This window comes from Papaver somniferum, chromosome 7 (genome assembly GCF_003573695.1).
Source record: "Papaver somniferum cultivar HN1 chromosome 7, ASM357369v1, whole genome shotgun sequence".
NCBI lineage: Eukaryota > Viridiplantae > Streptophyta > Magnoliopsida > Ranunculales > Papaveraceae > Papaver > Papaver somniferum.
In genome coordinates this window covers 153,491,139-153,563,227 of record NC_039364.1, presented here as the reverse complement: position 1 = coordinate 153,563,227, position 72,089 = coordinate 153,491,139, and the positions used below count along the sequence as shown (strand labels likewise).

The window sequence follows — 72,089 nt, the reverse complement described above, 5'->3', positions numbered from 1 at the left end:
AGCCTGTTATGCTAAATCACGTCCAGCCCAACAAATTCCCGCGATTGAATCTCCCTAAAACAGCCTAGAAATCCAACCCTAACTCTGGTATGCAAACTGGTTTTTTTCCCGCCAATTCTTTCTTTTGAATTTTGAGAAGAAAGTGGTCTCCCCCTATCTAGAGTGGGGGTGCGAATGGTAGATGCCTGCAGGTATGCCCCTTAGTAATTAGGTTGCCCCTTATCCATGGTGAGAGTCTGAATAGCAAATGTCCTCCGGGGATGCCCCGCACAACTTTTCGAGCAGATTTTTCCAAAAATGTTTATTGGCCAAAAATACCTACACACACATAAAACACCATAATAAGTACAAAAATGAGCACTATCAATATATAGAATCGATACAAATTAGACACAAAAATGTGTCTATCAGTAGCGAAACAAGATGTTGTGGAATCACAAACAATGAAACGAAGATGTTTGCGATTACTTTTTATACCTTGCCTATCGGAGATATCAATCTCAAGCCAATCAATCTGATTGTACTCGTGCGATAGAAGATGCAAGATCAGATCACACAACTACGATAAAGGTAGTATCGGTCTGGCTTCACAATCCCAATCAAGTCTTTAAGTCGTTAACCTGGTTTTAGAAGAAGAAAACCAAAGGTTAAAGGAGAAACGAATCTAACACGCAAACTAGTATCACACGTAAGGTGTGGGGATTAGTTTTGCACAATATTAGATGTCTCCTTTATATAGTCTTTCAAATCAGGGTTTGCAATTAGGTTACCTTGGTAACAAAGTAATCAATATCCACCGTTAGATGAAAACCTGATTTATATCAATCTAATATTTCTCAACCGTTAGATCGAAAACTTAGATTATTACACACACTTGACAATGTACGTTTCTAGGTTTGTTAACCGTACCCAAACGTATACACTTGTTGGTTCAACAATAGTTAACCAAATGGTTAGCCATATGAGCATTTCATATCAACCATGTTCTTCTTCACCATAACTAGTTCAAATGACTTCAAGTGAACTAGTTAGAGAGTTGTTCAATTGCAAGGAAATCTTATGTACTACACAAGACACAATTGAAGCAAAGATGATTTGATTCACTTGAATCGGTTCATGAACTTTTATAGCCACGGTTTGCAAACTTCATTCCTTAGTATTTTTAAGTTTAAGTTCAGAAATCATCTTTAGATATACATAACCTTCTTAAGTTCGCAGACTAGGTTCGCGGACTTAAGTTACCGGGCAGAGTTTACAAACTCCAGCAAAAATTCTCGGGTATGAGAACTTCGCCGGTTCGCGGACTTAGCTTCATGCAAGTAGTTTGTCAACTCCGGCATAAAATCTCGGGTTTGAGAACTTCGGCAGTTCACGGACTTGGCTCACGCCATTCTTCCGGTTCTCTTGATCAACAAAGTTCGCAAACTTTGGTTCAAGGAATAAGAGTTATACATAAATGTGTTTCCACAACAATGCTTATGCCCACCATTGGTTTTGTAATCTAAACTCTCGTTTGAATCATTGCAACATTCTTAGAGGACGTTATACAGTTGTTACACCATTTCTCGTCAAAGCAATTTTCAAGATGATTGAAACATATTATGACTTTCGTCACATGGTAAAGATAAACTTAATCGAAGCGAAAAGCTTACCGACACATATTTCGAGATATAGATAAGCGAGGTATACTCGGCACGAAATACCAAATGTGTATAATCCAAGTTTATATATATAGCATACGACTTCTTGTCTCAAAGAGTAGGAGATAGAGTGGATAGACTTTTGAGTGACAGATAAGTTCAAGTCTTCACATACCTTTTTTTCGAGAAGTTCCACCGGTTCCTTGAGTAGTTCTTCTACTTGTATGATGAATCGCCATGAAATCCTTGAGCTCAACTACACTTTCTATCCTAGTCCGAGACTTAGCTATAATAGACTAGAAATCAAGACTTATAGTTTTGGTCACTAACATTGAAAAACATGCTTGAGATAGCAACGCATGCGAGTTCGACCGAGAAATGCTCTAACAATCTCCCTCTTTGTTAATTTTAGTGACAAAACTATCAATACATATGAAATACAAAAAAGATAAAGAAACTTTAGTAGCTCCTATTCCACATGTCTAATCTTCAACATTCCTCGAAATCTTCGTCACTTCCAAGTACTCCAATGATCCCAAAGGTTGTAAGTTTAGTATCACCGTTGTTGAAGTTCCATAGCTATAACAATGAGAAAACATAGTTCTTGATCATTATTATACAGTGTCATAGTATTATTACACAACGTCAAAGTTCAATTGTAAAATAACTTCAACAATAATACTATGGTGATATATATCACCCCCCCCCCCCTAATCAATACTCCATCTCACATGGAAACCACTCCCCCTTACACAATGATCCGAAAACCGTATGTATTTGTAGTGTGAACTACATATTATTTCTTCCCCTTTTTGTCAATAAAATTGGTAAAGGTACAAGAACGGGATCATAATGAAATTTCCGAAAGAGACATTTCATGACAAAAGTAAAAAAATACATACCAACTAATTTAGATGAAATCATAAAGCCGAAGCTAAATGCATTCATCAAAGAGTTTAAAGATACAAGATAACCCCTCTAAAATTCCACAGCCGCACACCCCTCAAGATATGACCATTAAGCACAAGTTCAAAAGAACTCTCCCCCATTTGATGTCATTCCCGAAAGAACAACAAGAGCGACCTTAATTTCAAAAGAAAAGAAAGATTTTTATTGGACACCAAAAACCATAAAAAATGATTTCCTATATCCAAAAAACTCAATCAAATTAATCACAAGTAAATCCATGATTAATTTAATCGGAATACGCAATCAAATTAAACACAAAAAGTGATCAATTCAATTGATTGTACTCAACATAAGAGAACCTATGGAGACACGAAAATACTCAACTAGATTAATTACAAGAGAACCCATAATTAATCTAATTGGAATACACAAGCAAACTAATTACAAGAGTAATCAATTTAATTGTCATTTGTTTTGCTTGACATAAGAAAACTTACGGAGCAATAACTAAATAATATGCTCGAAACAACATATCTCACGGAACACCAACTAAGCTAATAAATAAACTTGGTTAAACAGTGCTCAACATAAGATACATTACGGAGCCTCACAATAATACATAAAATATGGATCAGGGATGATCAATACTGCGGAATATACAAGGATTCATTCTATTTTCCATCACTATTTTCATAATGACAATCAATAGACATAATCTTTGTTCACAAAAGATTTTAACCTATCTTCCATCAAAAAATTGACATAATAGGCTTAACTTTTGTATTTGTCAAAAGTCCATTCATTCTTTTATCAACAAACGACTTTACTTTTGACAAAGTATGGGACAAACATAGTTCGCACATATCCCATAACACATTGCAATATATAGAATCATAAAGACTAATACTGCAAAAATCATCTCCCAAACAATTTTAGAATTTAAACAAATAAACCTAAAACAAAGATGAAAAAGTTATACATAGCTATGTGTAATCACAATAATGGCTATTCCAAACTCTAGTAAATAAGAATAAATTCTCATAAGAAGTTTCCTAGACATCAAGACAAACCCGTAATGCACATACAAGATGATTTGTCCTTACAAGGTAAAATCAATCTTTTTCGCATGTATTTACACCAATAATATCTACCAAAGGCGTATAAAAAGATTTTCTTAACAAGGAAGAACATACAAAGTCAATAACGACCATGCACCATAGTTCACATAGGATGATTGTGAACATTAAATAATTCCATAGCACTGCGTACTACTTTCCATTCTTGAACTTCCTTCTTTGTTATTCACCAACAAAATTCTTGTAAAAGCTACAAATTAGCTTAGAAGAGTATTATTCCACTAATCCAAGTGCCCAAATTCAAGAGAAGTGGAACAAGGTGCAACGAAACGGAGCAAAATACTCAAAAACAAGAGACAGGACAAATACCAATCTTAAATCATCCAAATTCAAGGTTTATTATCTCCATTTTGAAGAGAATTCAAAGAGGAAGAGAATTCAAAAAGAATTAGTTCATTCCGAGTTCGGACGAAGAAGTTACGGCCAAAACAAGTCGACTGAATATTGACGTCTACAGGAAAATATGCGTAACGGGTTTGCAAACGAATTTTCAAGTCCGCGAACTTAAACCCCTGTATTTTGTTTTTAAAAGATGTTATGCATATCTGGTAGGTATACCATGAAGTCCAAACATCCCGAACTACTATTTTCTAACCTAAACGTTTAAGAACCTTAAACACAGATTAAGTTAGATAGAAATGAACAATAAGCAAGGTACATGGATCATTATAAGTACTCAAACAAGTAATAAAAACATAAAACTTGCTCAAGTTTATAGATATACCTTATTATAAAAGTCCAATTGAATTCTACAGCCTTGCCGAATATAATCTGTGTGCCCCAGTTGTTGTGCTTCCCTCACCGCATACATAGAAGGGCATTTCTTGGTGAGGATGCACTTTCAACACAAACAAGTTGTGTTGAGGTGAACAGTGTCTTGATCACCATGGCACCAAGAAAGAGTTTCTTCCCAACAACTCTTAAATCTTGTATTGTTGAGAAACACCCAAGGAACTGTTTTTGTAAATCTATTAAAGAACTTCAAGAGAATCCAAAAAGATTTGTGTTTCTGATTTCTTGTTTTCCAAATTATAAAAAACAGTTTCTGCAGATAGTTTTTAGTATTGCGAAGGGAAACTCTTTTGATAAAAAGAGACGTCCTAGATTCTTCATAAAAGAAGACAATACTATTATCTTGATAGGAAGTATCAGGAATTGAGCAACGAATCAATTCATGATTTGAGGTGATACACTCAGATGACTGAGATTTAAACTCCTCTTGTAATTCGTTTAGTTTATCACAACTAATTCGATTACGCAGAGGAGGAGCATTGCTCTCACTGATTAGTAAATCAATATCAACCTTAGCATGAATATTATTCATCATAACTTGATTTATCCTGTCAAGAGATTCTTGTTCTTTCTGGAGGTATAACTCAACATCAAGAGATAAGCTCTCAAGCTTCTTTTCAAGCCCTGAAAACACTTCAAGGGATTTTAAACCTGGTGGAGGTTTAGATAGAATTTCTTCTACATATTTTATTAAATCAGTCATGGAAGAGAATTATGAAATCCCTGGATCTGGTGGTGCATTTATTGAGATAGCACTACTGTCCATAGAGTCAGATCGCTAAAAACACAGACTCGCAAGGTCTTGAATGTGTTTGCCTGCTCTGATACGAATTGAAAAAGCGGGGGTCTAACAACACCACCAAATATTTCGCTTAGCAATTTGTATGGACTAACTCCAATATACTTTGCTAGAGAATCAACTAGACAGTCAAACTCAATTTAGATTAAAGTATATCAAGGAGTTAATATCTCTCTCTTTTCTTGATTTACTCGAGCTAATAGAAATCAGCAAGTCTTTAATCAAACACAAGGAATAACTTGGATGGTACCAAAGACCAATATCCAAGGATCAATCAATGACAATCAACAACCAAAGGTTGGGTTACTCTAATTGATGATCTAACGCACAACCTATATTATTTCAATTATAAAGATAAAACACTATAATGCGGAAACTGAAATAACACATACACCAGAAATTTTGTTAACGAGAAAACCGCAAATGCAGAAAAACCCCGGGATCTAGTCCATATTGAACACACGCGGTATTAAGCCGCTACAGACACTAGCCTACTCCAAGCTAATTTCGGACTGGACTGTAGTTGAACCCTAATCAGTCTCCCATTGATCCAAGGTACAGTTGTACTCCCTACGCCTCTGATCCCAGCAGGATACTGCGCACTTGATTCCCTTAGCTGATGTCACCCACAACTAAGAGTTGCTACGACCCAAAATCGCAGGCTTTCACAATAACCAAATCTGTCTCACACAGACAAGTCTACCAAAGGATCAATCTGTCTTCCAGGGATAAACCCTAAAGGTTTTGTTCCTTCTTTTGATAATAATCAAGGTGAACAGGAACCAATTGATAATCCGGTCTTATATTCCCGAAGAACAGCCTAGAGTTATCAAACACCTCACAACAATCTTAATCGTATGGTAGCGAAACAAGATGTTGTGGAATCACAAACAATGAGACGAAGATGTTTGTGATTACTTTTTATATCTTGCCTATCGTAGATATCAATCTTAAGCCAATCAATCTGATTGTACTCGTACGATAGAAGATACAAGATCAGATCACACAACTACGATAAAAGTAGTACCGGTCTGGCTTCACAATCCCAATCAAGTTTTTAAGTCGTTAACCTGGTTTTAGAAGAAGAAAACCAAAGGTTAAAAGAGAAACGACTCTAGCACGCAAACTAGTGATGTCTCATTTATATAGTTTTTCAAATCAGGGTTTGCAATTAGGTTACCTTGGTAACAAATCAATCAATATCCACCGTTAGATGAAAACATGATTTAAATTCAAGCTAATATTTCTCAACCGTTAGATCGAAAACTTAGATTTCACACACACTTGACAATGCACGTTTCTAGGTTTGTTAACCGTACCCAAACGTATGCACTTGTTGGTTCAACAATAGTTAACCAAATGGTTAGCCATATGAGCATTTCATATCAACCATGTTCTTCTTCACCATAACTAGTTCAAATGAATTCAAGTGAACTAGTTATAGAGTTGTTCAATTGCAAGGAAATCTTATGTACTACACAAGACACAATTGAAGCAAAGATGATTTGATTCACTTGAATCGGTTCATGAACTTTTATAGCCACGGTTTGCAAACTGAATTCCTTAGAGTTTTTAAGTTTAAGTTCAGAAATCATCTTTAGATATATATAACCTTCTTAAGTTCGCAGACTAGGTTCGCGGACTTAAGTTACCGGGAAGAGTTTACAAACTCCAGCAAAAATTATCGGGTATGAGAACTTTGTCGGTTCGCGGACTAGGTTCGAGGACTGAGTTCGCGGACTTAGCTTCACGCAAGTTGTTTGTCAACTTCAGCAGAAATTCTCGGGTTTGAGAACTTTGGCAGTTCGCGGACTGAGTTCGCGGACTTGGCCCACACCATTCTTCCGGTTCTCTTGATCAACAAAGTTCGCAAACTTTGGTTCAAGGAATAGAACTTATACATAAATGTGTTTACACAACAATGCTTATGTCCACCATTGGTTATGTAATCTAAACTCTCATTTCAATCATTGAAATATTCTTAGAGGACGTTATATAGTTGTTACACCATTTCTCGTCAAAGCAATTTTCAAGATGATTGAAACATATTATGACTTTCGTCACATGGTAAAGATAAACTTGATCGAAGCGAAAAGATTACCAACACATATTTCGAGATATAGATAGGCGAGGTATACTCGGATCGAAATACCAAATGTGTATAATCCAAGTCTATATGTATATCATACGACTTCTTGTCTCAAAGAGTAGGAGATAGAGTAGATAGACTTTTGAGTGACAGATAAGTTCAAGTCTTCACATACCATTTTGTCGAGAAGTTCCACTGGTTCCTTGAGTATTTCTTCTACTTGTATGATGAATCGCCATGAAGTCCTTGAGCTCAACTACACTTTCTATCCTAGTCCGAGACTTAGCTATAATAGACTAGAAATCAAGACTTATAGTTTTGATCACTAACATTTACAAACATGCTTGAGATAGCAACGAATGCGAGTTCGAACGAGCAATGCTCTAACAATTATTATACCCCCACTTTTTCAATTGGTATCAGAGCAGGCAAACACGTTAAAGACCTTATAAGTCTGTGTTTGTAGCAATCTGTCTCTATGGACAGAAATGATATCTCAATAAACGCACCACCATATCCAGGAGATACAGAATATTCTTCCATGTTTGATTTGATTAAATCTATAGAAAATATTCTATCTCATCCTTCTCTTGGAATAAAACCGCTTGAAGTGTTTTCAAAAGTTGAAAGACCCCTTGAGAATCTTTGTCTTGATGTTGGGAGTGTTCTCCAAAAGGAACAAGACTCTCTCGATAGACTAAATCATGTTATCATGAATAATTCTATTATTAAGGATCATATTGATTCATTGATAAGTGAGTGCACTGTTCCTTTTCCTTGTAATACAACGAGTCATGTATTGGTTATAATACAAACGGAGCATAAGCCTCATTCAACTGAGAATATATCTCTGGAAAAAAATTCATTAAATGAGTCTATTCCGGAAACAATTTATCATAATGACAGGATGGTAATCTTTAGCAGAAATGTTAAGATATCTCTCTCTTCCAAGGAAGTTTCCTTACGTTGTGCTAAAAACAATTCCCAGTCTTTTCCGATAAAAGAATACAAAACAATACATCAAAGACATAAATTTTTTAACTCTTTTGGTTGTATGAAGTCTTGTGGGGTTTCCACTAATTCAGCTTTTTGGGTTTTTCTCAACCCATCTGGGTGCAAAAGCTGTTGCAAAGAGGTTCTCTCTTGGAGTCAGGATACTAAATCTGATCGAACGTTTTGTTCTCAAACATCATCTAAACGAGTTTTTAAGATAAACCCATTTAGTTCTTGACGTGTCTTGTGCGGTTCACATGTGTGAGCTAGGCCACGAACCAGAACTTGTTGATTCCGAGTCCTGAACTTGTTATACCGGTTCAGGAACTGTTCGGTCGGTTGCACATATAAAGAGAAGCTTTTCTATGGTTTTCTTCTCCGCCTTCTCTTGTTCGAGAACTTTGTAAAATAAAACTCAAGAGTTCGCTAACTCTTAATCTCCAAAATCTCTTTTCTCAATCATTTTGAGTGTTCTTGGTACCGTTGGATTAAAAACAAAAAACTACTCAACGGGTTAGTCCCTGTCTCTCTTTTCCTTTCAGATTCGTAGCTTCACCATCAACGGCAGTTCGAGTACCCGGTAAGTTCTTCATCATCACTTTAAGTTTTTCTTCAATTTTCAATAGCATCTAGGTAGAGACCAAGTCGTGGTGAGAGTTCAGGTGCTCAAAATCGTGAAGATACTTATTTTGAACCAAGCATGCAAACTAGGTTCATTGAAAGGGAGGACCGTAGTTTTTATGTGGAATATAGTACAAAAAATCTTATTATGCAAAGGATTTATGATGCCTCAAAACTTAGTGTAGAACATCTTCTTGGTTCTTTAAGAATCATGAATGAGGTATAATTCTTCGTCCCATGGGAACAACGTATATAAAAATGACAGCTCAATTTTATGCAAACCTGCATGACCCTGACACAGTCAACTGCACTTTCAAGACCACTATTCGAAATAAAGTTATCCTTGTGAATCGTCAAATTATTGTCGATCTCTTGAACTTGTCCTGGGTTGGTGATTTTCTATTACCACAACCTGAGCATTTGAGACCTTCTCCAAATGAGCTCTCAAACTTTCTTCTTGGAAAGGATGTGTCCTGGAAGGATGTTAAGATCGATGTTCATGATGCTGAGTTGTTCCTTAAGGTTGCTGGAAAACTGCTGATGGCAAACTTGATGCCGGGAACAATTGACAAATTTTTGTGGACCAGATCTCTTGCTGAGTTGGTCTACTACATTGTTGAAGGGAGGAATATTGATTTCTGTGGCCTTGCTGAGTTGTTCTACCAAGTGTAAGACAGACTTCAAAGAATACTCCAGCCTTTCTTTGTCTCATTTCAAGGATTTGCAGTCATTATGACATTATTTCTGTTGGAACCAGGCTTGGAGGACCAAAAGTCTTGTCCATGAAAAGCATCGAAAATATGTGCAGAACTCCAGATAGAAATCCAGAATCTTCTAATCTTGAGATCATCCATCTTCGATAACAAGTTGAATGTTTGCAGGAGCAAGTGGATTATGCTTCGGAAGCTTATCTAGAACTGATTGAAAAGTTTGATGAAATTGCTAGGGACTTTTATGAGAACTTGGATTAAATGCTTTTCATTTGTTTTTGTTTGTTATAACTCTCCTTATGATATTTCTGTTGAACTTCTTATGTCGAACTTATTAAAACTGTTATCTTTTAATGGTTATAATAACTTTAATAGTATTTTATCCGTGAATGATTTTATCTTTCAATTAAATTGCTAAATATGTTAAATCCATAAGAAGTTTAGCTGAATATGTCAAAGTTAAGTTTATTATGTCTTTACGCAAATATTGATAAAATATAGAATTAAGTTTTGAATATTCCGCAGTATTGATCTTTCCATGATCCACTTTTTTGTGAAAGTATTGTATGGCTCCGTAAGTTTTCTTATGTTGAGAATTTCCGACTAAATGCATCTTTAATGTCTTCTTGTGATTAATTTATTCGAGTTTTCTGGATACAAATTCATGTTTCATGTAATTTGTTAATGTCCAAAGAAATCATTCTTTTCTTGTTAAAAGTAAGGTCGCTCTTGTTGTTTTTCAGGAATGACATTATATGGGGTACAGTTCTTAATTGAACTTGTTCTTAATTGCCAAATCTTTATGGGAAGTGCGGCTGTGAAATATTGTAGGAGTTATCTTGTATCTTCATAAACTCCATGATGAATACACTGAGTTTCGACTATGTCAAATCATCGAAACAAAGTTGATATTGAAAAAGCGGGGTATAACAACCTCACCCAATATTTCTTTTAGGCAATCTGTATGGACTAACTCCAATATAATTCTGAGAGCACCAACTAATAAAGCGAGCTCAATCAAGAAATATTTCCAAGAGTTATATCTCTGTTTCACAATGTAATCAGCAAATCAAACAGATAGAAATACGTGATCCTGATTATTATGTGAAACAACTTGAACGACACCAAAGACCAATGTTCAAGTGTCAATCAATTTATATCAACAACCAAAGGCTGGATTATCAAATTGATTGAACTACGCACAACCTGTGATATTTCAATTATATAAACAAATATAATACGGAAAAGAAATAACGCAGACACCAGAAATTTTGTTAACGAGGAAACCGCAAATGCAGAAAAAACCCGGGACCTAGTCAATATTTAAACACCACACTGTATTAAGCCGCTACAGACACTGGCCTACTCCAAGTTAACTTCGGACTGGAATGTAGTTGAGCCCTAACCAATCTCACACTGATCAAGGTACAGTCGTGTTTCTTACACATCTGAATCCTAGCAGGACTCTGCGCACTTGATTCCCTTAGCTGATCTCACCCACAACTAAGAGTTGCTACGACCCAAAGTCGAAGACTTGATAAACCAATATGTCTCACACAGAAAAGTCTATACCTAAGAGTTTTGTTCAGTCTTTTGATAAATCAAGGTGAACAGGAACCAATCGATACACCGGTCTTATATTCCCAAAGAACATCCTAGTAATATCAACCACCTCACAATAATATTAATCCTATGGTATCGAAACAAGATATTATGGAATCACAAACGATAAGACGAAGATGTTTGTGACTATTTTTTATCTTGCCTATCGGAGATTAAATCTCAAGCAAATCTTAGAGAAGATAGTACTCAATACGATATAAAACAACAAGATCAGGACACGTAACTACAGAGAAAATAGTTGGGCCTGGCTTCATAATGCCAATGAAGTCTTCAAGTCGTTAACCTACAAGGTTTTAGAAAAACCTAAGGTTAAAGGAGAATCGACTCTAGTCGCAACTAGTATCACACACGAGGTAAGGATTAGTTTTACCAGTTGCTATAGTTCTCCCTTATATAGTCTTCAAATCAAGGTTTGCAATACCTCCAAATTCTGTTGAATTTTACGGAACTGAACCTACTCTAGTACTCATACGGGTATGTATACTAAGTTCCCGGACTTTCATTAACCAACCAGTATGCGTACGGGAATGCATACTATGGTTCCCGGACTGGGAATAACATGTGAGAGTTTAGCATACAAGTACGCATACTGTGCTATATCCAATCATGGTTAATTGTTCTAAACTCCCATTTCAATCACTGAAACATTCTTAGAAGACTACAATAGATGTCTCACATACACTATTAACTTCAAAGCAATTTTCAAGTGATCGAATGATCAAAACGAAACATTCCGAGTCTACATCAAATGACTGTCTCACACAAATCATTTAAGATGTTACCAGGAGATTTTCACATGATCATCTTTTGAATTTCGTCAAGAATATAAGATTAACTTGGTTAAAGCGAAAGTTTACCAACACATATTTCGAGAAATATATAAGCGAATTAAACTCAGCTCGAAATATCAAATGTGTATAATCGAAGTCTATATAGCTATACGACTTTTGTCTCAAATAGGAGATAGAATAGATAGATAGACTTTTGAGTGATAGATGAGTTCAAGTCTCCGCATACTTTTTGTTGATGAAGTTCCACAAGATCCCCTTAGTAGTTCTTCATCTTCAATCGATGAACGTCGTGAAGTCTAATGATCAACTACACTTACTATCCTAACCCGAGACTTAGAAATAAGTAGATTAGAAATCAAGACTTATAGTTTTGGCAACTAAACTTGACAAACAAGCTTGAGATAGCAACGCTTGCGAGTTCGACCAAGCAGTGTTCTAACAATCTCCCCCTTTGTCAAATTAAGTGACAAAACTATCAATACACATGGATTACAAAATAAATAAACTTTGTATCTTCTCATCCAAATGCTTGATTTCCTTGGTTTTTCAACATTCTCGAAATCTTCGTCACTTCCAAGTACTCCAGTGATTCTGAACGTGTTCAACTAAGCATCATAGTTGTTGAACATCCGTAGCTATAGCAATACATAAAAACAAGATGTTTTTGTATTGTTATACGTGTCATAGTATTATTACACAACATCAAAGTCTAACTGTATCACAACTTTGACAACAATACTATGGTGATATGTATCACTCCCCCTTAGTCAATGCTTCATCTCATATGAAAACCGCTCCCCCTTACATAATGATCCGTAAACCATATGTATTTGTAGTGTGAAGTACACATTAATTCTCCCCCTTTTTGTCAATATAAATTGGCAAAGGTACGAAAACTAGTGGGATCATAACGAAATTCTCATAGAGATTCTTCGTGACTAAAAGTAAACATATCAACTTTGTTTAGATGAAATCATATAGTCGAAACTAAATGCATTCATCAAGGAGTTAATAGATATACAAGAAAACTCCTACAATATTCCACAGTCGCATTCCCCACAAAGATTTGGAAATTAAGCACAAGTTCAAATAAGAACTCTCCCCCATAAAATGTCATTCCCGAAAGAACAACAAGAGCGACCTTACTTTTGTAAGAAAAGAAGGATTTCTTTGGACATTAACAAATTACATGAAACATGAATTTGTATCCAGAAAACTCAATTAAATTAACCACAAGACAACCCATGATGCAAATGCTCAACATAAGAGAACTTACGGAGCCGCACATTACATTCACATAGAAGTGGATCAGGGAAATGTCAATACTGCGGAATATTCAAAGATTCATTCTATTTTCATCAATATTTGCATAATGATATCATAGACTTAATCTTTTTAATCAAAGGTTCATCATATCTTCCATCAATATTTGCATAATGACATAATAGGCTTAACTTTTGACAAATATGGGACAATCATAGTTAACGGACGCAAACACACAATCCCATAATAATTTTTGCAATATATGAAACTAATAAAGATTAATATTGCAAAATCATCTTCCAAATAAACTTTATAATTTGATTAAATAAATCTAAAAACATTACAAGATGAAATTCGTTGGCAATAGCTATGTGTACTCACAATAATTTCTACTCCAAACCCTAGTTATTCTTATTAAAACACAAGAATAAATACTCATAAGAAGTTTCCTAGACATTAAGACATGATACAAGAGAGAGAAGTTAATCATCATCCTCATCATAGGAATCTATCCAAGATGCTTGAATTTTTTTTCCATTTCTTCCTTGAATTCGGGAAACTCTGTAGCAATCACAAGTATTTGTTTTTGCACATATTTACCTTTGCATTGATCTTACGCACCCCCTTGTGAATTTTTTGAAGAAGACCCAAGGTGGTAGGATCACAAGAACCGTCAAGGGAATCACATCTTTGTCTCTTGCAAGCATTATCCTTCATACGTTTGAAAGTACAAGGACGAACAAGTTTAGGAGTTCCAAGAGAGTTGCCAATGGGAGCAATGGAATGTGCATGACAAATTTGCTCGATTACGCAAGGAAAGCCTAACTTCTTATTGGATGACTTCATCAAGACCATTGGAAGAATGATAAATCCACAAATATCAAGACAATGAGTACCCAATTCAAGGAAATAGACCAACTCCGCAAACTCGCGACTCCACCGAGAATTCTCAATTGTGGAAGGACAAAGATTAGAAAAACCAAGTTTTCCGAAAGACATCAAGGCAAGACTAAGATAATTAGTAGGAAATTTCCCTTCAATCCAATTAATACTCTTGCCACAAAGACCATGAGAAATGGTTTCATATGATGGTCTTTCTTTCCTTGGTCTTGGAAGAGGAAAGTTACCCATTGGAATTTTGGTAACCCTTGAAATCAAATCTCTATCAACAAGAATTCTCTTTCTATTTATGATGGTCTTGAATTCCATGTCATTAATATCAACATCATGGATGTTGGCGTAGAAGATTCTTGTAAGGGTGTCAAATCCTTCACCAAAACCATTAAAGATGTTTCCAAGATCATATTTTTCAAAACAAATCAAATATTCTTTATGACCACTAACCAAATCCAATTTCTTTTCTAGAATGAAACCATTAGAAGAAATTCTTTCAAAAGTCTTACTACTAGAATCATTAACAAATCTAATTCTAATAGAATCTTGGTCCTTAGGAATGATCATGCTAGAAGAATCATGAAATTTTGACATCTTCTTAGAATTCTTATCATCATGATTAATCTTCTCATGAACCCTAAAAATGAGAGAATAAGGAAGAGAAAATCTTACTTGAAATGCTCCTTGAGTATGATGATAAGATTTTGTCCTTTATTGATCTCCACGAGTAAATTAATGGAGAAAACTCTTGAACTAGAAAACCTTTTCTCACGAACTTGGACAAAAGGAATAAGTTGAGGAGCACTCGTACCCGTACAGGAACCCTTACATACCCATTGATGGGCTTGGACCCGTTCATGAATCGCGACCCACTAAAGAAAGTAGGATTTCCAAAAACGCTCACCAACCAAGTTTTGCACACCGTAAATACAATCAACATAGTGCATAAAAAGGATAGTAGTAGACCTACATCACTTTATTTATCCTATGGTGGACAGAAAACTTCTGTCGATCTAGTTTTTCTTCAAGGAAAAATAAATTTCAAAAATAAAGCTAACCCATAATACAAAAACACAAAACAAATCAGACCGCTACTTGCCGCAATTCCAAGTTATATACAACTGGGGTGAAGCCAATTTTGTTACCAAAAGGCAAGATGAGAAGAGGAATCCTCATGCATCTTCTCCGGTCTATATTTGTGAAATGTGCCAGAAGTATAATCATAGTAATGATGATACTCAGGGTTATTTGAAATTTTCAACTCTTTTTTCCTATAATTAAAGGAAGGATTCTAATGGCTGGAGCTTGCAACACCACAAGTTGAAAACATTTTATCGTTTTTGATTGAGTTGTTGCTAAAACTCAAACGTGTGTAACGAGTGACATAATTGGAATTTTTACCAACACGAGACTTTTCTTTAATCAATACAAGTCGTTCCAGAGATTTAAAAACGTTTTCAAAAGCCAAAAATAGATCTTTGTCAATTGATCTATCTTGATAGAATTATTTGAAAATATTAATAAGAAGTCTAGCGAGGTTCCATATCGTTGATCTTTTATTCATACGTTTCATGTAACGAACCCTTTTAAAGGAATCTTTAATTTTTCCTTTATATTGTTTTTCATCATCTAGGATTTTTAAATTCTTAGATGATGCTAGATTATCTTGAAAGATCACATCTCTAGATAAGAATAAACTCTGGACAATCGTTGAAGATTTCTGGTATGTGTCATAGATGCCCAGAACAAGTTTCCCAAGGAGATTTCCAATATGAACAGTCTTTAGGAACAATCAAACACAAACTTATTAGGTTTATCGTGTTTGCCTGCTCCGATGCCAATTGAAAAAGAGGGGGTCTAACAACCTCACCCAATATTTCGTTTAGGCAATCTGTATGGACTAATTCTAATATAATTCTGAGAGTACCAACTAATAAAGCGAGCTCAATCAAGAAATATATCCAAGAATTATATCTCTGTTTCACAATGTAATCAGAAAATCAAACAGATAGGAATCCGTGAGCCTGATTATTATGTGAAACCACTTGAACGATACCAAAGACCAATGTTCAAGTGTCAATCAATTGATATCAACAACCGAAGGTTGGATTATCTAATTAATTGAACTACACACAACCTGTGTTATTTCAATTATATAAACAAATATAACGCGGAAAATAAATAACGCATATACCAGAAATTTTGTTAACGAGGAAACCGCAAATGCAGAAAAACCCCGGGACCTAGTCCAGATTTGAACACCACACTGTATTAAGACGCTACAGACACTAGCCTATTCCAAGTTAACTTCGGACTGGAATGTAGTTGAGCCTTAAAAAATCTCACACTGATCAAGGTACAATCACGTTCCTTACGCCTCTGAATCCCAGCAGGACTCTGCGCACTTGATTCCCTTAGATGATCTCACCCACAACTAAGAGTTGCTACGACCCAAAGTCAAAGACTTGATAAACCAATCTGTCTCACACAGAAAAGTCTATTGAATAGATAAATCTGTCTCCCACAGAAATACCTAAGAGTTTTGTTCCGTATTTTGATAAATCAAGGTGAACAGGAACCAATTGATACATCGGTCTTATATTCCCGAAGAACAACTTAGTAATATCAATCACCTCACAATAATCTTAATCATATGGTAGCGAAACAAGATATTGTGGAATCACAAACGATGAGACGAAGATGTTTGTGACTACTTTTTATCTTGCCTATCGAAGATTAAATCTCGAGCAAATCTTAGAAAAGATAGTACTCAATACGATAGAAAACAGGAAGATCAGAACACGTAACTACAGAGAAAATAGTTGGGTCTGGCTTCACAATCCCAATGAAATCTTCAAGTCGTTAACCTACATGGTTTTGGGAAAACCTAAAGTTAAAGGAGAATCGACTCTAGTCGCAACTAGTATCACACATGAGGTGTGGGGATTATGTTTCCCATTTGCTAGAGTTCTCCCTTACATAGTCTTCAAATCAGGGTTTGCAATCAATGCTACCTTGGTAACAAAGCATTCAATATTCACCGTTAGATGAAGACCTGATTGGACTTACGCTAATATCTTTTGAGCGTTAGATTGAACTTAGCTTGTTACAGACAAATAAAAAGTGACTTCATTTAGATATGAGTAACCGTACCTAAACGTGTGCACCTTGTTGGCTTAACAATAGTCAACCGAAGTTAGTCATATGAACACTTTCATATCAACCTTATTCATCTCAACCATAACTAGTTCAAATGACTCAAATGAAACTAGTTCTAGAGTACTCTCATAGAAGTGTACAAGACACAATTGAAGCAAAATCGATTTTGTTTCACTTGAATCAATTCATGAACATTATAGTCACGGTTTGCAAAAGATTGCATTTTTTTAATAAAAATGTATTAGTTCATGAATAAAACGATTTTAGAATATAACCTACTCAAGTATGCTAACGGGTACGCATACTTAAGTGTCCGGACTAAGTTTGGGTTCGCCAGTATGCGAACGGGTACTCATACCTCCAAAATCAGTTGAATTTCCCGGAACTAAACTTATGCCAGTACGCATTCATTAACCAACCAATACGTATACGGGTATGCATATTATGGTTCCCGGACTTGGAATAACATGCGACAGTTTAGCATACAAGTACCCATACTGTGTGATATCCAATCATGGTTAATTGTTCTAAACTCCCATTTCAATCATTGAAACATTCTTAGAAGACGAAAATAGCTGCCTCACACAAACTATTAGCTTCAAAGCAATTTTCAAGTGATCGAATAATCAATACGAAACATTTCAAGTCTACATCAAATGATTGTTTCACACAAATCATGTAAAATTTTACCAGGAGATTCTCACATGATCATATTTTGACTTTCGTCAAGAATATAAGATGAACTTGGTTAAAGCGAAAGCTTACTAACAGATATTTCGAGAAATATGTAAGCGAGTTAAACTCAACTCGAAATATCAAATGTGTATAATCGAAATATATATAGCTATACAATTTTTTTCTCAAATAGAAGATAGAGCAGATAGAATTTTTAGTGATAAATGAGTTCAAGTCGCCACATACCTTTTGTTGATGAAGTTCCACAAGCTCCCCTTAGTAGTTCTTCGTCTTCAATCGATGAATGCCGTGAAGTCTAATGCTAAACTACACTTACTATCCTAATCCGAGACTTAGCTATAAGTAGACTACAAATCAAGACTGATAGATTTGGAAACTAAACTTGAGATAGAAACGCTTGCAAGTTCGACCGAGCAGTGCTCTAACAATCTCCCCCTTTGTCAATTTTAGTGACAAAACAATCAATACATATGGATAACAAAATAAATAAACTTTGTAGCTTCTCATCCAAATGTTTGATTTCCTTGGTTCTTCAACATTACTCGAAATCTTCATCACTTCCAAGTATTCCAGTGATTCTGAACGTGTTCAACTCAGTATCATAGTTTTTGAAAATCCGTAGCTATAACAATACATAAAAACAAGATGTTTTCGTATTGTTATACATTATCATAGTATTATTACACAACATCAAAGTCCAATTGTATCACAACTTTGACAACAATACTATGGTGATATGTATCACTCTCCCTTAGTCAATACCATCTCATATGAAAACCACTCCCCCTTATATAATGATCCGTAAACCATATGTACTTGTAGTGTGAACTACACATTAATTCTCCCCCTTTTTGTCAATATAAATTGGCAAAGGTACGAAAACTAGTGGGATCATGATGAAATTCTCATAGAGATTCTTCATGACTAAAATAAAACATATCAACTTTAATCAGATGCAATCATACAGTCGAAACTAAATGCATTCATCAAAGAGTTAATAGAGATACAAGAAAACTTATACAATGTTCCACAGCCGCAATCCCCACAAAGATTTGACAATTAATCACAATTTCAAATAAGAACTCTCCCCCACAAAATGTCATTCCCGAAAGAACAACACGAGCGACCCTACTTTTGCAAGAAAAGAAGGATTTCTTTATGATCTCGTTATTGCTCGTGTTCTACCGAGCTATGCTCTAACACATGGAATCTGTCTGAAGGAATCCTCCTGAAAAGTTAGAACAAAATCTCCTTGATTTTTTTGAAAATTGGATAAAATCACTTATAGGATTCCTTTATATTGAGCTACTTGGTGTGTATAAAGCTTGTTGGTTCAACAATTTCTTTTTCGATTACCCTAAAATAAAAAGAGTTGGAAATTTCTTAGGAAACATTTTAAACTGATTTTCACATTTTGTAAATTCATAAAGTATAAAAACATGACTATTTACGTTCTTATAGGAGATCCTTTAAGACTAGAGCATCCCATATATACATGATATCTTGTTAACAACTTATTAGCCCATATTCATATTATTTATTTCAATAATTCTAGACTGACCGCGAAAAATCATGTGGTTAGATCCAAGAGTTGAAAGTTAAAAAATAGGATCCACAATCTCATGGTTTTGGTGTCAGATTAATTCCATGTTCCCTAAAAGGGTTCATGGAAGTATTTTGTTGGTTTGTCCTTATTAATTTAGTTAAATGTATGAGGAAAAGTATATATGTAAGTTTTGTAAACTTTCCCGCTGAGGTTACCTAGTAGTTTAAAGGCTTGTTGTACATTCTAATCGTAGCGTGATTCATTAAAAGTGAATTAATCTTGCTCGCAAAATCTAGATTTGGTGGTATTTGATAGGAGCTTAATTGACCTCATTCCACTATCAGTTTACCTTGATTTATTTATAGTCTTCGTGCATTTCTTATGTTATTATGTTAGAGTTTCTAATTTTATAGGAGTTATGAATCAAATCAACAAAAGGATAAATGCTTCAATAAAATAAAATTAAAAAAAAAAAAAAAAAAAAAGATGATGAAGAATTTGCTTAGTTTCAGTACAAATTGAATATGTTAAAAGGAGAAGTACCTAAATTGAATATTTAATATCCATGAGAGGATTTGGGCAGTCCTCAACAAATGTAACCCAATTTTTTTAAAAAGTGAAGTTTAAAGTACATGTTTATTTAAAATAATCGAGTAGGTCGGAACCTAAAACCTTGTTGATTATCTTATTGTAAGTTTTTGAAAAATTTCGTGATCCTTGAATGTTTGAATCAGTTAAGTCTCCCAAGACTTAGCCGATTCTGAAAAGTTTCTAAAGGCAATTTTCAAGCCCCAAAATCGTCCAGCTTTTGACATTGCAACCTAGTTGATTCTAGAAGGTGCGTGTTACACGATTTTGGCGTCTAAATTAAGGAAACATGGTCACAATAGGATTATAAGTCCTATACCCATAAGAGCTATATAAGAAGATATCTAAGACTCAAGAGAACACACAGCAAGTACCCCACAACGATACAAAGGTAAGAGAAAGTATATTATAGTTTGCCATTTAAGGGAAAAACCATGTTGGGAGGACTTCGAAGTCATAGACATGATGATTCAATAAATAAACTAGGTTTTATTCTTTATGATCTCGTTAACCATCGCTTGTGTTCTACTACATATAATTTCTTTTATGATTGTAGTTTTTTCTTTTTTAAATGGTCAATTGAATGAGCATGAACACATACCAAAATCTATATATAAGGGTTTGTAGATGAGTAATTATAGGAAAACCTAACAATAAGTAATAAGTAGCACCACGTAGTTGTTAAAGACGGGATGTTGTCATGCAAGTGCAAGTAGAGCATAACTTGAGCGGCTCTTGCACTAAGTTGCTTTGAATGAGCTATTTTAGAAAACTGTTGCTTTCGATGAACTAAAACTGGTCATCTCTTGATCCAAATGTGTAGAGAAAGTATTCTAGTGGGGATCTTGCATCTGTTTCCTGATGATATAAGAGAAATTCTCTTACTATCTTCGCGGTGCGCTACTTAATGATATAAGGATATTTTCTTGGTAAAAAAAGAGATGATAAGATGAATTTGATTTGTTAAGTGATCTTATATGTAGTGATGGATAACGGTTTCTTAACTATTTTTTCGTCTTATAATTTAACTTCAAGGTTAAAATCTTCAAATGTATTTTTGGTTTAATAAGGTTAGAAAAAGTAAGTACACAATCACAATCATTGTGAAATAAAACGTGTTTGATACTATGATGGTTACCATAAAATTTCAAAAATATTTGTTGATTTAACACCCATCAATACCTAGATGTGATAATGGTTGTCGAATATCTGAAGCCTACATGAAGGTTTATTTGTCTATAAAATGAAAATTGTAACGTATGAACCCCTAATATTTAGACATCGTAGCGGTATATCGTCTATTGAAAATTTCACTAGAAAAGTCATCGAAAAGATGTCATCAACTCAAAACCGGTGATAGGTCGGCTACATTGGATTTATCCGATTGTAGAAATTGGGAAATCGGTTAAATTACATTTAATTGATGTTTTTTGTGTTTGGATATCACATGCAATCGATTTTACAAATAAATTTGATGAATTGGAATACGTAGTTAGTGGGTTTGTTATAATTGGTTAGGTTAGATAATTGGAAATAAAAATATGATTTGAAGTAAATTAGGTTTTATATAAGGAAGGATTAGTTGGGTAATTTCAAAACACCAAGGAACATTTAGTCATTTTGATTCCCCTAGGCCATCCCTTATTCCAGTACCCTAAAAAAAACATAAAGAAAAGCATTATTTTAAAGGAAACACAAACAAAGTATTGAAAGATCAATTAGATAATAGAGACACCTTTGACAAGTCATTCAATTTTATTGTTCGTCGGATTGCGTATCTATATCATATTGGTACTCAGTGATGCAAATATCATATAGTTGTATTAGCGAGACTAACTGAAACAACCAATCCTGGTTGAACTAAATGTTTCTATCCAGTTGCATTATCGTCATGCATCATATCAAAATTTCATTATATGTTTAAATACTCTTACATGTAAAATAGATAATTTAAGTTAAATAGATTCATTATCGGACCCGAAATATTATTACGGTTTAAATACATTACTATAATATTATCGAAATTACACAACTACATATTTCATTTACAAAAAGGAGGCAGCTTGTAGGTTTCTGTATGCACACTTTTTGTTGTTGTTTTGTTTTCATGGTGTTGTTGTTTACTCGTGCAAGGTTTAAGTTAGCTAATTGTAGTTGTGCGTTGCTTGTCAGTTTGTTTTAGAGATGACTCCATGTTTCTCAGGTTGTATCCCTTTGGCGTTTCTCTTTGTTGTTTCATCAATAAAGTTTTAGCCTTTTAAATCAAAAAAAAAATTCTCCAACATGCATCAATATTCCTCGCACACATATAACATGCATTTTTTCGCGTGTGTTGGGATATACTATATATTGGAAAATTTAGGTTAATAGAGAGGATGAAACACAATCAAAGATGATATACTTCTTACTTCAAGCCCTATGAAAGATTTCTTTTAGACAATTATTCGATCATTGCAATCAACTGGAAACTACAAGCGGTCGACATGTGAGATAATACCTTCACGATACAATGAAGCTTTTAACTACGTAATTGGATTCAAGGTTCGTACCCCTTGATCCATCCAAGAACGCACGAGAGAAAATAAAAAAGAATTAATGTGTTTGAAAGAGAAACCATCACCACTTTTTATGGGGGTTTTCATACCCTTGAGATGCATGTTCATCGCCAACAGACACCTTCAAAATGCATAAGTTTTGGAAAAACTGATACTACTGTACATAATTAGAACAGAAAACCTTAATCTCTCTCTCTCTCTTTTTATCCGCTAGAGTAAAAACTTTAGAAAGTGGCCTTATGTTGGCTGAAATATGCTCCTTTGGAGTGGTTTTGAGTCGATCTTGGTACTGTAAACATCTTTTGGGTTTTACTTTTTTCTTTTTTGAATCTTTGGATGAGATTTTATGCAAATCAAATAGTTTTAAAGTAGTTATTATGGTGGTGGTGTTGTGAACAATATAATAGTAAAGCTTTTAGGGTTCCTTCAATTTGTTTCATACGCTTGCATGTTAATGCGGTACTTTCTACTTATCTTGTTAGTTTGGTGGTGGAGTTAGATCTAATCTTAGTTTGTTTTTTTCCAAGTCTTATTCTGTTATTGTTGAGTAGCGTAACTTGTAGTGGTGGTGCTTGTTGGAAGTTATTGGTGCTGATTTAACATGATAGTGGTGTTCATTTGTGTGGTGGTTGATGTGTTGTTTTGTTGGGTTTGCTTGCATTTCTGTTATTTCCTCTCGAAGTTATTGAAGGAAAGTGATGATTCTCGCTCGGGATACGATGTGGTCGGGCCACATCGTTTAAGTATGTGGACCCTCTTTGTTTATTTACACGTATGTTAAATTAGTTTTAAACAAAAAAGAACTCCTACTTTTTCTCTAAAAAAAATATGAAAAGTTAGTTCCCTAAAAAGTAGCCCATCTAAATCCCCCGAAATAATAAGAAAACTATCACTTTTCAAGACGTGTCAAACAAATAAGATGGGCCACATAATCAAACGATGTGGCCCGACCACACCGTAGCCGCTCCGGATGATTCTCATACTGATGGAGAATAGATTGTGGTGGTGATGCCTCTTTTACTGTGGTTGCGTTGATTGGTAGCAACTGATTTCTTTGTGATGGTGGTGGTTCTCAGAGATGGCGGTGACGGCCACTAGGGTTTCTGAGGTTGACGAGTTGTGATGGTGATAGCGGGTTAGATTTTGAATTGAGCTTATTTGGTATAAATGAGCTTTAGTCTTCTTTAAGTTGTATTGAATAAATGTTTGTTTTTGTAAGTAAAGGTTGTTATAGTAACTATGTATATATTGTTCCTTTAGATGAGTATTGTTTAGTTCATTGATTATTGGAATCGGTTGTTCTTGGGAAGAAATATTAGGTGCCACATTGCAATTTGCTCCTTCAATTGTTGTTCCCGCATGTAATGTAACCTACTCTTTGACCTTCAATACCTTTGTTCCAAAATAAAAATAAAAATAGAATATTCAACATATACGACACCTAGAAATATCCATAGCCATTAATAAAAAAAAAACAGAAAAAAAGATGAAGAACAGTTGATCAAAAAAAAAATCAGTTAACATTAATTTTTCCCCAATACCATTAATTAACATTCAACAATTATGCAATATCCCATCAAATGAAAGAATTAGATCAGTCTCAACTTCAACTCAACAATTTTTTTTTTACAGTAGTAGCAGAGATTTGTGACAAAGAAAAAACTGACTCAGGATGACTCAGTAAACACTTCAGTCGTTATAGATGGAAAATTTTCTTCTTGACACAGCAAACTAAGATGCGTAACACATTCACTATTGAGATTCAACGTATTTACAAGAAAAAAAATGAAAATTTTCATTTACGAATTTCAATTTTTTATAGAGAACGAGACAAATAATGGAAAAACTGATAGAGTAGAAACCGATTCTTAACTCTATCCATTTATCTCGCTGAGTTACAGACACCCAATACTTACTTGAGATGAGATATAAATTGGTGGACAAACAAAAATATCAGATTCTTGATACTTACTTGAATCAGAAATGAAGTGGAAGGAGGTGGTGAAGGCGTGTAGAACTGTAGAAGTGGGGAGGAGAAAAAACGGAAAAGAAAAAATATCTAAAATGTTAAGAGGTTGTTTGGTAACTATTATTTTAATTGATTATCAACTTATAATCCATTAAGCAGATTTTAATGGATTCTATAAGCGTTTGGTAACCATTATAATAATTGTTTATTTTAATCATAATTGAAAAATCCATTATTTCCATAAATAAGAAAAAGTTGTTTTGAAAATTTATTATAATCAATTATTTTTCTAAGGAACTCAAATTTCTTTTTTTCTTCTTTTTTTCTCTAAATTATCAAGAGGGACAAAAAAACAACATATGACTAAAAAAATATCCTAGATTATTGTTCTTTCCTCTCCTTTTTGAGATCATCGTTCTAAGATAATAAATTATCTGAAAAAAGTGTTTGGAAAAATTTAATTTTAAAATGATTATATCAAAATCATTTATCAATTTATAATTATCTATAATCATAAATTTTACCAAACAAGGCCTAAGTTTAGGGATTTTATATTGAAAATGGGCAGGATCAAAGTGAAACAAATATAAGGTAATTCAGATAAGTTTTAGTCCAGTTTGACGTAAATGTAACTTTCGATCCGGTCAATTTCTTAGTTGCCCCCACTCCAACCCACACCGCACGTGGTCATCTTTGACGGCATTACACTGCTGTAGCAGTCATCTAGTGAATAATGTTAGACCTGATCCGGCCATTTCATTTATATACATAGCTCATATCTTTTTTTAACTTTTAAAGTGTTCCAAAGAAAACCAAACAACATGTTAGAGATGCATGAATTTGCCGAGCTTGAATTTTAAAAAGGTACCTACAAAGTACATAGAGTTGTTTAGTCACAAGGTACACAGAATTGTTTAGTCATATGATATGATGGAAACCATTTTGTAGTTTGCATGTGAACTTATAATTTTTATCCCCGAAGTTATTATGATAATGATGATTTGAAAGTAAATCTTGACCATCAAATCAAAAAAATAAAGCTCACCTGCCTTTCCCTTGCCTTTGGGATGACAGAAGGAAGAGCTAAGCATTGTGTGGGTCTTACTAAAACAATGCACACAAAAACGAAAAAAGTACATAGAAAGAATCTAAACATATGGGTTCAAAAAGATAGTTGTACACTTATTAGGAGCCGCCAACTGTGGTAAAGAATATTCTATTTCTAGTTTTGTCAGATCGAACATTACCTATCCCCACCACCAAACAAAAATTGTTATTGGTTCGTTCGTTCTATAATCTCTGTCATCTTCTTGATCCAATCGCACAAAAGAATTAGATCTTGCGTAAAAATTAAGCACGATTCAAGAGCATTTTGGTCCAGTTATTATCTAGCTAGTAATAATCAATTTTGATGCTTGCAGCGTGATTTAGAGATGCTTGGAAACAATCGTAGTACTAGAACCTCAACAAAAGAGGAAAATGAAAAATGTTAGTTAAACATTAATCCGACTGTGACATTTGATTGTCTATCGAATGAATGTAGGACCACTCTCCCGCTCGAGTGTCATTTCACTTAATATTTGTCCGTTGGGGTAGGGTGTGCCGGTGTGGCCTGGGTTTCTAATGTCCCACTTTAGTTATAACCGGTGACTAATAGTAAGGTCTTAGGCCCCTTCCTATGGGTGCGGCAAACCTAAGAGTTTGCCATTTAAGCACCCACTATGGAGGGGGTAAACTGGCCTGGCTAAGTGGCAAATTTGTTACTTAGCCAGGCCAGGTCAAGTTTCCAACAAGCGGTCGAGTCTACACCGTTAGGTGTTAACTACACCGCTGGCGGCTCCTTTAAGACCGGCCGGTTTAGTTTGCACCGCTGAGTATAATCTGATCCAACAGCCATAAGTTTTCCCCTAAAATATCATATTCCTCTACCATTTTAACTCACACCTTCTCTTCTCTACTTTTCACATTTGTTAATCTAAAACAAATTTCATCATCTAACTATTTCATTCACTTGTATTGTACAATTTCTTTAATATGTCTCAATCTAATACTCAATCTAAACAACACAAGAAGAAGATTAGGGGTCCAAAATTTACCGTAGCCGAAGATGAAATCATTTGCAGAAACTATGTGTTCTTTACACAAGATAGTATCGATGGCGCCAGTCCACAATTTACCAAGTTGTAGGATAACATATTTGCTAACTTTCGAAACGAAACTATGAACATCAACGAGCGTGAATGCAAATGGATTGTCCGGTCGCTTTGTTACAATCAACGCCCAAGTTGCCATGTATGTCGTTGCTCTAATGCAAGCTGCTCGTGGTCGAGAGAGCGGTCTTGTCAATGTTGATGTCGAACGAAAGTTCCGAACTGATTGGCACCATAAACATGGGAACAATTTTGCTTATGAAAGTCATTATCATATTTTGAAAGTGTTGCCTAAATATAATCCAGAATTGTTAGCAAACATGCAGAATGTACCTGCAAGTTCACCATACACTTCTTCACCTTCAACGCCAGCTTCACAACCATCTCAATCATCTCACCCCCCTTCAGATAATCCATTTTCTTCACCAGAAACAACAATTCCAACTTGAATGTCAATACTGCAATTAAGAGAAAATTATTAGGAAGAAATGGAGCAAGAGCAGCGAGAAAAGCTTCCCAAGAAGGAGAAGCAAGTGAAGGAGGTAGTAGTACTATTGAAACTTTGATAAAGCATCAGAAGGTCGTCGAAAAACAAAGAGTTGTAGATCGCAAGTTCTTGACTAAGGAGATGAAAAAACATCGACTAACCCAAGAAAAATTTGTTTCAGACTATGGTAAGAATAAGATTCTAAATGCAAACACCGAAAAAATGAATCCCAGACAATTCATGGCATGGGAGATGGAGATGGACAGATTAATAGAGGAATTGGAAGAAAAAAGAAACAAGATAAACATGGAAAAACAATTTGGGGTTCAAGCTGAAGATGAGGATGATAAAGACGACGATGAAGTAGTGCCACTTAACTAATTAATGTATCAACTTTAATTTTAATGAATATGTAGTAGTTTGGTCATGGTGAATGAAATAGTTCTGGTTTTTTCATTACAAATTCTACTTTTTCATTACATTAAAACTTAAACTAATTTTTTTGCAGTACATTAAAACTTAAACTTGACAACATCCATGAAAACATTATTAATCTTAACATCCCATACGAGTTATTAAAAACTCCTTAAGAATTTGTTAATGCGCTTCGTATTCGAAATCTTTTCGTTTCCATCTTCGCCACTCGTCTCGAGTTCGTATTCCCAATTCCGCATTAGCCTCACCTCTAAGACGGTATCGAGTGACAATCCTTTTCATAGATATAAAATCCACAAGCTCTTTTTTTATATCCATGAATCGGCAAAACAAAGCAGCACGATCCTGGTTATGAGGATTACATGTCTCTGTGCAGAAAGCATCATGAATTTTACCCAAATAACTCATACTAGGTAAACCGTTCATCCGTCGTTCTTCACCTCTCTTCGGGTAGTGCATTACATAGTTTCTACAAAGAGATAAATCTTCATCTTCAGTGAATCTAGGATCATCCATAATTTAACCAGAAAGTAGAGAATTTTTTGTAGAGAAGTGATGTTTGTAGAGAAGTGATGTGTGAGTTTGAAATGGATGAAGTGAAGGATTTATAAGGAATGCTAGCGGTTGAGTCTAGACCGCTAGCGATGAAGTCTAGACCGCTACTTTTAATGACCGTTAAAAAATTTAAACTTAAAAAACAACTATAAAACAAAATTATGGAACAACAAATGAAACATAAACAAATTAAATAAATAAAAATAAATAACAAATGAAACAATAATAAAAAAACAAAAAAAAATGAAACAAACACTACTCAATTCGTCCCCCATCTCTTCCAAACTCAGCCCACAAACTCGCTCTGAGATCTTCCCTCAACCTGTTATACAAAGTTCTGTTCTCAATATGACTGGTCATTTGCGCATAGTTTCTTGCAGGTAATCCTCTAGCTGGTATAATCTCAGGCCTTAAGTCTTCATCTTGATGGTTAGTCCAATTCTTATTACGACGGGTCTTCTGGATAACCATGTTATGCATAATGATGCAAGTCAGCATAGTCTTATGCATTTCACGAGAACTTAAACCTGATAAGGCCCACAAACGATTGCGAACTTCCGCTTTAGAATTCCAAAAGCTCGTTCCACATCCTTTCTCAGATTCATTTGTTTACTATTGAAATACGAGTATGAACGACCCATTTCACCGGCAGGTGGCTGACGGTAACATTGAACTAAAGTTGACCATTTTGGATAAATTCCATCTGCAAGATAATAACCATGAGTGTAGTGATTCCCGTTGATACTGAAATTTACCTGAGGAGAAATTCCATACTTTAAAATCTTCAAACAAAGGCGATTTGTGTAAAACATTTATATCGTTTTGAGATCCCGGGAGACCAAAAAAAGCGTGCCATATCCAACAATCATAAGAAGCAGCAGCCTCAAGGATCACTGTTGGTTTTGCGTAGTGACACTTATACTGACCGGCCCAATAGGTAGGGCATCCGATCCATACCCAATGCATGCAGTAAAGACTACCCAGCATTCGAGGAAATCCTCTTTCCTGATTCTGCTTTAATATTTCTCTAACATCTGCATCAGTTGGTTTTCGTAAATAGGTAGGACCAAAATGATTAATCATTGTTTCGCAAAACAATGCAAGATACTTGTATGCAGTTGTTTTACCAATGCGAAGGTACTCATCATTAGAATATGGAGGTCTCCATATCCTAAAATCCTCAAAGCCGAAGTAACCTTTTGTTCAGGAATATGACCCTTAATATTCAGTGCATCATACTGATAATTAAATTGAGGTTCTACCTGACAAAGCTCACCAATAATCATTAGCACCAAATGTCTGGGCATGCGGAATCGGCCTTGGAAATTTTCATCAGAGAACACACAGTCAGGTAGAAAATAATCGTGCATCAGCTTCTCGTGCCATTCATCCCGACCCCGGTACGTATATCTTCTTGTGAAGACTTCTCTTGGCTCTGGATCTCTAGGTATTTGCCCTGATGAATATAGCTGCATCAAGTTGTTGGTTAGTTCTTTATCTTCATCTGACTCATCATCAATTTGATTCAACGCCTGAACGAATATTCGTTGTCGTTCTTCAAATCGATCCATAAGAATACGCACTTCTTCGTCAGAAGAATCCATATCCATTGAGTTGAAAAAAAAAAATTAAACAGATGATTAAGGTACAAAAGAGTGAGTAAGATAGAGTTAATGAGAAAATTAGGTGTGATTAAATTGAATTGAATGGGGTGAATTTATAGGGAAACGTGGGGGGTTCATAGCCGTTATTTCACTATTTGATAACCGACTATTACAAGACCGACCGGTGTTTAAAAGACCGCTAGCGGTCGAGTCTCGACCCCTAATGATCTTCTTAAGGCCGGTCGGTCTTTTCTCAACCGTTCGTTGGAGACTCGATCGCTTATATTTTCTCCCATAATGGTTCGGCCAGTTTGCCAGGCCAGTTGGCATGACAAATGGAGGGTTTAGCCTATTGCCATAGGAACCGGCCTTAAAAGATATTAAGAATACAAATGAAACCAGACTATTATTTCAAAACACAGAGAATAATAAATATTATTAACAATATCGTGGTATATATATCCACTGTGCGAGTTGGAAATTTATTATTAACAACAAATTTTTGTTTTTTTTTTCTTCTTCTTTTGTAGACTACTTTATGAATTCTAGATTTAGGAACTCTTAAGATTCAAATCCTAACCTCTCTTGTGGTAAGGAGTATGAGAACCATGAAAAAATTTCATGTCAAAAACCCCCAAGTATAAACAGATAATTTTCGAACTCTTTTATTATTTTTTCACTTATCCTCATGCTTATGAATCTTTGATGAAAAGCACCTCGCAGTTGGTAATATCCATCTTCGATATATAATTGGTACGCTTGGTTATTTTGGATTATTTGAATTTTCTTAAAGATAATGATATTAAAATATTAGGTAAATATTGGGTGGTAATAGTCGGCCTCCATTATCACGATTTCCAATGTGATTGTTCAACCACCTCCTCCAAGAAGTTCTCCAACACTGCAGTACCCACGAATCAGCATATCCACGCTCATTGATTCCCAAGTTGTCGGGAAGTAATCCAGATGCTGTCCTCCAAGAGTTGGGTTCTTTTACTTCTGAGCCCTACTCCTAACCTTCCCTTATGCGCCACGTTATACTCCTTTCACAAAAGTTCTTTGCACCGCCAAGATCTTACTCGTCATCTTCACCAAGTTCTTCTACCAGAGCATCCAATTCTATTGCTTCCAGCTTACCTTAGTGTTATAAAATGTGGGTCAAGTTGATTTAAAGACTGGCTGAGTTTGTGCGCATTGCGGAATCTCACCGCCAGCCAAGTGGTAAATTGGCTTTGTGTTCATATTATTTGACTTAAAAATCCTTAAATTTCCAATCTTTACGAGCACATGGAAAGTAAAAGTTGTGGAAGTGTCTTATAATTTGATTCGTTCCACACTTGAAACTTACAGTTATTAATTAGGAAATAGAATTTGCTAAACAACTAGCACCCAAGCTAACTAATTTCCAGCAACCTCCAGCAGCGACAGATCTCACACTCTAAGGCAGCATGTGGTGCTAGACTGCTAGTTGTATAGCAAGTCTAGGATTGAAGCTTTCCCAAGAAAAAAAACATAAAAATAGAAAAATGGTGCCAATTGCATCATATGTATCGAGCAAGCCCAACGAGAGCCGGTTTTATTACACTTTTGGAAAGCATTGGGCTTCATACAAGTTTTACTATTTTTTTGAACCGTTTTTTCTTTTTTCTTTTTTTTTGGGACTACTCAAAAATGGAGGGGACTACTTTGTGATAGGAATGTCTACCCTATATTTATAAGGGCTGTCCTAAAGTGTGGAAATGACTAACCTACCCTTCACCTATATATAATCACCTCCTCCCATCACCACCGCCGCTCACCACCACCTACCACCACCGACCACCTCAAATCACCACCACCGCCACCTCTATATATTTAAATCATTAACAAAACAAAATCAAAACCAAAATTATAACAAATCCATTACTTTCATTCATTTTCTGTTGAAAAAATGAGAAGTAATCATCAAAATGAGTTGAAAATGGAAGTTACAGAGAGAAGATTGACTAGGAATTATGTGAAAAATTTTGTCGAACTAGCCGAACTCAACTTTAATGGAGGTTTTTGTTTTCAGAGAAAAATTCGGTTAGGACGAAAAAAAATGTCCAAGCCGAACTTATAGTTCGGTTACATCGAAAAAAGTTCGATTATGCCACAAAAAGATCGGTTACATTGCAATTTTTTTCTCCTAACCGAACTTTTCTCTGAAAAACCTGCATACTGAGTTCGGTTACGTTGCAATTTTTTTTCCTAGACGAACTCCTATTTAAGTTACGTCGCAATTTTCTTCTCCTAACCGAACTTTTCTCTGAAAGAAAAAACTCCATTAAAGCTGAGTTCGTGTGTTTTCAGAAATATTAGTCAAACTACACTTACAGATGAGTTCGGCTACCTGTTCTTCAGATGTCGTAGCCAAACTTTTTTAACCAAACCGAAATCAATTTGTAAATTGTTCATTTTTAGGAATGTTTTGACCAATTCAAGCACCATTAACTAAATTTGAAGTATCCGTGAGTACCCAAAACATCATATTCTTGTTGTGGCTCTCTTAAAGAAAAAGATCTTAACTTTTTTCTTTCAAAACCCTCATCTTCATTATCATCTTCATCTTCTCCCTCTCAATAATTCTTCTTTTGAAAAAAAATTAACCTATTAATTTAATCTCACTAATCATTACCCTAATTTAATTACCAAGGACAAGTTTGGTATTGAAAAAGAACTTAGATAAGGGGTGATTCATTATTACTTCTAATATCCATCCAAAAAAATGGAGAATAGTCCCCCATCATTTTTGAGTAGTCCCCAAAAAAAAAAACGGTTCATTTTTCAAGAAACTATAAAGGTTACTTCGATGTGTTGTTCTTTCTAGGTCGAGGAAATTTGGGAAAATATTTTGAACTCAGCGCTCCGAGTTCAAAATTGCATTTGCGGCTCCATAATCGTAGGATGTGGTAGATATGACATCAACAAACTGCAAACTTAACCACAGTTATCTATCCGTATTTTTCTTCACATGCGCATCTTTTCCAATATATTTCCTATACCCAAAGAATCCCAAGTTTTCAAATTATTTTTGGCGCCAAAGATGAATGTCAAGGCTCCAAAAAACTGCACGCAATACACAATAACGCTCGAACTTTGGAGAAAATTGCAAGAGATGATTACAGGTTTCATTTTGATGTTATTACTTCTAACGCTCTAACAGACTGCAATAAGCTCATTAGTAAAGAAAGTTGCAATAAGCCTTACTGTATCCATCAAAACATGAAACTCCAACGGAAAGAGTCACTCATAAAATGACCACCAAAACATAAAACTCCCAAGAAACTTAAAATGTATTCATGGTATCCACCATCGGTTGTGTCGACCTTTTCCGGAACATCATCAGTGGACGTATTATCCCTGTCTTCTTCCGGAACATCATCAGTGGACGTATTATCCCTGTCTTCTTCCGGAAAAGAATAGTTTTCAATACGAACCATAACCTAACCTGATTCATTGAAAACAATTGAAATACAAGTTAAAATGTTGGTTTCATAGAATTCAATTATATAGATGATTGAGAGGAAAAAGAAAAAGATGTATATTCTGAATATAAAACAAATCAAAATCAAAATCAAGAAACAAACTTAACTAATGCTACCAACTAAAATCACTTATGGTGGTCTTGATTGGAATAGCACTTAGTTGTATCGCAGTGGTTCCATACAACCAGAAGTTATTCCTATACCATCATTAACCAATATGGTTCACTTGGTAAACTAAGTGATAAAAAAAGAGAGCGTTTGTGATGAATAGAAGAAAATTACCAGTAGTAAGGTACCGAGATAAAAGCTTTGTTTTCGTGATTTTATTTCTGGAACATCAAGTTCTTATTTAGGATTAATGTCAGGTTTTCCAAAAAGAAGTTAAGAATTGCGAGCCAAATTCTCGTATACAATCCGCGAAATATCTTGGAATATACGTAGATGCATAAAAATCCGGCTAGATAACCGTAGTTTAGTTTGCAGTTTGATGATGTCATATCTACCAAATCCTACAATTATGGATCCGCGAATTCAACTTTTGAACTCGCGCTGCGAGTTCAAAATATTTTCCGGAAATTTGAGCTACTTTCAAGAGACGAATTCAGTAGGACACACGGTAAGCTTGAGTAAATGAGAAGACAAAATAAAAACGAATTTTAATTTATACTTGCAAATTACTATTGAATTTGTGATGGAAAACTCAAACATCATCATCAACAACAACAGGACTGTATGAAACTAAGCTGGGCTCCAACTCCTTTCTGTGTCACAAAAAGGAGTTGCAAAGGGAAAAAAGAAGTATACAGAAAATAAGGAGCAATGAATCGGTTGCGTAATCGCCAGAATTTTTAGGTGTAGAGAACTTGCATAGAAAGACTACCAAACTTGTCACTCAACTTGTTATGTTTGCACTAGTAAACTGTTACGACAATGTAGTTTGCAGAGTCTATATTTACTAAAACAAAAATCAACCACGGGTGAATCTGTTGAGATCATATAGAGTTTGCAGAATCAATAACTAAACAAGACAAACACAACGAAAAAATACTTCATTCGAGACAAAAGTTGTTATTTTAACTTATGAATTCTGTTCGAATTGAAGGAAGAAACATATCATGATTTGAAACATAAGACGAGGGAATCAGGGAATATGGAGGAGAAGATTCCCTGTTGGCAGGTAAATAGACTTCCACAGCATAAATTAGAAATCAAATGCCTAAATTCACTTTCCACAAAACAACAAATACTTTCTACAATATCATATCTAGAAGGTTTTCCTTCTTTACTCCTAGAGGGAAAAAAGATTCAATGGATAAATATCAAAAAGAGAAATAAGAACAAGCATACAGACTCATCATTCTGAGACCACATTACCGAACTGCCATGGATTGAACTCGATTGATCTGACGTCAACGTCGTCATCAGTAGCATCTGAGCTATCGACTGCAGCCCGATGTTCCATATATTTACCATTGAATTGGTAAACTTCCAAGTCACCCCAAGGTGTAGGAGTAACTTCACCAGACATGTCAAACCATCTTGGAATGAACTTTTGATCCTTGGCTTCTCGACTCCTCTTTTCCGCTCTCTGCCTTTCCTCGAGACTGGGGAAATTTATCATAAAGATGTTAAAACAAAAATGTCATCTTCCTACATAAACAGGTCAAACATAAATTTAAACAATAGCATCTCTCTTCCTGCATGTTTATTAATTACTAAAGGCATGGTTGAATTGCTCAATGAGCGTCGTCTTTCTAGGGCAATACTTTATAATGGTATGGCTGGACCAGAAATATTAAATTTTGCATTTATTTACGTTTCACAGTCAAGTGACAGAGATAACATTAAGTTCCACAAGAAAAAGCCAGAGAGAAGGAGAGAAAGAGACAGACCTGCTTTTCTCCGCACCAGCTTTAGATAGATCACCCTTCTCAAGAGCATATCTATCCGGACGCAGACGAGAGTCTGATGCCAACAGTTTCCTTGGTGCAGTGTCTAAGCTGTTTATTTTATGGGCAAAATGTGTGTACTGGAATTTGTCATTTGGTGGAACTTCAGCAACTCTCCAGACCTGTATAACAACCCCAAATAATTTTAAGATAGTGCACCAAGCCACCAACCTAGCAATTACTCCAATCATCAACAAATAAATGACAGGATAACTGAATTACAAAATGCAAAGAGGGTAGCACTGAAATACTGAATGATAAGCCGAAGGAATAACAATTGTATGATATACCATATGCAACGTACTTTTAATCATCACTCGTGCTTGCACATTTACCATTGAACTAACTTCAGTCAAACGAAACTAACCTCCTTTAGTTCGGTGCCTGATTGGGGCTCGCCTTCCAGATCACATGGTTGATAGCTCATGTACTCATTCCATTTACCAGTCATCAGAATTTTGGGTTCCTCCGCAGCATTATACACGTATCCGTCTACTTCGTACCGACCAGCCCTGAAATCAGTGGAGAACTTCATAAATGAGTTGCCATAACAATATCAGGAAGACATTGAGAGACATGAGCATCACATAATAGCCAATCTTTAATATGTATACTGAAAATATATGCTCAAGTACCATATATAACAATCAAAATAACGCGAATTAGTCATCCTGGAAGCTCATTACTGAAAACAACATACCCGAACCAACCACATGGTTGGAAGTATAGGACAACTTTGTCTCCAGTAGTCAAGTTTGTCATGATCATCTCCCCTGGAGAGTCCACCCAAGTACGACCAAATATAAGGTTATTAACTTTAGTGGGAGGGGGGACCAAATCTATGACAACACCGTCTCTTTTAAGTGTCACTCGTGTCCTGCATAACAAATCAACGGTAAATTAGCACCCCGTGGGAAGAAATGACTTAAATGAAACAACGAGCTACACAAAATAAAAGTCTAATTTTCTCTAGGAATAAGAGATGCTACTTAATAATACAGGATAAGAAAACTGAAGTTAAAAAAAAACAAAATTTCGAAAGTAGTGATCCATATAAAGTCAGCAATAGTCATGGGACTTAAACTTTGAAGTAACGAAAATAACAGATGAGAAGTTGGAATCGGCTTTTGGACAAGTACAGGTGTAATGCTTATTACGCCCAAAGTAAGAACAAAACACATGGAGTTTAGGAGGGTGTTGAGTTGGTTGTCACTGACAGGGGGGATTACACTTGACACTAAGCTATAATGTGATTTACAAATGGCATATAACATTCTTGTAAGTGTGGACAAAGTTAGTTTATCAGGCTCACCTTCCAACGGGGTAGACATCAAGAGAATTCCCCAAAAATTTGGTCTTCAACTTGGACGTTACATCATAAGCAAAGTGTTCATTTTCAGCATGTCCAGCACTCATTGGAGGATGATGACTCACCTGAAATGAAAACCTTCAGAGGCTTAAACTATGAACAGAAACATTGTAAGCAGTATCGAGATTTTTATGTGAACAAAGAAGAAACAAATTTCTCAAGTTCTACAAGTAGACAAACTCACCTGCTCTGACATAAATGTGACTCCACCATGATTAGCCAATTCATAAGTTTCACCCAGTATAGGGTTAAAAGGCTTCCAGGTTCTTTGGTAGGCATAGTAGACAGATATTGCCCATGATGCTGCAGTCAATAACCATGACTCTCGTTAACTTAAATGGTATAATGCACCCTAAAAAAACCCGCCAGAGGTACGTGCATGTACCATGTTTAGAATTTAAAACAAGAGAAGACTTACAAGTATACACCAAACGCATATAGGGATCTTCGCATTGATCTGCCTTATCTAACAAGTGGGAGTACTCCATCAACTGCAAGCAAGATTAATGTTATTCGAATCCAAGAATACAAGCTAGGCGACAGATACGCAGCAATCAAGAACCAAACATACCTCTGCCATTTTCTGAAGCATCGTCATTGGCTCAAAAATGAGCACAGGTAGAGTGACCATAGATGTAACATCTGATCCTATATATTTCTGCATCATTCTCCAGTAACTATCTCTATCCTGTGGACAAGGAAAACAAAAGGGTTCAAAACATGAACTCATATGAAATGCCCAGATACCACCTCATGACTTGATCATTTAATAGACTCATCCAGAATTTAAGTAACACGGGCAACACATACCTCTTGCTTCCATCGTCCTTTATGTGCTTCTTCTTCTGCATCTTCTGTTCCACCTTCTGGATTTATAACTTCAAGCCCTTCAATCCCAAGAGCCCTAGACAATCAAATTAATCAAAAACATGCGACAAGGCACACTAATGAAATCAGTAAAACTAATAACGTCCAGCTGATAAAACAAATCAATACACCAAGATTCACGAATACAGTGAAAATTCAAATTTGAAATGACATTACAAATTCCTAGAGTGATTAGTTGCAGTTGCAATCAAGTTAATCTATTAAAATTTAATCAAAATACACAAGAGGATACATAATAAATCAAAATTACCCGTTAACAGATTTGTGCATAGCAGTACCAAAATTTGATAAACTAGAAGCAATGGAAGCGAAGAAACCGCCACCACCTTGTTTCTGATCTTTGGAAGACATATTTGAAAGTGATAACTAGATCTGTGAAGTACGATGATCACAAAGATCTATGATCTTATTATAGAGAATAAGAGTAAGAGAGAGGAGAAGTGAAAGGACCTAGGAGGAGATTGATTCTCTTCTCGTTATGTAATACAAATAACCAAGAGATGAGAGAGAAAAGAAAATGATTAATAAAATAAACTGAAAAAAAAGTGAGGAATGATTACACACAGCGAGGATGAATAGGGTGGAACCTCGTTGGCGGTTCTATTGTTTGAAGATGATGAAGATCTAATTATTTTTCATTTTTTTCTTACAAAAATGAAATTGACCAGTACTGTGAATTAAGTGGGGTGCAACAAAGACTAACCCTCTATGCAGAGGCTAACCTCTATTAGCCTTTATATAGTGGTGGGTCCCATTTATTTGGTGTTTGTTTTTTCCACCATCTCTATAAAAATAGAGGCAAATCTCTATCTATATAGAGGAAATCAAATAGCACCAATGAGGTGCTATCTTTGAGCCTCTACCTCTATTAAACCTTCCGATGACTAATATATCCTCGAACAAACTTATAATGTCTAAAAATAATTCCTTAATTTAAAATCTAAAATTTTACATGTTTCAAGAAAAGTGATACTTTCGCCCGTTTCAGAAAAAAGGATATTTTCGCGCTGTTTCAGAAAAAAGTGATATTTTGCTCCGTTGCAGAAAAAGTGACACTTTAGCCCCATTTCAGAAAAAGTGATACTTCCCCCGTTTCAGAAAAAGTGATACTTTCACGCCGTTTCAGAAAAAGTGATATTTTCGCCCCGTTTCAGAAAAAGTGATACTTTCGCATGCTTCAGAAAAAGTGATACTTTCGCGCCGTTTCAGACAAAGTGATATTTTTGCTCCATGTTTCAGAAAAAGTGATTTTTTCCATGTTTCAGAAAAAGTGATATTTTTGCCCTGTTTCAGAAAAAGTGAAAATTTTGCCCCGTTTCAGAAATAGTGATATTTTCGTTCTGTTTCAGAAAAAGTTATGTTTTTGCCCCGTTTCAGAAAAAGTGATTTTTGCCCTGTTTCAGAAAAGGTGATTTTTTTTTTTTCCGTTTCAGAAAAAGTGATACTTTCGCCCGTTTCAGATAAAGTGATACTTTCGCCCGTTTCAGATAAAGTGATATTTTTGATCCGTTTCAGAAAAAGTGATATTTTTACCCCGTTTCAGAAAAAAGTTATACTTTCGCTCCGTTTCAGAAAAAGTGAACATCTTTAGTTGTATTTTCTAATACATTTTTTTCCTTTTGGAATTTTTGAACATCTTTGGTTGTAATGGATATTCATGGATTTTTTGAATATTATAAGCGTAAAATGAGAAATATATAAAATTGGCTACACAATATAGAGTTGTTAGATAGTGGTCAAACAAACATGATTTTAAGAGAGATTATATAGTGATATTTATATAGATATAGAGGTAAACCTCTATATAGAACCCTCTACCTATATAGAGGAAAAAACAAACGTGTTGTAAGAAACAAATTTAATTACTTAGACTATTTACGGGGTGCAAAACTCGTATATTTGGTTTGGGTTTGCACACCTGACTAATGTGGGCCTAGGCCAATTATTTGGGTCCCCTCACGGGATGATAAAAAAATTCATTAGAAATAAATTTCACGTAACCCTTTATCCAACTATTATCTAACTACTCAGTTTATCCCTGATTAATTAGTGTTAACTATTCGTATTAGGTGTTAATTATGTTTTAGATATGAGATCAACTAATGTTAAATCGATCTTCAAAACATCAAACAACCTAAAAATTTTGTTTTTTTCATAAACAGTACCCAGAATCGGTTTACGTTCATGCACTCGTAAACCGATTCTGGGTTGGTGTTTTCGAAATTAGTAGAGGACTTCTAGAATCGGTTAAAGTGTGCACAGAAAAAATCCGATTACTAGAGTCGAGGTTTTTAAGGACATATATAAACCGATTGTTATCTTTCATAAGATTTTTTTTTCATTCATTTGAACATCGTAGGAGTCACGGATGCATTTAGCACATGCATCAAGACTTTAAACCCCTATGCGATCCTAGTGGACGAGTTATAGTCTCGTGAGGGTTTACATAGAGGTCTACCCACAAAACCTACACAAAAACTTCTAAAACCATCAATCTTCGTCGGAGGAATTCGAGTCCGATTAACCAACCATAAAGTGCGGGCAATACTCCAGAATTTTAGATACCATGAAGTGATGATAGCTTGCATCGAATGCGAATGATTCCCCCTTTTCCTCCAAGTAGTGCGCTTTCACTACCTAGCGTTACAAAAACACAACACAAACTTACTTAGTTAGTGGTGTTTCATTGGGAGATAAAACAACATGGATTACATAAAATAAACCACAAAAGTACTTACAAATTGTTCAATGGACAAGCTAAAGTGGCTAGCGTTCAAAATCCGATGTTTAATAGATAAATAAGCAAGTATTGCACTTTCAATGACTTGGTGCCTAGCATGGATTTGTTGAACACTTCTTCCATTTGGATTCCCAAAATCTTTCCTATATTTGTTATGGACCTTTGTCCAAAAGGTTTCGGCATCCACCCTTACGGAGGACTGATTTTTAATTCGAGTTTCCGCGTACCATGCTTTGGTGATGGATAGATCTTCATTTGAATCAAATGATGCCATTGTTGTAAGTAGATGTATTGGGAGAGTTAGAAAGATTAGATTATGATATGAGCTTTGGAGAGTATATGCAAATATATGTGTGTTGTTTTGTGGAGGTATGGAGTGAGAGGGAATAGAATGAGCAATTTTGGGGCAAATGGGGTACAAGGATGAACTCTCTATATACAGAGAAAGGCCCCAACGACTATTTTTTTTTTAAGTGAAATAATTTGGAACAATCGGTCTTCTCGAAGGTCCAAAAAATCGGATTGTGTTTTTATGCCACCAAAAATCGGTCTTTATTTTGACCTACATAAACCGATTAAAGACATGTAAAAAATTCGAATTCTCACCAACACTAATTGGTTTTTATAAATGCACATGTGATCCGATTCTAGCTTGAAAAATATACAGAAAAAACAACATTTCTAAGGCATGAAGAATCGGATTATATATACTGATTTTCTGATGGACCCTCAACAATCAGATTATGTTGACATATCGAGTAGACCGATTTTGGGCATGTGTTTTGGTAACAGAATTGTTGAGCATGCATAAACTTGTTTTACGATACACATGATTATAATTAAAACTTTAAGTGCATTAAGTTCAAACCAGGATCATCCAAAATATAAACCTTAACCATCCCAAAAGAGTGTTAAAAACTTAAAACTTAAATAACCAAGTCTTAAAACCTTAAACTTTTAATACCTAAAACTTAAACTTATAAATCATGGAGCACCAGCATCAGGAGCAGCAACGCCAGGAGCATTTGCAGCAGCAGCACCACCACCACCAGCACCAGCATCAAGATAACCAGCTTATACATCATCCATGGCTTGATATTTATCCATTTCTTCAAACATAAATTCCAAATGTATGTGGCAGTCCCTCTCAGCTGAAATCAAATCCCACATTCTCCTCGCGAACCTGATGACCTCATGGATCTCTTTTAGTGCAAGCTTGTCTACCAGTGCGAGTGCTTTCTCCAGACAGGTGTCACACCCATATACAAACTTGTATAGGCTTCTTTCTGGCACGGGTTGTGGTGCCCTGTGAATGTACTCATGGGTGAGATCTCGAGAGTAAAATGATAAGTGTCCGAAGTCCATATCTACACAAAAAACAAAAATCAAGTTAACAATCGATACATAATTAAACATATGTAATCCGATTCTCAACAACAAAACACACAGGAACGTCAAACATAAACAATCGGTTTATGTGATACATATATAAAAACCGATTATGAAATGGAATCTGAAGGGACAATTCCACAATCGGTACATTAACAAGCAAATAAAGTCCGATTGTGGAAACATGGAGTTAAAAAAAAAAAAAGTACCCGGAATCTGTTTATACTAATGCACTTATAAACCGATTCTGGTGATGTCTTTTCATATTCCTATTTCGTATACAAAATAGGTCGATGTTAATCATCATATAAACCGATTACTCTGCATATTCTTCATGGTCGAAAAACAAAATCCAAAATCGGTTTATTCGATATGTCAACATAAACCGATTCTGGGTAAGATCAGAGATTTTGGTTTTCAAAAATCGAAAATTTAAACATGTAAATCAATGAAGAAATGCGAATTTAGAACGGATTGATGGAGATTTACCTTTTTCTTGGTTGGATCGAAGATCGTTGGAGAATATGATGAAATTTTTTTTGATTAGGGTTTTCATAATTTGGAAAGATTAAGATGAAAATAGAAAGTTTTGTTGATTTATGTTTTTATGTTTTTGGATTTTGCTGAAAATGGTAAGGATTAATATTTACATGGGTTAGTTTTAGGAATTAATTTAGGGGTAAATTAGACTTTTTCAGAAGTTTGGAACCCCATATCCATTTGGTGGAGTGGGAAGGGAAATTTGATAGGCCCCAAATAATTAGCCTAGGCCCCAATTTATCCAGGTTTGCAAATCATAAGTCTAGTGGAGATTTTGGGTTTCGGCATAGTCCTAGCCCTCAAGTTTTTTTTTTTAAACACAAGAGATTGATTTTAATTAAACTTGATCAGAGTTTACAAAAGATATATCCTCCAAAAGCTGGGCATTAATAATGCCCAAAGGGTTTGCAGAACAAACTTTAGTTACTCTATCTACTCTAGCATGTTTTGAGAAAATGTCAGCTATTTTATTACACTCTTTCGGTACAAAGCAACATTTCCAAGAGCTAAATAAATTTAAAAAACTCTTTGATCTCTAGGATCATATTATGCAATCTCCAATCAATATTGAGATTTTTATTGTTTACAACATCCACCACCAGCTTAGAGTCCAGTTCAATGCGTACAACCTTTTTTCCTTGGTCCTGCCTCCCAAAGTCCTTTACACTCTATCTGCTCTGCACTGTCAACTACTTCTAGGTAGATTAATATGGAGCTCCTGTGGGTACCTGCAAAGTCACGTATAGTCAGACCAATACCACCAGAGTTTGTTAAATCGTTATAACTGCCATCACAATTAACAGTAATAACATCAGCAGGAGAGGGAAGCCAGTGAAGGTTTCCCTTATTAATTCTTGTCACAGTAGGAACACTCTTGTTGGGTCTTGTTTCATGTTCTGAGATGTTCTTTCTGCAGTTGAAGATAAGTTGATCCGGGAAAAAAACTTTCTTCTGAAATACCGTACCACGTCTTGTTGTCCAAATGGTCCACGCTATTATAGCTACTCTGCATATATCTTCTTCCATGATATGATTTCCCTGAAGTTTATCAAACTACTCACAAAGCCACTCTTCAAGAGATAAATTGTTATTGGAACGAAGATTCAATACTGCGAACCAAAAAACTTTGGAGACATGACAATTTCTATTAATATGAGAAGGAGTTTCCCGAACTTGATAGAAAAAGGGGCAGCACATATTTAAATCTTGAACCATATTTACCAACTTGTCTCTGGTAGGAAGAACGTTTCTAACACACTTCCACATTAACTGGTTAACCCTAGGAATCGTTGGTAGCTTCCAAAGCTTCTTGTAAATCCTTTGCATTCTCTCTCCAACTGTATTATTAATATTAGATTCTTCAAGCGATTTCCTATATGCTGATTTGACTGTAAATTTTTCATGCTTCTCCAGCATCCAATTTTACTTGTCTTCATATTGGAGGTGAACTGAGATTTTAAGAATCAGACTTGCAATCTCTGGCTCAAACAAGTTAAAAGTAAGACTTACATTCCAAGGGGCGGAATTAGCATCGAAGAGCTGATGCAGATATGAAAACTGAGAATAATTGGTGGCACCTTGCTTTGGAGTTGGAGGGTCAGATAAATTAGGAATCCACTTATGTTTCCAGATCAATATTTTCCTCCCATTTCCCATAGACCAGCAATTATACTTTAGAATAAATTTTGGCTCAGATGAGAAGCTCCTCCAAGACCAAGTTGTATCTCTTTTTTGAACAAGATTAAAGATTTGACCATCAGGGTAGTATTTGGCTTTTAGAGACCTAGCACATATTGAAGTATCATCTGAACATAGTTTCCAAGCTGATTTTGCTAAGAGATCTCTATTGAAGATATGCAAATCTCTAAACCCCAACCCTAATTCTTCTTTGGGTTTGTTTATACACATCCAGGTAATGATATGCTTGCCTTTATTAGACCTCTTGTTCCTCCAAAAAGCTTGTTGAGATGAGTTCATCTTGGATATAATAGTCTCTGGAAGTTTAAAAGTAGACATGTGATGGACAGGGATTGCGTTTGTGACATTTCTAACCATAACTGACCTGGATGCTTCTGACATATTAGTGGAACACCATCTCGATAGCCTGTTGTCCATCTTCTCTATTAAAGTGGAAAAAGGAACTTGCTTATTTATGCTAACTAAAAAAAGAAGACCTAAGTATTTCTCCTAATTAATATCCAATTGCCTAACCTGCATCAGTCCACTCAAGTATGGATAGGTTGAAGGTGTTACATTCCTGCTAAAATACACGACTGACTTTTGGAAGTTTATTTACTGACCAGAGCATTCAATAAACCTCTCAATTACTTCTAGAAGTTTTTGTGTTTGAGATAGATTAGCTTTACAAAAAAGTAAGCAATCATCCGCAAACAGTAAGTGACTAATTTTAGGCGCAGATTCTTAGATCTTCATACATGTCAGTTTCCTGGTGGATTCACAGTGAAAGAGATACCTTGAAAACGCCTCTATTGCAAGGATGAATATGTAAGGGGAAAGAGGATCCCCTTTCCTAATCCCTATTGTAGGCTTAAAATATTGTGTAGGAGAACTGTTGAACATAATTTCAATTTGAGTTGTGCTAATACACTGATGTATTAGTTGGCAGAATTTTCAATTGAAACCAAACTGCTTCAAAACGTCCAATAAGAAAACCCATTCTAACTCGTCGAAGGCTTTCTACATGTCCATCTTGAGAGCTATATGACCAGTTCTTCCTTTCTGTCTCTTCATGGCTTGAACTATCTCTTGGACTAGGCAGATATTTTCAGATATTAACCTACCAGGTACATACGCCGACACTGTTCTTCATGTAAGAAGAAAGGTTCCCCTTAACCAATTCACAGGGTGCTGAATATCCACTGGGTGTAAATAGTAGATAGGGCACCCCTTGGCAGCTGGCGCCCCTTATCAACTAGGTGCCCCTTATCCAAACTGAGAGTCCGAATAGCAAATATCCTCCGGGGTGCCCCGGGTAAATTTTCAAGTCGAATTTTCCCAAAATGTTTATTTCCCAAAAATACCTGCAAACACATAAAACACTGTAACAAGTACAAAATCGAGTACCAACAAAACAGAAAATTGAGGACAACTTAGATACAAAAGTTTGTCTATCAGGTTGTCTTTCCCAGTGATAGTGAATCCATGTGAAACCTCCCGCCATTGTGTTCCACCACCCACCTCTGAAAAGAGGTTTCTTCATACCGATATACACCCTCGCATTAATCATGGTGCCACGGTCTAGTCTGCAGTATTCTGGCTCAGTCCATATTTTTGTGTCTAACTCTTCTATAACTTCATCAAATACTTCAACAGAATGGTGTTCAGGAGATTCTTGAATTGAACACTCCACTCTTGGTGAGTGAAGGTCTAATCTTTCACAGCAATAGAAGGATTATATACTTATAGATTAAGATGTCTGATCTGTCCTAGCCCTGAACCTTTGTTACTGATTCAGTGGAAACCAGTACAAAGGTTCGGGGCTAGAAACATCGGCAAAAGATGGAGAAAATATATATCAAAAAATAAAAAAGATGATATTTAAACCCAAACCTCTAACTTTCCAAGAAAGCACGTTAATATTATTAACATGGTTTGATTAGTGATGGGGGAGGGAGGGGTAGTAGCAACATTAGGACTAGAAGAATTACCAGAAGTGAGAGGATTTGTAAGAGAAATTACCTGGTTGGTAGGAATAACACTACCATTAGGATGAGAAACTAGTAGAATCACCATTTGTTTGAACTTCTTGTGTCGCATTCAAATCCAAAGATGCAACCTCGTGAAGAGAAGTATTGGACATTATGATTTGTCAAGGATTGACCATCCGGTACATGCAAGTGACCATATAGGTTAACAAGTTGGTGTAAATGATCGGATCATTGATTGGTGGAAGGTGCTCGAGATTAGTAATTGGTGGGCACATGGTATTGTAATCAGGTTCGGAAGATTCCTGACTTTATGGATGGACAACAACAATACTAGCCGAAGTAGATTTAACGACGCGAGTACGTTTTCTTGCATTTGCACGAGGGTTAAGCTTCATCTTTGGATTAGTGAGAGCATCAAGTTCAGCTGCTAAGGTAACAATTTCTTTCCTATAAAGAGGAAGAGGACGAGATTGCATAGCTGCAGTCTTGAACCTTTTAATGGATGATTTTAGATCAAAAGAATGATTAGACTTTTGTTACGTAGAAGTAGTAGGTTTGGAGTCGTTGGCTTGTGAATAACAGGAAGACCATTCACCACAAAAACCACGACCTGATTTTTAATTTGACCCACTTCATGAATTTTCAAAACTAGAGATCTGCTGGTAAAAGGACCCATATTGAGTTTTCTATATATGGAGTTATCATCCAATGGTGAAGAAATATCCTGGACAATAACAACTTTCGCTTTTTCTCTGGAGCGATGAATTTCAATATCCTCTAACATAGCATTCGTACTAACGGGTTGAGTAGCCGGAGGGTTGGCTAAAGTTTCTATATATTCAGAGATAGAAGATACATGGACTGGTTGTGGTGGCATCCATATTGAGACATTAATTCTTTGAACTACACTTCTATGAGATGGAGATTGGCTAGATTCACTTGCTTGCTGAAACACTCTTGGTTTCACCAGGTACAAGTAATTTATTTGTGATCAATAATACGACAAGAGTAACAAAAGGATCTTAGCACCATAAAGTATCTTCATTATATTTTAAATGGCTCGATTCCGCCTCTAGTCACCAGAGGAATACCTGTAGGGAAATATTTTTGACCCGCAATCTTGACGCAAACTTTGACATTTTTCTTTAGAGGATGAATGCCATATGGGTATTTAGATTCAACCAATTCTCCCAGCTTGAAGGTTAGTTTCTTTAGATATTCAAACTCAGTACATTCCTTTGGAACATTACATAAAAACCATATAAGATCTTCTATAAAGGTAGTTTGACAATTGATTGGCCACCCTGAAGGAGGAACCACTCGAAGAATAATGAGGTAACCATAAGCATACCAAGGTCTTTGTTCATTCACTCTATTGAAGTCAACTTCAGCTAGAAACCGTATGAGAATCTTGTTCTCCAGAGCAGTAAAAGTAGTAATTGTATGGTTTTGAAGAAGAGGCCATTAGTTGCAAATATAACTCCTAACTGAAGAGGAACTAAGAACTCACTGCAAATATCACCAATCATACACCATTTCCAATTGTTATCATTTTCAGCAACCACAACTATTTTATCTATGAAAACAGGTTCACTAAAAGATAAATGGAGTTTGTTTGGTATGGTGAGCTTCTCAGACATTTGATTTGATAGGTCTTGAATTTCTTTGTTTGTGGAGGCTGGAGTTGCTGAGCTTGTTTATCTGTTGGGGAAGGATTTAATAGATATTGAGTACTTATCTGAGGAAGAATGATTAAAGATATATGGGAGAGACGGAATAAATAAGCAAATTAATAATATTTTTTTTTGATGAATGGTAGGGATGATGTATAGATTAGTGATGCCAGATAAATAATAATATATTTGGTCACATGTGCAAACATAGTGATATGTCACTTGGGTAAGCTGGACTATCTGAAGAGAAATAGACACACCATTCTTAAAAATATACTTACCACAGAGAGAACTAGAAAGGGGACACTAGCCAAGAGCATGTAATGGTATAATGGCAGAGTTCTTATGTGTGGTATGACAGCTGAATTTTTGGAGGGTAGCAGGTACTTGGCTACAAACAACATTTCTTTAGAGGTATTGAACATTGACCCTTGATGAAGCATGTGGTCAAATATGGGGAGTCCACATATATTTCCGATAAAGGCATATGACTATATCTTTAGTCTGGTAGGCTTAGTAGCAATGACAGAGATTCTTTTTGTAGCAGTAGTAGATTGATGCATGTCACACATGGTAGATGAACATTTATTACGGTTGTTTTTGTATGCCAAAATAATAGAACTGCTCAGGACAACAATAATAAATGTAGAAACATTAGGTAAAGAGGGAAATGGGTAGGGATATATTTTGGTAGTGTATGTGCTGAGTTGCATGATCTAGCCTGATGAATTTATGGTGTATATGCAATGAGGATGTGTAATATGGATAGGGTATTGAACAATCGCATAATGCATGAACCAGACCTGTAAACCGCAACAAACCATAATGCCTCTCAATAGGTGTTGCATTCTTTGAATCTGCAAGAAATCAATGAAGATTATTAGTGCTGCACTTAAGACCATGCAAGTAGGTAACCAACTAGGACTCCTCTTAACGACAGTGTCGTGGAAATATAAACGATATGAATGTCTAAATACTCTTTGAGAGTAGGTATAAACGAAGAGTAATGATGATCTTTGAAAATACATCTGGAAATGAATTAGCGTGGTCTTCCAAGAAACAGGACGATTAACCATGCGCCATGAGTGGGCATTTATGATTAATCTGCACGCTCTATAAAGGAGAAATAAAGAGATAATAACACGATTTGCACTAATTATACCCCAAATGGAAAGAGATTCTCCAGAGATTTGAAAATTTTTAGATGGCTGATTTAGGTAACAATGTAGTGAATGAAGATGTAAAAGATCAACAGATTGATTCACTAGAAATTCAGCATGCAAAGAGAGCCACTGAAGCATTATCAAGTTATGAGATTGATAGACTAATTTCTTTCGTGAATCAAGAGTTGTGTAGAAAGAGAGAGCATGAGGATGAGAAAGAGTGATGCACTAGGTGCACGTAAGGCGAGGGAAAGACAAGGAAGGAAAGATAACGACATTGGAGAAAAACCAAAAGTACAACAGAGAGTGAAGTGAAGAGAATGAATAGAAAAATGTTGAAGGAATTGAGAAGGAGGAAAGCAGCAAGTGAATCATAAACATATCCTGAGGAGGAAGCACGTGAAATGGAGAGGCAGAAGCGAGTGGAAGACATGATGTATCACTATTACCTTGCTGAAAAGAGGATGACCAGAATGTTTTCTCATACTATGTCAGAACCATTGAATGTGGATTATGACGGAGAGGAAATCCCTGGCTTGGATATCGATGGTAATCCAATTGCAAGGGAGGAGAGAAAGGATGAAGATGAAGATGGTGAAGAGACAAAAGATGATGATGAGGAAAACAAGGGTTATGGCCTCGTTGCTTCTCTAGTGGCCGTGACTTCTAATACGAGGAGGATGAGTTCGACAACAACAATGATGATGATCAGTGGTGATCATCAAGGAGGCATCAGAGGAACCTTTAGAGAAGGAATCTTGGAGATTAAGCCCGTAGAGATTTCTGGCACTTCTTCGTGAAAAATTGCAAGGGTTCAGGTGGTGCTTTGAGTTGCTGAGCTTGAGAAATGTAGTAAGTCTTTCTTTTTCCATCATCATGTGAATTTTATTCTTGTTTTTTGAAGTTATTTTGGAATCGGTTTATTGAGAAGGAGGAGTAATAGAAGACTGATTTTGGGATTTCTGATGCTAGTCAGCCAGAGATCTTAGTTTGGTAGTACAGTTTATGAAGTCATTGAGAAATAAGATGAACAGACGTCTGATTAAACTGTTGAGAAGATGAATTTGGGAAAAGCTTATGACGGGGAAATGCAAATTCAAAATTGTTGAAACAAAAATATGCTTACGTTATAATGACTGAGCAAAGCTAGATAGAATCTTTTGAAAATATTGCTCGCGGACAGAATGTCCAACAAGATTTCAACATGATTTTCCTTTAAACTTACTCCCTCCGTCCTCGATATATAGGCGGAAAAGTGAATTTCTCTTAGAATAAGAAATTTTATTGATTTCCTACATTTCCATCCTCTTTCCTGTTTTATCCTTTGTACAATTTCCAACATTAGAAACAAAACTTAATTATAGGTGTAACCAATGTAGTTAATATCGGATATCGGTTCATCTCGGCCGGGACCGATACACTGGTACGATTTTATATCGGGGATATTATCGTTGAAATATCGGTATAATATCGGTTCTAGATTTAGAGACTATAATTTTATATTAAACATTTTCTCCACACATTTTCGGATAAGATATAATAGATAACATCAATTTTATCAAAAAAACAAAAGAGTAACTTTAGTAACTTGCTTCGAGAGCTACATGCACCTCTACTACCACCTGGAAGACTTTCTTCGCCAAAATTACCCTTAAACTTTATAGAAAACGACCAATACCGTCTCATATCGGGAAATGTAGGAACATTTCGTATCGACCGATACGGCCGATATTTGACCGAAACGGCCGATATTCACCGATACGGCCGATATTATCGGGAGAATATCGTATCCCCGATATCCTTCTTATCGTATCGTTCTACGACGATATCCGAAATATCCCCGATATATCGGCCGATACGGCCGATATTGACTACATTGGTTGTAATTACCTATGATAAATAAGGATAATATATAAAAAAACTCATCTTGGAATTGAAAGTCCGCCTATATATAAGGGACGGAGAGGGTATATCTTTTTCTCAGTTATCTTTTACTTTGAATTATCTAAGCGTATGCTTACTTTTCAACATTGCGTTGGCTTGACCTCAATCTTCGTATTTCATTGCTATCAATTATCTACCGGTTTCTACTACTTACCCACCCTTTCGCTAGATATTTTTTCTTCCCTCTCCCCTTTTATTTACTAAGCAACATGTAATTTGCTCGCGTTATATACCCTTAAACTAGTACAGACTACAGAGAACCCCATTTGACAGACAGAAATGCGGTGATCTTGTCATTTTCGTACTCATGCAACTATAAAAGAAGAAAACAGGATTCGAGAATATGATCATTGATCTAACTTCTATATATAATGAATTTTATACATGATTTAAATTCAAGTTTCATGGTAACTGGATTCTTTCCTTTAAGAAAGAGCTCCAAAGCGGTTTGCTCGAAAGTATAATAGCCCTTCCACACTCAAATGCCGAATGTAATTAATATTTTTAGGAAAAATCAAAATAAAGTAACAGCCACTTCACCAGTAATCACCACAAGAACAAATCCCATCCTTGAAATGGTGGAATCTGCATCTGTCTCTGACTACTATCTCCCTATCAAAAATCTCTGAAATAAGCTTTATAGCAGAATGACAGTCAACACAAACACGCAAGTTTTTCACAATGCGTATCGTAGATCCTTTATCAGTAGCAATAAGCCCAAAGGCGATAGCTAACTTCTCACTGTGGTAGAATAATGCCCTCTCTTTCTCCTCATTTTCTACATCAAAGAACACCTCGGTGGTGGTCGCTATGTGACCTGCTGCTCTTAACCGCTTTGAGATCTCATCAATCATCTCGTAAATTTCATTCGATCTAGGATGGATCTTCTCCTCTACTCCAAACTCGTGAATTTCACCGTTGATCTCCATTGAACTACAGCCAGGAAGTTTACCAATCTTCTTTCTCTTCATCAAAACTCTCACCCTGGCTACATCATTCCATCTTCCAGCATTAGCATATATATTTGACATAGTTGTTAAATAACCTCCATCTTCATGATCTAGTTCAATCAAGTGCTTAGTTGCATACTCAGCTAGCTCAACATTACCATAGGTTTTGCATGAATTCAGTAAAGCACCCCAGACTCCGATATGAGGAACAAGTGGCATTTTTTGAATAAAATCATAAGCTTCATCCAACAACCCAGCACGGCCAAGGAGATCGACCATGCAACCATAATGCTCAAGTTTGGGTGTGATCCCAAACTGTTTTTGCATTTTCTCGAATCTATTTCGACCTTCATCTACCATCCCCGTGTGCGTACATGCACATAAAACTCCAATCATGGTAACTTCGTTGGGACGCACTTCTTCATCTAGCATTCGATAGAATAAGTCTAGCGCCTTCTTACTTTGCCCATTCATGGAGAAGCCCATTATCATTGCATTCCAGGTAACAACATCTCGATCAGACATCAAATCAAAAACCCGTTGAGCACTTTCCAAAGCTCCACATTTCGAATACATATCCACAAGAGCAGTACATAACATCACATTCAAACTGAATCCGTTTTTATCGATGTACCAATGTATCCATCTCCCTGTTTCCAAAGCCCCAACTTGGGCACAAGCAGAAAGAACACCCACTAAGGTCACCATATTAGGTTTCACATTCTGTATTTGCATCTCGTGAAAAAATGACATAGCATCGTTCACCCTCTTATTCTGAACAAACCCAGCAATAACTGAATTCCAAGAAACTACATCTTTCTCGGGCATCGACTCAAAGAACCGAAGAGCAACTTCAGTTTCGCAATGCTTTGCATAGCCACCTAACAACGTGTTACGCGTTAGTAAATCTTTAATAGGGGCTTCATCAAATAAAATCCTAGCAAGTTTCATGTTGCCGATTTTTACATACCCAGCAATCATTGTATTCCAAGCAACAACATCCTTAGTTGGCATTTCATCAAATATCCGTTGAGCCATTTTCATATCCGTACCAGACTGATTCACATAACCTGACATAATAGCAGTCCACGAAACTGCATCTCTAACAGGCATTTCATCGAACACCTTATGAGCAATTCTAACATCCCCACAGCTAACATAAAACTCGATCAAATTCGTCGCGACATAAATATCTTTCACCAAACAAGATTTCATCAGTTGCCCGTGAACCCATTTTCCTCTATGAATATCCTGTAAATTTGCACAAGCTCTAACAACAAATGGGTATGTAAAATGATCAGGTTGAATGTTTTCAGCTCTCATTTGACTAAAAAATGCAAGTGTTTTAATAGGTTCTTGGTTTTTCTGGAAGCCTCTAATCATGGTGTTCCAAACAAAAGTAGTAGGTTCATGCATTTGATCGAACAATTTGTTGGCGTAATCCATTGTACCCAAAGTAGAACAATGAGCAATGAAGTTTCCAACGGCGAAACTGCTTTGATGAAGACCAGTTCTGATAAGGTAGACATGAAGAGCTTTTAGAAATTTGGTGGAGACTTTCGTTGGGTTTTTCAAATAAATTAGTGCTTGTTGCCTTTGCACTCGTTCCAACTCTTCCAGTGACTTTAAAAAACCCATCCATTTGAAGTTTTATCAAATGTTCGATCTTCACGGTTTTAACTTCAAAAGTCGATTCTGTGACTGGGTAACCGGGTATGGTCCCTTAATTCGGCCTGTTAATGAAACGGTTAACCCGACCCATACAAGTCGTTTTAGTCAAATTACAGGCCTATGAGCCTCCATGGATTTATTGTCTATACTGGCACAGAGCCAATGATAGTAGTATATGAAACCTTCAAATTTATCTTTTTGATGGAATGCCAAAATGAAGATGAGATTGTTGGGAGTTTTGGATAAACTCAAAGCTACTGAATTGGTCATGGGTTTGTAGTAAGTCAATAGGTTTCATAACTTTATTCAGTTGGTGGTCTACTGTTGCCCTTGTAAATAGCTGGCCAACGTTCCCTTGTTACTGGAGTTTAAGCAGGATATTATGCTGTTTTACTGCCTGACAATTTACATGGCGATTCGGAAAACATCCAAGGGTTGGAGATCCTATACACGAACTGTGTAAGCAATTTAAGTAGACAAAAAACAAGTTCGGTAGCCGTTCAGTGTGTGGAGATCAGTAATGATGTAGGAGTACAAGTTCTGGGCAACTGAACTGTATCACGAAGGAAGTAAACTGGAAAAGAAAAAACAAAAACAGAAAGAAGAATACTCTAGAAATGAGTCTGATGACCTAAGCAATATCTGATTTCCAAAATCACATTGAAGCCTTATCAGTTCCTTCTTATTCCATCAATTGAAGTTGAGTTTCACAGTGGTGTAATCTACTGTGTAAAAGATGTTACAACGGGATTCTGTCATTACAATTGTAAGAATGCAGAAGAAAGAATCAAAGTGCAATGTCCATAATCTGGGAGATAACATACTTTTCATTTCGAAAGTCACAGAAGCATATGCCTCCCTACATCAATTTTTGCCGTAGATTTTTTCTCCTCTGTCTGACCAAGTAAATGCGGCCATAGACCCATTGTCTACTAGGTTTCGTAACAGTTTGCTGCACAAATATTCATTTCAAACATATGTGAGAAGCAAAATCAAGACGCGATGAAGGATATGTACCCTTTTACACTCGGGAAGTAATCATGATAGCAGGTGTAAGAACAACATTACCACAACTTTAGTGCGGAATTCTAGAGAGCTCTCGCATACATGACAATCTGCTTTGTGGTGTGTTTTATTTGATTGGTCCGCACGCACAAATGCAAATACCTGAGAAGAAAATATTAACTGAAGTCATACTTGAAGGGATGTAACTGCATGTATGCTTTGAAGACAATGATCTGTGAAATGTAACCAAGCAAATGAAGCTAGGACTATAGCCAAACAAAGAGTGTGAGGAATCGCTTTTGTCAGGTGAAAGAAAAAGATTGCTGGCCAAAAAATAGGAAAAGAACTTATATCACAATTGATAAAATCTGTAGTTAATCAGGGGTTACCTCCTCCCCACAACTTGGGCAAGAGCCCTTTAATGCCACCAAGTCATTCCTCCACAGTCGCTGAAGTGCTGCAACTGCAAATGAAAACAATCGTGCCACATTGCTTATGAAGTCCACTTAATGTTAAGGGAGAAGATAGTGTTCTGTTTACTACAAGTATCAGGCTTGAAGAATAACATAGTACAAGGGTAAGAGAAAATTGAATAGAAATTGTTACCAGAAGCTGATGCTATTGGATAACCAATCAATAATCCCATTGCCACGAAAAGAAAGTTGTTCAGCATTGAAAGAGACTCAAATGGAGACGCCATGCCGTATGAAGAGAGTCTAGAATCGAAAGTGTCCCGATAAGCCAGACCAACCGTGTAAAACGTAGGTAAAAGAAGGGAGAAACTGCCAAATGAGAGTAACAAGATCCATACGCTTGCTAACACTAAAACCTGGGAAGGATCTTCCTGCCCTACACAAATTCATTTTCAATTTTGAACAAGTGCTTCTATAATTAAGCATACGAATGAAAAATCTTGGACGACCATACAAACTAATGGGACATGGGTTTCAGTGTAATTCGATGTAGGAAATCGAATTCATCAAATTTTTGCCTACACTAGGAATTGGATAAGACCAGTTTAGCCATAAACGTGAGTTCCATTGCCATATCTAAAGGAGAATTACCTCAGCATCAGCATACGTCGATTGCCGCCTTAGACTGCAACGGGGATACTTCACGACATATTTTGAACCATAAGACCTCAATTTTAGCTGTTTACAAGAATTTAACTAATTAATCAATGAGCTTCACAATATCAACAATACCACACCCGAAGATTAAATCTCTAAATGAATTTAGTTAGTTACCTCTACTTTATCAAACATATCATCTATAATCAATGGTTTCCCACTATAATATGCATCTCGTGCCTGATTCACACCCAAATAGTAACCCAAATTAGTACCCAGAGAATTATTTTCAATTCATGAATAACTGATGTGATAAAGATATACTTACTTGCCGATAAAGGGCTTCAAGAGTTTCTTTACTAGCAGTCTCAATAGGACCAACAAAGATACAAGAAGGTGCAGAATCGGAAAGGGTAAGCTCTGAATGTGCGCTTCTCTCACTAAATGCGTTTTTTTTCGTGGGGATTCTAACAGAGAAAGGAGTTCCTACTAATGAACCTCTAGTCCTACTGTTGTTTTTAGAGATAGAAAGTTCATGAGTTTGATATGTTAATGGTGGAGAAGAGGTGGTGCTTGTGCTCCCCATGAACTCTCAATGTGGTCAGATGTTGCTATTGGTGGTGGTGGTGGTGGTATTGCAGAAGGGAAAGGTACCACAAAGAAAATCATGGCACTAACAATAGTTTGAGGCAGTTGAAGACTTGTGTTAAACTTGCTCAACCACACAAAAGAAAGCTAGTGTTGAATTTTTGGGACAAAATTGCCCTTTAATCTGGTACACGTGGACACTGTACTGGCCTTGAACTTGAATGTTTTGTCCAAACGAAGTGGCATAAGATTTTAGTTGGACAAAAATATCTCCAATTAACTTGGCGTTATGTGATTGATAATTCAAGATTTGTTGTATGTTTATCGATTCAATCTTCAATCACTTCACGTAAGAGAGATAGAGTGCCTTCTTATTAATCCCGGCTAGTTTCGATAACTCACTGGGGCTTAAATCCCGTGAATCACATCCGGAGAGACAGTCATGATGAGTCCCATGGCGGGTGAAAAGCACCCTTTTTCTACAGGTGGGTTCAAGGGTTGTTTCTCTCCCGATGGATTTTTCGGAAAAATATCCCCATGTGTCTAGCACTTCCGGGCGAGTTTGAGGTCTACTGTGTTCATTTGGCGCCCATAAATTTCTTCAACCAACCTAGAAAAAGAGATATGGGGTGTTTAAAATATGGTAAAATATGAAATTACTCTCTAAAAAAAACCTTAATCATTCTAAACCAAATACAAATACAAAATCATAATCACTCAATTAACAAATACAAAAATCTTTAATCAAACTCAAAGTTTTTTTCGATTTCCATCAAAATCAAAAAGTAAAACCTAATCAATCACAAACATAAATTGAATTTTCATTCTTTTTGGGTTTTGAAAGAAAATTCGAAAACAAAAAAATTCAAAAAATTGAGTTAAATCCATTTAATCCGTTCCTTTTAAGAGAAACTCAACAATGATTTAACCATGAATTTCTGAAATTTCTTCATCAATTCTTTTGAAAATCAATCCAGAATCGGTTTATATGTGCATTAGCGTAAACCGACTGTAGTGGGTGTTACCAGGAATCAGTTTTTGTTGTACACAGATAAACCGATTCTGGGTTTAAATTTGGATTTGTAGAGAAATCAAGAATCGGTCTTTATGTGCCTTATATATAAACCGATTATGAGAAATACCAAATTTTATGTATGTTTTTTTGTTGCTAGAATCAGATTATGTGAAAGACCACATAAACCGATTATATATTTCATATAAAGACCGATTATGGTTAACCCACTTCTTTAACTCGAGTATATATATATGGAGTATAATGAATGTTAGTTTTATTTGATGTTTAACAACACATAATTTACCGATCAAAAAGAAAAAAGTTACCCAGAATCGGTTTATCTTCATGTCCATATAAACCGATTCTGGATAATCGGTTGATCTTCATGTCCATATAAATCGATTTTGGGTAAAGCAAATTTCAAAAAATTTATGTGTTTTTGAAGTTACAATCAGTTGATACCAATGTCAACATAATCCGATTCTGGGTTGGTGTTCTAAAAAAAATCCAAATTTTTAAATTTTTTCATGTTAAATTAACGCTAATTAATCAGGGACAAATGAACCATTAACTAAAATAATTTGATAAAGAGTTTCTAGAGATTACTTCTTAATGACCCTTTTTATTTTTTAGTACCAGGCCCCAAATAATCACAATAGGCTCCAAATTACCCAGGTTATTAATATAAATTCTACTTCATTTTTTTCTTCGATTGACAAAGAATTTGGTGCTGACAAGTTTCGAACTCATATCACTGGTATCATTACCCAGTCATTACCCGGGAGGATATTAGTCCAAAATTTAGGAAAGAAACAGAAGAAGAAAAATTTTCTTCGCAGGGCCACTTTTAGAGCATGATTCCTTTCGCTACAGTGTGGAACCTTTTCATTAACCTCATTGCCCCTGTATAAACATCCTAGAATTAGGGTTTCAGAATCACCTTTTGTGTCTCATATATAAATTTTGGTGTTTTTTGGATTTCTTCTTGCCGTCTGGAAGAACAGTAATAGAAATTGTAGAGAATGGCTATGAGAGCAATTTTTAACAAGATATCTCATTTCTCTTCTAATACTCTATCATTAGGTTTCATAGAAGGAACCCTAAGGATTCGTCGTTCCTTTTGGTGTTCAAGATTCCGACCAACTACTAGAATATTTGCCACTAAGGTCCGATTTTTTTTGCCTTCCCCCCTTATAATCTTTTTATATTTTTTTGTTAAATTTTTTGTGTTATTTAGTTGATCGAACGTTTTATTTTTAAGGAGGAGGAGGATGAATTCAATGCATTGAAGTATTATAGATATCTGGAAACGAACATACCGAATGATGAGTTTTCCGATATGATTTTTGATTCCATGTATGAATCCTGTCGATATGATCTGCCGGATGGTTATCGTCCTTCAAAAGTTGTCGAGGACCTTATACAAAAAGAGGCAGAAGATGGTGAACGACAAAGAACTTATGAGGAAGAGCTTGAAAATGAAAGACTTTAGGAAGAGGTTGCCCAATCGCTCCGTTATAGATAAGGTATTGTCTTCAATCGATGAGCTTATTCCCTGTCATCATCTATTAACATAAACGCTTGTACCTAGCCTCACTGCCTCAGTTTAACTGAGGATTAGATGACATCTCCTCTATATCAAAGAAGTCTAATTGTGTAAAACCTTAATTAGGATGTCCATGACATGTAGTTTCTTTTGTCACTGCTTTCATGTATGTTGGTCTTGTTTTATCCTGTGTTCCCCAAGTGTCGCAACGTTTAAAATTTCATGGTTAATTTGGGGCCTATCCCATTTCATTTGGGCCTAATATTACAGAACAAAAAAGGTCACTAAAAAGTAAAAAAGATGACCCCTTATCCAACTATTTTACATAATGACTAATTTACCCCTGATTAATTAGTGTTAGTCGGATGATTAATTGATATTTAGTCAAATTAAATTAGAAATAAACTAATCTTGATTCATCATCAAAACATGATTTATTTATTTATTTTTGAAAAAAAATCAAACCAGAATCGGTTTATGTTCATGCCCTCTTAGACCGATTCTAAGATTCGGTTTATAAGGCATAGAACATAAACCGATTGTAAAATATAAAAGTTTTTCTGTGATTTTTTTCCGCCATAATCGGTTTATGTTAATGCCCACATAAACCGATTGTAAATCTGGGCATTTCATGAAACTGTTTTGCTCACAACTTTTTCGTCCGATGTCAGAATGATCTCATTTTTTTTGCGGTCAATTCATATTTCATGCTCTATAATATAAAGTTAAAAATTTCAAGATTTGTGCAACAATTCAAACATGGCTAATGAATCGCTTGATGTGTGCATCAACATAAACCGATTGTGCTTGATGTTCACCATATTAACCCTGGAATCGGTTTATGTAGGTGTACCATATCTGCCGATTTTGGAGAACATCAATAACAATTGGTTTATGTGGACTCTTAAATAATCCGATTACGGCATAGCGGTTAAGGAATCAAAGGTTGTACAATCGGGTTATATGGATATACATATAATACGATTCTAACAAAAAAACATACAGAAAAAACGGTTATCTCTTCCATACCAGAATCGGGCTATGTGGGCACTAACGTAGGCCGAAACATAAAACACATCCAAGATAATCCATCTTTATGGGCATGAACATAAACCATTTCTATATGCAATCGGTTCACAAGTACACTAACGTATACCGATTCTGGTAAGCCCAAAATATTTTGATTTAAAAAAAAAACGAATTTTGAGTGATTGCATATTGCTATAGAGGATCGGGTTTGTTAGAAAAGTACTTGATTCGTGCCATTTTAGGGGAGAAGAAGAGAAGAAGAATCGGTTAGAAGTAAAGATGGAGATGGAAATGAATTTGAATTTGATTTTGATTTAAGTTTTTAGTTATATGATTTTGGTTTTAGTTTTTAATTTTGTTATTAGGATTTAATGGGGATACATTTATAGTTTTGGTATTTAATAGAGGATAAATTGGTATTTTTATCTCTTAATAATCTTTTTTCTCCTGTAGCAGCAGCCCTAGTTAAATGGGATAGGCCCAATTAAGCCAGGTAAAATTTACTTAGCACTGAACTTTTGATCCCCATATCATCTTTGCAGTAAAATGTACAAATGTCTGTTGTGTTTTTTTGACTGAGTACCTATATTTTCAAATTTACCAGCTATTAAAAGAATACTAATATAAAAAGCGTAAGGGAAAGCATTTAAGCTTTTAGAAATGAATGTTATCTGTTAATCACAATGAATTTGTTGTTCCTTCTCACAGGAGTAAAAAATAAATCACTGATAGGAGATCCTGGGTGTTAGAGATCTTACCTCATATTCTTCTAGATAGGGGATGCATAAGCCGAGCAGTCGTCTGATTGGTATCATACTTCCTCTCCTTCGTTGAACTATTACAATGCGCGAATAAAAACAGTCTGCGAATGAGAACTACCTAACTAATAAACTTCACAACAGTCTCTAGAAAGCATATTACTGAAAAAAAAAGAAGAAAATAATTGTCTTCTTTCTTTCTACCTTGTTCTTTAAATTCTCTCGTATCTTGGACCTGCAACAAAATAAGAAAGAACCAAAAATGCATGAGATTACATTATAGGAATTAAAAAGGGAAATCTTGAAGACAAACTGAACCAAATGATACAGTTCAAGAATGTCCTTGAGATCAACAAGAACCATGAGTGGCATGTAACAACTTCAAAGATATTTTGGTCTATTCAAGATGTTAAATGCATTCTTCAGAATTTAAATCCCAACAAAACTTGTGTGGATAGATCACCTTTTAGTTGATAGAAAAAATAACTTACTTTCCTTTCTCCTTGTTTGTGTCATCAGTTTATTAGTCCCTTGGTCGCACGCAATTAAGGATTTGGCTTCAAAAGGTCCAATCACCACTGCATTTACTTATTCTAGCAGGCAGGTTTACACATAACCATTGACAGTTCTGTTTTTAGTTGGTACTCAGTTTTGTTTATTAAAGTTTCATATACGAATTTCAATCTTCGTTTGGTTTGTTTTATCACAAAGTTATAGTGATAAACTCTGAAGATGTTAGGGTTACTGAAGTCTAGGTCATCATGGCAGTGTAAAAACCTCTGTTGCATCGTAGATATCCTGTGAAGTACCAACTTCAGAATTGGATGAGCTTCATGTTTATATATTTATATAGGAAACAGTTAGTCTGTTAGTGCTTAAATTCAAAGTATGATCTACAGTTTGACCATCGGGCCTATTTCTTAGGGCCCTTGTTTTGACGCACGGGCATGTTCTCTTCACTTGTTACTAGGCATGAATGACCGGAGTTTTTGATTTATTTCTGGTATGTATTTTTCTTTTTTGCTAGGAAAAGATAGTATGTTTTCTTTTTCTTTTTCTTTTCTTTTCTTTTCTTTTCTTTTTTTTTTCTTCTTTCTTTTTTTTTTTGCTAGGAAAAGATAGTATATTACTGACCAAAAATTACAATGTTTGGTTGAGTATATAGGACCAGTGTCATCCATTCCCCAACAACATTAAATCTTCTGCAGTGTTTAACTGCTACAGCCGCTTTATATTGCGAAATGAAGTTTCTACTACGTAGTTAAAACATAAAAATTGAGAAGTATTCTGCAAAAGAGTGCAGTCACTAAGATAATACTACCAAACTAACTAATTTGGTAACTACTTTTATTTAAATATAAAATAACATTCTTAGAAAGCATGCAGAAGTCATATTCTTGCTTTTAGCCCACTTGATTGCTTCCAATATAACTTTGTGCTTTTTCAGGATCTATAGCTACTCCATTAAGCGTTCTGCACCTTTGTAGTTTGCTACAATATCAGTCATGTATAAGCCAATACCCATTAGATTGGTATTCTTGTCATATGATAAACAATCATTAGGAAACACTGTGGTTGTTCACAATGTGATCAGACTGTACAATATGACTACTACTAGTAGAATCTTGATGGAAATAAATTGAAGTTTCATTAGCCAACTTAACAACAAAGTTGGCAGTAATCAGATGATGAGAATTTTTGTTTTGAAATATCTTGAAACATCTATCACGCTAAATACTCCAAGTAGTAGTAGTAAAAATGGGACAAATTAACTAGCTTGCAATGTCTTGTCAGGAAAACAAGTCTTAATCCAATCTTTAATTGAAGTAGTAGAATGAGAAGCATTAAGAACATGGTGCATACCAAAAATGACTATATGCAGAAGTAACTGAGAGCCAACCAGTTTCGGTATGTGGCCAGCCCAAACCAATCTGTCTTCAACAAAAATATGAATTCTGGTGCTAACAATCTTGTGGATGTTATTTGGAGTAAAGAAAGCACTTACCAGGTCACTTTTCCATTGCTTGGTAGCTTGATCAATGAGATCAGATACCAACAAGTTAGGGTTTCGATTGAAGGTGCATAAAGGTTGCGAAATGTTGGGGATCCATTTACTAAAAGCAGCATGAACCGAATCACAATTTCTTAACTCCCAAGTTATTTTAAATAATTTCGAGACCAGCACAGATACTTTGCCAAACCCACGAAGTATCTTTTACTTTGGGGTGATTCAGTGGGTGACAATTCTTAAGATATTTGCATTAAGAATTTTCACCCAAAGAGCATCAGAAACATAGTTTCCACGATGCTTTAGAAAGAAGAGCTAAATTGAAATGTTCTAGGTTTCTGAAACCTAAACCTCCATGTTCTTTATGAGAACAAATTATGTTCCAACCCCTTAGATAAGCACCTCCTCGAGATTTTTTTTCCCCACCAGAAATCTCTGATTTTGTTTCAGTTTATGGATATGGATGACATTGTCAGGGATAAGGAAAGTATTTGTATGATATATCAGGGAGGAATTGAGAACATGTTATGCAAACACAGATCTTCCAGCTTGAGAAAACTGTTTTCCTTTCCATAATTTGTGATCAAATTGGTCGACAAGATGATCAAATGACTCATTCTTAGATCTACTGATGAAAAAGAGGATACCTAAATATTTTTCATTAAGAGGTATCTTCTTGACACCAGGGGACCTAGTTAAAGAAGCACAAACCTCGAAATTGACATTTTTACTAAAAAAGCAACAAGTCAAAATTTATAACTTGCTTGGAGGCATAACTGAAATCTTTAATAATATACATGATATTATTATCTTTAGTATGTGAAGCTTTACAGAAAATGAGGTAATCTTCAACGAAGAAGAGTTGAGCAATACTTGGTGCCTCTTTAGCGACTTTAATGCCATGAATTAAGTACAAAGACTATGAATAAAGAAGTAATTTTGGAAAAAATTCCATACATAGTATAAACTGGTATGGAGATAAAGGGTCACCTTGCCTAGGACCTCTAGAAGGTTTATAAGCCTCACAAGGAGAACCATTAAGTAAAAATGTAATGCTAGTTATTCTAATGCATTGAGAATTAACTCATACCAGTCATACGAGAAGCCGAAACTTTTAAGGAAATCAATCAAAAAACTCCATCTGACCCTGTTATATGCTTTGGACATGTCTAATTTCAAACCCATTACTCCACATCAATTTTTCATTCTTTTCATGTATGAACCAGCTCATGGGAAATCACCACATTATCCTGTATGAGTCTATTAGGGACATATGCAGCTTGATATGGTGATATAATCTTGCCTAGCAATGGCTTCATTCTATTAACAATGATTCTAAAAGTGACCTTATAATTAGCACTACAAAGAGAAACAGGTCTGACTTCATCTGGTGTATATGGCTTGCTAACTTTAGGAAAAGTATGGTTCATTTCTTTTAACAAATGCTTAGAATGAAGAAAAAAAACTTTGACAATATTCCATACATCTGTTTCAAGCATTTCCATGTTCTGCTTGTAAAATCCTGGTGCGAAACCATCAGGACCTAGAGCAAACCATGAAGGCATTTATTTTATAGTATCCCTAATTTCCTGAAGAGTTATAGGACTCAAAAGTTTGTCATTTTCCTCAGTTGTGATACAAGGAGTTGAACAATTAAGAATCTCTTTGTTTTGTAAAGGTTTAGAAGTAGAGCTGATAGATTTGAAATGACTGACAAGAAGGTCTTCGAGTTGGTTTCTGTCACTAGACCATTTCCCATTACTAAGTTTTAGAGAAGAGATACGATTAAAATGCTTTCTTCTATTGATAAAAGTATGATAGAAACTAGCGTTTTCATCATAGTTTTCTTATGAATTCTTCTCTAGACTTTTGGGCATAATATTCCTCTTGAATTATTTTTGTGTGCTCAAGTTCCTTTTTCAACATGTCTAATATTATCAATTTTTTGAGTAGTAATGGGCATACTATTTAAAGAACTGGGTTTAATCCTTAGAGCATTGACCCTTTGATCAATATTACCAAAACTCGTCAAATTCCATTTCCTAAGCTCATGCTTAATATTCATAAGCCCATTAGTCCTTTGGATGCTGATGAGCACCTAACATTAACGTCATAATATTTTTTGATATCTCATGTGGTGAAGGGTCTTTAAACCAACATTTAAAATATCTATAATGTTTGTTTCCCTAATTGGATTGAGGATTAAAGACTAATAGAATGGGAAGTGATCTGATCTTATTGTATCAATATGAGATACTTTATTAAACTCAAAATATTGGAGTCATTAGACATTTGCTAAGGTTCTATCAAGTCTGGATTTAAATGACATCATTTCCTTGTTATCTGTTGGATCTTGTGAAATGGGAACCCACATATCCAAGATCGGACAAGTCAGAGTTTTCAATGCCTCTTTAATTTTTGGAAATTCATTGTTGGATTATAAAAGGTGAATCTCCCATGAGGGAACTTGTGATGTTGAGATCTATAATTTGGCTCTGGCTCCAGTTTCTTTAATATATTCCAATTGAGCTAATTTCTCATCAGGGTATGTAGATAAACATAGCTAGGAATCCAGGTTTCCTTGGGGTCAGAATTAATAAAGACATTAATCATATTATCAGTATTTTAAACAATTTCAAAACTAAATTCACTCTTCCACAAAAGAGCAATTTCACCGGAGGCGCCAATAGAATCATAGACCCAACTATTAGGGTAGTTGAACCTCTTAAGATATTTATTCATATTTTTGGAATTGTTAATAGGTTCACATAAAAAAATATGTCTGGGTTTTAATAACTGGCAAGATTACATAAAGAAGTTCTTTTGGTAGGGTTGCTAAAACCTGACAATTCGAAGGAATCCTCATTTTATGAAAATGTGAATCAACTTCGAAAAGCTTATTTTTCCACACAGAATTGCAACAAAAAATCAAATAAAAATTATAGTACTTAAAACCGAGGCTGAATCTTAGGTGATGTAAAATAAAATGCAGTTGAGAATGAATATGATTAGAGGATAAATAAGAACCCATAACAATCTGAAATATTTTTAAATAAAATTACAGTAAATTGAGCAATAATATTTTTTAAACTGATTCCCATTAAATCGACCAAGGATAGTCAGGGATTAGCAATCAATCATACTTAATTGGAAATTAAAGTGATATAAACTACTCGCTCCGTTCCTTTCTAATAGGTTGGTTTTGTTTTTATAGAAATTTAAGGAAATTAAGAGAACTAATCATTAAAAGTGGTCCTCATGAAACTTGTCAATAAATGAAGTGAAGTGGAATGGTCCCCATGACACTTGTCAGCAAAAGAAGTAAAGTTAAATGGTCCACATGACACTTGCAATCAAAAGAAGTTAAGAGAAAAGTGGTCCCAGAAAATTAAAGTAACATTTGACTTTCCCAATTAGGAAACCAGCCTATTTTTTTGAAACATTTATTTATAGAAACCAGCCTATTAAAACGGAGAGAGTAGTATTTAAAAGACTAGGTTCAACACACCAAAATTAGGAGAAAATTGGAAACCTATTATAACCCTGAAATTAAAAATTGAATTGGAGTAGAAGAAAAGCAATACCTTGAAGTCCTATGTCGAGATTTACATGTGCTTGTGTATCCGAAGCTCTTTCACGCATCTCCATATCACCCTCGACAGAAGCCTGATTTGTAATTTGATATCTGTGAGAAACATCATTGATTTCTGATTGATTGATGAGAGAGTTATCGGAGAGCTGAAAGATTGGATTGATATGGGTGAAATTAGGTTGGTTGATTTCAGCAGGAGAGGATTCAGACTCTCTCACTCTTTTTCTGTTATTGGTATCTTCTAGATCTGAAGAAGTAGAAGTTGAACCATTTGAGGAAGATTTATTAAGGTTCCTATATTCTTCTTGAGATTTATTAAGGTGCATATCTTCTTTTTCGAGGGAAGCCATTAGTGCCTGCCCCTCAGGACTGGCACCAGTTCTAGAACCCTTTAAGATTATAAGTTAAAACTTAAGATTTTGTGCAATACATTGCACAAGAAACATTGTTGTGATCTATCACATAGGATTTTTTTGCATATCTTGTGAGGATGCTTTTAGAAATGATACGTAGCCCAATGTATCTTGTTTGTTATAGTTGTATAGAGCTAGCACCTCCCTTGGTTTCTTCAATTCAACTTCAACCCATACCTGGATTGATTTATACCCTTGGATGGCAGTTTTCAAGTTCAAGTTTCACTTTCATTACAACATCCTTATATATATATCTTCAATGACTTGAACATTGAGATGCTCAAGGAGAAAGTTTCACATCTAAATACACTAAACTTGAGAAACGAACTTATGCTCATTAAGTTTAATCTTGTTCTTGTATTTTTGCATAGATAACAAGTAGACTTTCACCCTCCATTGCAGAGATAACAAATAGCCTTTCACCCTCCACGACCCCTTCTCGATAATTGCATCACATAATCATCAGACATATTCGAACAAAAACATGTTGTTACCCATAGTATTAATCTGGAGAGGTTTGGATTTCCTCCACATCCGGTCAACTTCATCTTTGACATCCTTAAAGCTAATGTCTGCAATAGCAAAAGAGTTTCCCAAGCAGGCTAGTAGACTAATCTTCAGCAACAGAATCAACAGCTTGAGAAGATGTAATGGTTGTCGACATAAAACCTTGAGTATTATTGTTGATGTTTGCATATTTCGTTCTGGAAATGATGTTTTCATAATGTTTAATTGAACTGGAAGCCATAAGTTTGGAATAGTTTTGCACCGCCTCTGTCTTTGAAATGCTTGATTAATTTCTAACTGTGAGAATTTGGAAATAATGTTTAGGGTTTATATTATTAGCACAAGGGTGGAAGTAACCATAATTAAAGACAAAAAATATCTTTTCTTTTCTAAGAATCTGGTAATACTTTGGGTATAACATGGATTTCGAAAATGTTTTGTATGTAACACAAATTTAGGTGGTAGTTTTGAAAAATCAAATTCAAAGTAAAGTTGCTTGTTATAGTTGCAAAAATTACGGAGAAAACTCCTTTTATTTTAGTAATTGATTGATGAGGAGAGAAACGAATTGAATCGATACATGCTTGAATCGACCTGAATCAATGAAAGGAATAATTATCATACATGGATAGATGACAAACTTCTCACGAGAAGAAAAACTCTTAATTTGCAAATCAGACATTCGGTAATCTAACAAGACTGCTGGAGATGCACAACTGCGTCAGAGAATAGACACACACTGCATACGAAGAACCCTAACTGGGAATTTCCATGGTAAATACTGCAAAACAAAGTAAGTTAGTAATCTATGGAAATAAAAACTTAGAGAAAAATAATTTTTCTAAATAAATAAACAAGAAATGAACAAATAGTAATATTAATAAATTAGTTTTGAAACATAAAAAACTACAACAAAGAAATATTCAGAATATTGAAGTATGAACTAAGAAAACTATGAGTTTCAAAAAGATAAGCTTAGAAGTTGAATTAAATCATCATACTGAAGATTGAAAAAATAAATTGAGAGTTTTCGAAGAAAAATTTAAACCCGAGTCGACTCACTCATCGATCGATCCTCAGACCTTTGGTATGAATGATTTTTCTGTAGTATTGTAAATTAAAGTGAAAGCATTTTATTCTTTTTTTTTTTTTGATGCAAAACAAACTAGTTCCATTAATAACTTAGGATTTGTACATAACTTAAGTTGACAAACTTGTTGATCATCCCTGATAACAGTTTTAAACTTTTCTGGGATGTTACCAAAATACACAAAAGATTGTCTGTCAGTTCTATTAGAGTTAGCTATAACATGAGCAGCATTGTTTGCAGATCTTTTAACATGTTTAACTGAGACATAACTAGTAATAGATAACATATGCCTTATTTCATCTGCAAGGCCTTGATTCATCCACTGAACCGTTGGTTTGGCAGATATGATAGAGTTTGTGAGATTTTGACAGTCACTCTCAAAGATGACATTGATGAAGACGCAATCCTTAGCCCATATGATAGCTTCTTTCATGGCCAGGCATTCGTATTGTTCAGGATCTATTCCACCATTGACATATTTGCCTCTAATGCCAGTGCAGTTCCCTGTGTAGTCACGAATGATCAAACCAATACCAAAAGAGTGAGTATGATCATCAAAGGAAGCATCCATATTAATTTTTAACTGAGCATATTTTGTTGGAGACCAAACTTCATGTAGATTATTTTTAGGACACTGAATTGATGAAGCACATTGTTTGACCATGTTTTTAATGCAATGCGTTGTATAAGATAAATTTTGGTTTTTATTTTGAAAGACCTTAACGCATCTGTTCATCAGAGTAAGTATCCACCTTTGAGTATCTTCTTTATTCTGAGCTGATGTAAGATCTGTGTTGATCCAACTAGCTATCCAGTCTGTAACTTGTATTTGTTGTCTTTGCAAAGACTCTACATTAATATTCATGGATAGCCAAACAGACCTAGAGTGATCACATTCAATAATAAGATGTTGTAAAGTTTCTATCTCTTGGAAACATCTTGGACAAACTGTTTCTATTGAAGAGTTGTATTTATGTAACTTTTTTCTTGTATGAACAATTTTCCTCCTAAATTTCCAAATAAATAGTTTAACCTTATGTGGTGCTTCTGTTTTCCAAAGCCTTTTCCAGTTGATTTGAGAACCCATTCTATTGGAATGTTTATAATGTGTTAAAGCCTTATAAGTTGTTTTTACTGAAAATTCTCCTGTTCTACTGGGTTCCTATATAAGCTTGTCTACTCCCCGTTCAACTAATTTCATACGAATAATTAATTCAGCAATGTCATCTGGAAACAAGGACCAAATTAGTTGTTCATTCCATTTTCTAGGTTGTTCTAAAATCAGGTCAAACACATAGACAATTCTGGCTAGTTCATACAAAGTTTCCTTAGGTGTTGGAGGGAAATGTAACCCTATTATCCCCTTATCAAACCAAACTAAGATCTTCTTTCCATCTCTAACATCCCATCTGTAAAATATTTTGACATACTGAAGACCAACTTCTATTCCTTTTCATATGTAAGATGAGTTCTTGGGAGATTCTTGAAGATGTAGGATGCTGCAAAATGGTGAATACTTTTCTTTCATCATTTTAACCCAATTATTATCTTCCTCAGTACACAACCTCCAAGCAAGTTTAGTAATAAGTGCAATGTTAAATTGGTCAAGATATCTGAATGCTAAGCCACCAACATATTTAGATGCACACAGGGAAGTCCATGCAGTTAAGTTGAGCCTTTTGTTGGTTTTATGGCCCCACCAAAACTGTCTTTGAGCTGAGGTTAACTTGTTGATCAAGGTTTTTGGAAGTTTGAAGTTGCTCATGTAGTGAGAAGGAATAGTATTTAAAATTGATTTCATAAAGTGGATCTAGATGCTTGATTTAATGTTTTAGAACACCAACCTTGGAATCTGTTTTCATAAGCATCTTTAATCGAATTGAAGGAATTACCTTTAGAGTTACCTAGAAGAATAGGTAAACCTAATACTTGTTGTTTAACTCCCAGTTGATTTAATATGGATAACTTTTGACTATGCGAAATATCACCTGTTATATAAGCTAATGATTTGAAAAGTTGATCACCCGTCCAGAAAGGTCACCAAAGTTTTTCAGAAAAGACTTTACTTGAGTAATACTATCTTGATCAGCTTCAAATAACAAAATACAATCATCTGCAAACAGCAAATGGTTTGTGGATATTGAATTCTTTGAGACTTTGATTCCACATAATTTATTTTTGTTTTCTGCTTCTAAAAGGGATCTTGTAAGATATTACATAGATATGATAAACAGATAAGGGGACAGAGGTTCCCTTTGTCTAAGTCCCCTACCTGGAGTATAAGACTCATAAAGACTACCGTTTAAACGAATTGAAACTATCGTTGTCGAAATAAATTGATGAATAATGGATCTCCAATCCTGACAGAAACCCATGGCATCGAGCGTATAATCCACAAAAGACCATTTTATTCTATGAAATTCTTTTGACATATCTAGTTTGAGAGCCACTGATCCTTTCTTTTTCCTAGATTTCTTCATCGAATGTATTATTTCGTAAGCCATAACAATGTTGTCATTGATATATCTTTTAGGGACATATGTTGCTTGAGTAGGATATATTAACCTATCCATCATTGGCTTCATTCTAATGACAATTAACTTAGAGATGATCTTGTAAATGATATTACAGAGTCCCATTGGCTTGTAATCACTTGGTGATGAAGGATGTTGATTTTTTGGAAAAAGACAGGTTATTGTTTGATTTATGGAAGTAGGCATCACTTTCATGTCAAAAAATTGTTTAACTAGTTGTATCACATCATTACCAACTATTGACCATTGAGATAAGAAAAAACCTGCTTGGAAGCCATCAGCACCCGGAGAATTCCAACTAGGCATAGACTTTAGCGCTCCTAAGATTTCATCCTCATCAGGAGAAGCTAATAAAGCTTCATTTTCAGCTTGAGATATAACTGGATTAATGAACTTAAATAATTCTGAAGATAGAACTGGATGTGTGAACTTAGCAATAGAAGATAAGTAGTCTGTAAGAATATGTTCTAACTCCTTAGAAGAATTGTGCCATTGGCCATGTTCATCCTTTAAAGATGAAATATGATTACGAGATTTCCTTCTATTAGCAAGAGTATGAAAATAAGTTGTATTGTTATCAAAGTCTTTCAACCATCTATCTCCAGATTTCTGGTGCCAAAAATCTGCTTCTACATTTTTCCAGTAGTTCAACCTTTGTATAGTGAAATCAATTTTTTGAGAGTTGGATCACTATATGGTTGAGCTTGGAGGGTCGATAATTGGTCTCTGAGATGTCTAATATGAAAATAAACACGAACAAATTGTTCTCTATCCCATCTAGAAAGTTTTATCATGGCATTAGTGAGTTTTTGAGTTATATCTCTATTGTTGCCTGTGGAATTCCAAGAATCTTCTATAACAGAAGAACAATTTAGATCTTGAAGCCAACATCTATAGAATTTCCAAGCGTTTCTTGGTCTAGAAACTTCTGGTTTAGTAATAAGAAGAATGGGACAATAATATAATCCTAGGAAGGGCAAATGCTTAACCTTTGAATCAGGGAAATCTCTAATCCAATTGGAATTATGTATTGCTAAATCAATTCTAGCTCTCTTCGGTCCTTGACCATTTATGCGACTAGTCCATGTATGATGTGATCCCGAATAACCCATGTCCATTAGTCCTGCACTATTTATTACATTGCAAATCCAATTATCTATAGATCTAACACTATTCTAAGCCTCCGAATTTGAGAAATGCACATTTAAATCACCCGTAACCACCCATGCTTGAAATACATTTTCACTAAGGTCTCTAATAAATTCCCATTGTTGTTTTTTCAGATCATAATGTGTGGATCCATAAACATAAGAAGAAGCCATTCCTGGCCATCAGTGATTGAAGAGGTTGTTTTACGTCTTTTTGCATGGTTTTGCTCTGAAACAGTTCCATGAAAGGAAGTATAAGAATCTGTAGATGGAGACTGATCTTCCAGATTTATACGCTTATTTCCAGATAACTCTATATTAAGATCAGTATA

General features: G+C 35.3%; 4 protein-coding genes across 7 annotated transcripts; 1 reads left to right on the top strand and 3 right to left on the bottom strand.

Annotated features, from left to right (window-relative positions):
- Nucleotides 1–34,562: 34,562 nt before the first annotated feature.
- LOC113298800 (oxysterol-binding protein-related protein 3C-like) lies at nt 34,563–38,389 on the bottom strand. The gene is made up of 10 exons (XM_026547631.1): nt 37,967–38,389; nt 37,639–37,732; nt 37,400–37,516; nt 37,247–37,319; nt 37,013–37,131; nt 36,772–36,893; nt 36,160–36,336; nt 35,827–35,971; nt 35,403–35,581; nt 34,563–35,114 (listed from the first exon to the last, which is right to left on the bottom strand). The coding sequence occupies exons 1-10, from the start codon at nt 38,065–38,067 to the stop codon at nt 34,865–34,867; spliced, it is 1,377 nt and encodes a 458-aa protein (XP_026403416.1). The 5' UTR covers nt 38,068–38,389; the 3' UTR covers nt 34,563–34,864.
- Nucleotides 38,390–51,167: 12,778 nt separating this feature from the next.
- LOC113298796 (pentatricopeptide repeat-containing protein At1g08070, chloroplastic-like) lies at nt 51,168–53,784 on the bottom strand. Its single transcript, XM_026547626.1, has one exon. It carries the CDS (start codon nt 53,419–53,421, stop codon nt 51,370–51,372), a length of 2,052 nt encoding a protein of 683 aa, XP_026403411.1. The 5' UTR covers nt 53,422–53,784; the 3' UTR covers nt 51,168–51,369.
- A 117-nt stretch (nt 53,785–53,901) lies between these two features.
- On the bottom strand, nt 53,902–56,231 carry LOC113298797. Of its 3 annotated transcripts, none has more exons than XM_026547628.1 (8): nt 55,858–56,231; nt 55,707–55,769; nt 55,524–55,610; nt 55,066–55,303; nt 54,849–54,922; nt 54,523–54,621; nt 54,279–54,406; nt 53,902–54,179 (listed from the first exon to the last, which is right to left on the bottom strand). In XM_026547628.1, the coding sequence occupies exons 1-7, from the start codon at nt 56,113–56,115 to the stop codon at nt 54,314–54,316; spliced, it is 912 nt and encodes a 303-aa protein (XP_026403413.1). In that variant the 5' UTR covers nt 56,116–56,231; the 3' UTR covers nt 53,902–54,179; nt 54,279–54,313. The 3 variants fall into 3 exon arrangements, with proteins under 3 accessions (XP_026403413.1, XP_026403414.1, XP_026403412.1); XM_026547629.1 differs by having other exon boundaries at nt 53,902–54,176; XM_026547627.1 differs by having other exon boundaries at nt 54,098–54,406.
- Nucleotides 56,232–57,812: 1,581 nt separating this feature from the next.
- Nucleotides 57,813–60,667, top strand: LOC113298799. Of its 2 annotated transcripts, XR_003334392.1 has the most exons (4): nt 57,813–58,298; nt 58,394–58,658; nt 60,164–60,200; nt 60,416–60,667. XR_003334392.1 is itself a non-coding variant. In XM_026547630.1 (2 exons), the coding sequence occupies exons 1-2, from the start codon at nt 58,155–58,157 to the stop codon at nt 58,622–58,624; spliced, it is 375 nt and encodes a 124-aa protein (XP_026403415.1). In that variant the 5' UTR covers nt 57,813–58,154; the 3' UTR covers nt 58,625–58,930. The 2 variants fall into 2 exon arrangements, 1 of the variants encoding a protein (XP_026403415.1); XM_026547630.1 differs by lacking the exons at nt 60,164–60,200; nt 60,416–60,667 and having other exon boundaries at nt 58,394–58,930.
- Nucleotides 60,668–72,089: the final 11,422 nt, after the last annotated feature.

Bases quoted from the DNA above. Each gene is read 5' to 3' on its own strand.
- LOC113298800 (XM_026547631.1), bottom strand. From the start codon at position 38,067: ATGTCTTCCAAAGATCAGAAACAAGGTGGTGGCGGTTTCTTCGCTTCC. The intron at 37,733-37,966 runs GTAATTTTGATT...TTGATTGTCTAG, and splicing joins ATGCACAAATCTGTTAACGG to GGCTCTTGGGATTGAAGGGC. The intron at 36,894-37,012 runs GTGAGTTTGTCT...TTTTCATTTCAG, and splicing joins TCACATTTATGTCAGAGCAG to GTGAGTCATCATCCTCCAAT.
- LOC113298796 (XM_026547626.1), bottom strand. From the start codon at position 53,421: ATGGGTTTTTTAAAGTCACTGGAAGAGTTGGAACGAGTGCAAAGGCAA.
- LOC113298797 (XM_026547628.1), bottom strand. From the start codon at position 56,115: ATGGGGAGCACAAGCACCACCTCTTCTCCACCATTAACATATCAAACT. The intron at 55,304-55,523 runs GTAATTCTCCTT...TGTGTAGGGCAG, and splicing joins CGACGTATGCTGATGCTGAG to GAAGATCCTTCCCAGGTTTT. The intron at 54,923-55,065 runs GTAACAATTTCT...TTTCATTTGCAG, and splicing joins TCCAATAGCATCAGCTTCTG to TTGCAGCACTTCAGCGACTG.
- LOC113298799 (XM_026547630.1), top strand. From the start codon at position 58,155: ATGGCTATGAGAGCAATTTTTAACAAGATATCTCATTTCTCTTCTAAT. The intron at 58,299-58,393 runs GTCCGATTTTTT...TTTATTTTTAAG, and splicing joins CTAGAATATTTGCCACTAAG to GAGGAGGAGGATGAATTCAA.